Here is a 72,089-nt window from a genome sequence, read left to right on the forward strand (position 1 = left end):
TATTATGAATATTAAATTATTATTATTATTATTATGAATGAATATTAAATGGAGAGAGAATGCATTGGCAGAATATTAGGGAGTATTAAAATTTCCTTTCTATTTTTTTTCAAGGAAACTAAAGAGTGCATTTGGCTTCCTTCCGAAAGCTTACTTAAAACACGAGACTTCAAGAACCGAACGCACTGATAGCAATTTGTGGGACATCAACGATGTCCTTACAGGATTTCTGGCCATTCCATGCCGAGTTCTTCGAGCGAGAGAGAGAGAAAAAAACATGAATGTTATAGCACGTTTATTAAAAATGCGGATAAGGCGTTTCCATCCTGTGCATTCAGTTTTCCGAGCATGCGCGTCTCCTAATTCCTATTTGTTAATAAACATAATCACAACAAAATAAATAAATAAATAAATAAATATGTAGGATGACAGGTCATCGTTCGTGGTCCTTCCCTGTCGTAGTCGTCTTTCTTTCTTTCTTTCTTTCTTTCTTTCTTTCTTTCTTTCTTTCTTTCTATATTATTTTTAGTGGAAGCGCGTCATTTAGACTTAGTCAGGGAGATTGTTTTATTTAAGCAGAACTTCTCTATACGTCCTAGTGATTAGCTGACGTAGACTGTAATAAACCACGCGTAAAATCCTTGTTCTTAGCTCAATAAAATCCAAAGTATTCAATCATAAAAGGGCAGTTATTTAGAATGATGAAAGGCAAAACAGTTACCTTATTTGTTGTTGAGAGACTGACATTGGAGAAGTAAATATATAATGCTGCTGACAGCGACGCATTTCTTAAACCAGTGCCTAAGTCAGCTGATGATGATGAAGACAATGAAATAAATTTTATTAAAAAGATAGAGCAGGCGATCTTGTGTGTCCAGGCCTATGGCTTCCTTAGCGCATGGTGTCATGGCCCTCGGCTTGCTCGGTGCAGCGGTCGTGGCTGGTCCTCCGGGCGAGCGGCTTCTCTTATACTGCTCTTTATATGGCGCTCTCTTCGCTGGCACCTCCGTGACGCCGCAGCTGAGAGAAAAAACAAGATGCGTGAAATTCGAGGAGTCAAGAAAGCATTCAACTTTCAGGAGAGAATGATGGTAAATGGAGAGATAGGGGAAAGCATTGATGGAATTTCTTCTTTGAATTGCCTATAGAAGAGGTTAAATGCTGAAATGGAGTAAACTCAAAATTTTAGAATAGTCTCATCCGAGCAGTGCTGCGGTATGTAAAGCCTATTTGGTTTTTGTCACGAAACTGTTTTGCAGCATCCGTGCACTTCGTGTCGTCCGAAGTACTTTTTTCTCGTGTCGGATAATCACAACTCCCTTACTTTCCTTAGATATAGTACGCATTTAGGTTTACGACATTTAGGCACGGTTATACTGGCACGCTTAGGCGTTTTAATTAGGCAACTGCTTTTTCAAGTATCCCATAAATGTCGTTCCTAGTCTGCTCTAGCTTAGCTTGATGAAAAGAACAGTCAATGACGAGAAGATAAATTTAACGAACTCGTGCGAAAATGAATATTTCTTTCTATTTTACAACCTAGGTTGTAGCTCTCTATCCTATTAGAGGCAGGAAAGCTTTATGCGCGATCAGATTCGCAGAAGCTAACTGAATCAGCCCGCTCATACCACCCCTCTTCGATTCCGTGAGTGTCTGGAAAACATTACCAAAGCCCTGCAGTTAGTGCCTAGTTGATAGATTTCGCGATAATAACTACTAGTTCCCAAGGCGTGTAGTGAGACTCGTTAATGAAGACGCGACTTTATTGGCACTAACTCGCACCCATATAACACCGTGCTTTATACATGTTTTCTCCCACACGGCTCACATTCAAACGCACTTTGACTTTTGGCTCGCGAACCTACATGAAGAGATGGATTAACGATCGTAGTTCCCGCAGCACCATGATACGAAGAGCGGTACAGTGATGCCTCGCCATTTAAGCTGCGGTATTGGTCACAGACCACGCTGGACGGTCGTAAGAGACCGGCAATCAACCATTTCAAAAATAATTGGTCGCTTGCCAGCCTTTGTTCGGCGCACTGCGTGCATCTTCGGGCTTTCGTTCCACAGTACTTCCTTTTCCTTACCTTTCCTTCTCCAGTGATCTGGCGGCACGCACCATAGTGTAATATTTATCAATGCTACACAGCATCTATACAACCTAAGATGTTCTCACTCAGTTACATGGCGCGTATTTAATGCTTTGTTGGAGGTCGACGATAGGCGAGAAGGGTCGGGCTAATAGTGAAGTAATCAAAATTGGCACAATTCTGCACGTGGTAGAAGCGCGGACGTTTAGTTTATTCTGTTTTGAAATAATGTGCCGTGGTACTTTGCTTCATAGTATCGCCGAGATACCCTGCCCGCAAGCGAAAGATTTGCGAACTTGTAAGCGCTTGGCGGAGACGCAGTGCGGCAGCTGCTAGTGGGATAAACAAAATAGAACAGGTTTACTATCCCCGATATTCAAAGTTTCTCAACGAACATTTTGTTCGCGCTGCAGCAGCGGTGCGCCTGAAGCCTCCTAATACTTCAGGTTCTACGCTTATTGCACTCGACTCTACGTAGGCAAAACTATGTTTTGCTTAGCACTCGCAGACTACATATTTTGATGAGCTCGCTTAGCATGCTTCATGCTTTAAGCTCGCGTGTCAGTGATTTACAGGGTATTTCATGACTCATTTTGTGCGCTATATTGGAGCGCTCACAAGGACGGAGATATTAACGTATATGATGGGCTTCGATGACCCTAAGTAATCGACTGCTACCGCTGCCATCGCCACCGACGGTGCTGCTGTTGCTGCTGCTATGGGAAGAAACCAAAACTACCGATAGTACATGTTTAGATAGTAGACTTGTTTCTTCCGAATACCCATAAATTGGAGGCGAGTCCACAACGCCAACACAGATGTTGTGGGGGAGGGGGGTAGGGATCTGTGTGCAGAGGAAATATATAAATGGCAAGGCGTACAACGCTGAAGTAATGTGAAGGATAGCGCGTGCACACCACATAGCCGAAGCGTCGTCGTCTCAGTTATCGTCCGAGCACCGAGCACTAAATCGCCGCCTCTGCCAATATTATTATAACCCTAATGCTGACATGAGGAGATGTGACCTTTAGTGTCTTTTATCAATAGTGGACTCGCCTAAGCAATTTCGCCGATTTCTTCATGACAGTACGCTGGCTATTTGAAAGACTCGGGAAAATTTCAATCATTGTTTATTCATGCCTGGCCTGTCCCTGCAAATACGATTACCATTAGTCCTCTCCCAGTGCGACACTGTTCGACCTATGCCTTGACAAATTTGTACTCCTTTACCGCTGGAATGAGGACTACAGTGACTGCTAACAGCTGATAGAGCAAGAGCACTTCCTTTGCTACTGGAACCACTTCGACGACCAACGTGATCGCCTTCTGAGCATGTTCAGCTGACGCAGTTTAAACCTTTCGCTACGCGCTCTTCTGCTTTTCCTAAATTAACGATTTTCGAAGGCTTTTATAGAAACAGAGCGTCTGCTAAGTAGACATGAACTTCCTCTTCTTCTGCCTTTGCATTTTCCTTCTTTCTTTTTATCCCTCATCTTCTTTCCCCCCTTACAGAACAGCAAACCAGCTGTCCATCAGGCTAAGCTTCCTGCCTTTACTTGTTTTCTCTCCCTCTCTCTGCTTGGGTGCAGGAGGGTGAGATGAGGTGATCATAGCTTAAGTTTCGTTTGCTCGAAACTGGCTGGGTAACATTTCTTGAACTAAGACTATAGGAAGCGGGAGCTGTTAGTTGACTCAGAAGTGAATTGTGTTTACAGCACAGAGTTACAAACCTTCTATGGAAAAGCTGACCTGACTTCTTGTTTTGTCTCCAAAACGAATGTGAGGTGGTAGTGACTGCACAGTGCCCTTTTTGTGCCAGTCTTCGTGAGCATGTTCTCAAGGAGAAACTTTTCCCAGCAAGGATGAAATTTTTGCCTTACGTGTCAGAAGAAGGGTTCCCACTAGGAATTGTCAGCACGAGAAAGCACGCTTTCTCTCTATCTTTCTAAAGGGTACACAGGAAACGAGTCTTACGGAGAGCTTACTTGCAACAAATTCTCTCAAACAGCAGGTCGATAACGGCCTCCCAGTAATTTTGCTGGGAGGGGTTAAAAGAAAGGTGAAATTTTGTGGAAGCGGAAATCATGAACACGTTCCCGGGCCTTTCTTTAGGGCGCATTGCCTTGAAGGAGTCTATGGCAGGGAAGAGTGCTTCATTAATTTATTTATTTTTGCTTCGTCACAGTGCGGTGTAACAGGAGGCCGAGGGAAAAGCCGTTGAAATGACGGCTTGAGGGTGGGTATAGAGGAGGGGGCGGTGTTTACTACTCTTCATGTTGAGCATTGCTTTATCAGTTCCCAGTTTTCTTGACGAAATATATCCGGGCCCCCAAATGAACGTAGACGTTTCGAAGGCGATAGCACTGAGAAAGAGGACAAGCAAAAGACGCAGACGTTCTTCTCCGTGTCAGCTCTACGACCCTTCGTTGTGTGTCGCGTCTATGGTTCTGGCAGAATGCCGATATCAATGGTGCTCTTTTTCCGCCAAAATATGTCAAACTAAGCCGAGTGGTCGAATCAGCACCTTAAAAGCAGACGATTTATTTTTATTACTTAAGAGAGAAGAAGATGCTAGAGCCTTGAGCTCTACTCGATGTCGCATATACGTTAGCAGTGTGCTAAGAAACGTTCTTTTTGTTGAAAAATGGTCGCACCTAGTTTATCTACTGCCAACAGAGTCGAAAACCTAAAATTTACTCAGGGGTTTCCTACGTCCCTCCTCTTTTCCTGTCTCAATGTTACAGACGTGATAGGTGGCACACACACTTGCAAGAAATTCAACTGAAGTAACACACACACACACACACACACACACACACACACACACACACACACACACCCATATATATATATATATATATATATATATATATATATATATATATATATAGTTACGATCAAGAACTTACCAAATGCGCACAAATTTTTGCAATGTTATTGAAGCTAAGTCAGGAGACGGGCCATGCTAATATGCTGATAATTTGAAGCATCCTGGTAAGCTTTGAGTTCCGTGCATTGTTGTCAATTTGGCGATTTTCCCGCTAAATTTAGCGCTTCTGTGTGATGCCTAGCAGGAAAACTTGTTCCTTAGCAGGCCGTGGGTTTTTCTGTGGTTTTATATGAATTGTGACTTTTTTTTAGCAGAACAATAATCAGCTATATTTATTTCGAGCTTCACGTGTACCAAACATGTAAGTAGTTCATGCCTCTTTGGAATTGAGAGGCAATTATTATTATCATGGTCAAACAATGCGCTTCGCATTTCTGGTCTTTCTGCCATCCTTTGTGCGGGATGGTCTCCGAAGTAACAATGTAACTTGAAAGAGCGTAGGTTAGGGCGTGTTGGTATTCCATAACTGAGGCTTTTTAGCGCACGAAAAGGGACGAAAGACGGTGGCAAGACGCAGACACAGCGCTAACTTCCAACAATTGTTTTATTCCACGAAGCGCTACACATATATATAGGTAACGCACACCACCATACGCATGCGCATATGTACTGATTTCTAGTCAAATGAGACAGCAGCGAGACATGTGTAATGGAAAATTAAGATGATATCAAAGATGAAAGAACGACCATGCATAGCCAAAAAAAATTTTTTTTGTAATTGCAAGATTAAAATGTAATCTCCATCAGGCCACCCTCTGTGTCACGTTTAAAAAATCGAATTCCTTTCTTGAAAGATCTATTGAAGGCGCGCTAAGAAGCGCTCCCTAAACTAGCGATCTTCGCCGCTTCAGTAATCTCACGTGTTGTTTGCGCTGGGCTTCTTCCTATCACCGTGCACTGTTTATAAATGGAACTGCACCCATGCTTTCTGCAGTGAAAAGCCAGATGCCCCACTACTCCAGTTCGCACATTATTTGCGTGTTCACGCAACCTGTCATTTACGCACCTTCCCGTTTGGCTGATGTCTTTTTTGCCGCACGACAGGGGCAGTTCATACACGATATTGTTCTCGCAATGAACGTAGCGTTCCTTGTGATTTGTCCGGCAACTGGGCTTCTCAGAACCACAGTAGCTGGCCTTGCACAATTTGGACATCTTGATTGGCGATGAAAAGATGACGCTTACATTTGCGTTATTGCCAATCTTCTTCAATCTGTGCGAGATATCGTGGATTTACGGTACGATTGCGCGTTTCTGCTTCACTCTCGCATTTTCCGGTGAAGTAGACTGCTCATCCTGTCGCCCGCGTTTTGCGGTCTTAAGGAGACCTTCGGCCACAGCTGTGATGATATGCTGCGGGAAACCGGCCTTTTTCAGGCGATCCAATTGCGCCATAAAACTGGACAAACACTTGTGAGGACATGAGCGGCGAAGAGCATTCATTAGCGTTGACTTTGCAATCCCCCTCTTAACCAACTTGTGGCCTGATGAAAATGGCAGTAACGGTTTGTTCGCCCTTGGTTCATATGCCCAGCACACCTGGTGTCCCTCAAAAAACATTTTTATATCGAGAAATCGCAAAGTACCATCCTGCGGCGTTTCATGCGTTACAGTGAGCGGTTGTAAACACTTGTTGAAAAAATCTAGCACTTGCGTGACATCAAGACAAACCTCCGCGCTAGGGCTTGGATCGAGAAGAACAAGGTAGTCGTCAACGTACCTATACACCTTTTTTACATTTGAGTTTTCTAATTTGGCATCCAGTAAGTAACAAGTAACAATTAATGATGCTTCAGTTGCACGCTGCCTGAGCGCGCTATTCGCAAGATCGGTACAGTGGAGGTCTACAGGGTCAATATTGGGACTGACCCTAGACTCAGACATGCCAGCGAACAAATACACACAGAGGACGCGCGATCTTATCAAGATGAAACACAGTAGACTTTTCTGTAATTCTAATCCCTACCTGGTTGATCAACCTGTTCTCTGGTCAGTGTTTGAGGTTGGCAGAATCACCTTTTTTATTGTTTTGCAATGTGTTTCGCCATGCCATATTTGGACAAAAAAGCGACTAATATATTGATATTGTATATGCGCTATTCCATAATAGACAAAAAATAGACTTTAATGCTCAATGAACCTCTTTGACTGTGTTTTACGTAGACGCGGTAAAACATTTTCAACGTGATTCTGATGGATTTCTGCATTTAGCGGGGCTTTGGGAGATTTTAGATGCTTGTATCGCGAGTTTTGTCGTTTTTTTAGGCCTCAACCGCCGGTGTTCTTTAATTTCTAGTTGGCAACACTCGTTCCCTGCCCGTTTCTAGAACACGGCCAGGCGTTCTACATCCAAGCTGTGCAAACAGGTTCAAGGTCGGCCACTCAGCCTGAGATGGTTTCTACACTGTATGTGCCCTTTAAGCGCAGTAAGGCAATGTAACGCAAAGTAAAATAGGGTAAGGTAAGTTTAAGCAAGATAAGCATGCACATGTTGTGATGAAATCTTCATTCTAGCAAGAATATCCCCCTCTGCTACAAGAAAGTTGTACTTAGGGTACAAAGATTGCGTTGTGAATACTTTAAAAAAAATCTAAAATGGTCCATTTTAGCTGGAAGAAACACTCTGACTGTGAAATACGCATGGAGACTGTGAATACGCAAGAAAGACGCATGGAGATCGAAATTGCCGTTTGGTCAGCTGAATGATGTGAATTCACAGAGGCTATCTTGATGTGTACTACGGGAACAGATGAAAATAAGCTCCGATCTTATGTGAATGGGAAACCCGAAAGCCTAATTTTCGTACGATTTGATACTTTGTTTCAAGACCGGCTGGATTTCAAGAAAAACATACTGAGGCGGCTAATTTGCGCATTACGTTGCTTTTTTCCAGTTCCTGTATAATTTCTTTCCTATTCAGAAATATTGTATACGCGCCTGTTCCTGCCTGACATATTTAGAGGTAAAGAAGTAAAATGATGTTGAACTTATACCAAATGAGTGGTGTCTGTTATTTATTTTAACGCAATAGCGTTAATAGCCCCGTGTCGCAGAAAATCTGTCGTCGGCGTTCCGCGTCCCATCGTCGACCGACGTTTCAGCAAAAGTCATTCCCAACCAAACAAACCAAACCACGCAACCGAACCATGCAGACCCTCCGTATAGCGCAAAGAAGTTACTGAACCAATTGAATTTGTCAAAGTAAAATGCATAAGAAAAATCGTACAGTACGACTTACACACAACTTACAGACATGATAGCGCCGGATTGTAATTTGCATATACTAGAAAACATAATTATCTTACGCGGAAACCTAAATACAAACAGTTTTTCCAGCGTTTCTACCACCCATATACCGGCCACGTCATCCGACATTTGCGCACCGGCGTGTGAAAATCTCGGAGGCCATGGAGCGGCCCGCCCGGTTCCTCGCCACAATTCCACATGGCGCTCGCCTCCACTACGTCGCGGCCCACGCATAAGGCCGCGTTTCTACCAGAAAGCTCGCCTTCGTGCATTGCGTTCGCCACCAGCGTTTCCCGGTAAAAACTGCTGTTGCATAAGCTGCAGTTGCCGGGAAGCATGATAAGCAGTCAGGGATCTTTGAATGCTATCACGTTCCACTGTTAAATGCGAAGCTTAAGCGTCCTCTAACTTTTTTTCATTCTGGATGCAAAAAAAATAGTTTTCAGAAAGGGAGCGCAAGGGTCATGAGCAAGTGGCATTGAACGTTTGTCTTTCATTTCGTGACATAATAAAAGTTGAGCCGCCATTTCCTTTCCAGAACTGTTGCCCGCGGCAAGGTACGTGTGGAACATCGTAAGCTTGGGAAGAATCATTGGCCGTGATTTTAATAAGAATGCTGCAGAATGGCGTCAAAATCCAAAGAAAGTAAAATGAAGAGAGCACCTCATGGTCGGATGACGTCGTTATTCTGGCAGTTTGTCAAAAAATAGGGTCACAGCTTCCTTTTTTCCACTGAATGACCTGCGGGCATTGGAGTGGGGACAGGTCTGTGGCGGCGCAATAACTGTTTTTCTCTTTTTGTCGCATTACATTATAAGTGGGCGAGGACAGGCGCCTCAAATCTTTGTAGCGTGAAAGTGTGCGCAAACACTACGCTTCTCTCAACTTTTCCAAATTGCGGAGAGATCGGACGTGAGAACCAAGCATGGTGGGGTCGGAGACTTTTGTTAAAATGTTGTTCTTTACGGGAGGAAACGCGGCCGTCTTGACAAATATCACCAGCTAGGCTCATTTAAGTTGGCCAGAGGGCAAGATCAAAACGTGCCTAGGGACGTAAAGAAAGCACCCAGAAGACAGGATGCCTAGGTGACCACGAAAAATGCACTCGCAAACGCTGGTCGCTGGATTGGCCGCTTAAATGTGAGGCCGCAAATTTGATAACAGAGCAGGTGGAACAGCATTGAGGGGAAGCAAGCACCGCTGAAGACAAATGCTCGCACTTCTTCATAGGGTGAGTGCCACTCTAATTGCCAGCCACCGATAAATCGGCAAGATTGTGTCCTCGCATTTAAAGTGACAGAAGACTAACCTGCCGTTCAAGCCATGATAATGCGTTCGTCTGTTTTTTTTTTCGCGGAATTGCACGGTTTCCGTTGTCAAGCTGCAAATTGTTATATCTGCCAGATCGAGCGGGGCATTAGTGACCGACTTAGGGAGCTTGCAAATAAAGTAAAAAAATAATGATGATAAATTTGAGGGTTCGGCAGTGAATTGTGCTTCAAATGTCAGTCACAGTTTTGCGGCGCAATAATTTTAGACAGCAGCGCTAGTAGAACGGAATGTTTGGTTTTATAGGTGCGATTCATAAATAAGCTTAAAGCGAATGTACCAGTGAAATGTCACTTTACCTGGCAACCGGCTGAGGCTTCTTTCTTGAACTCGTGGTTGTGGGGCGTGTCCCTATAGCTGATACTTGTTAATGTGTGGTCACTAGAATTATTTGTATATGCGTTAGAGAGGTTATATTTCCATAGATTTAAGGCTATGGGAACAAACCGAGGTTAGTGAGTGACACATGAACCAACACTTTTGTGTCGTCTTTCTTGCTTCTGTTTGTTCTTTGCTTCAGTTACTCTACCTAGAGAGTCAGTGAACATGACAAAATGCAGCGCTGACAAATACAGGCCTCGGTTACTTCTGCCTCTGGTGTTTCATATTTTTATTTGAAAAAGCATGAGTTACGTATTCGTATATTGAAAAAAAAAAGATCGTCACGCATAGAGTTGCTGCGTGCATGAGCGAATTAAAAGACGGTCTTTATCGGGTGTTGATTAAAAGAAGGATAGAAAGACTTGTGAGACAATACCGAACACGTTCCCACCGAACATCAGTCTAAAATGTTAGGCATATCTGCATTCCAACAAGGGAGAGAAAAATGCAAATGAGAGAAAGGCATGGAGGTTGACCAGAGTTAAAGCCTCCGATTTGCTACCCTGCACTAAAGGAAGGTAAAGGGGAAGTAAAGAGGAAAGAAGAGCGGGGACAAAAAGAAAGGCGTGAAAAAAAAGGGACCGGATCATTACAGTCTTTCTAATAGGCCACTGCCACGTAAAAAGGTCAACAAAGCCTTGACCGGCTTTCGTTACGACGAGAGTTCATGTCGGCATTCCAAAACTGTCTGTTCTGAAAGTGGGTTGTCATCAACGCGTGCCAACACAGCCGCTAACGGCAGCCGGTGCGCGCTGTATCGATGACAGTGGCACAGTGCGTGTTCTATAGTCTCCTCGCCACCGCAGTGACTGCAAGCCGCCGCGCTCTCGTCCATACCGACTCGGAAGGCGAAAGATCTTGTGAAAGGGACACGAAGCCACAGTCGGCAAAGTAGTCTTGTCTCGAGTCGAGAGAGTCCAGATGGGGGATCTAAGTCGAAGGGACAGGTCCAGTCGGTGCAGACGTGTGTGCTTCAAGCTTGGTGTGTACCATAAAGATCCTATGTCTTCATTTGCAAGCACACAAATTCACTGCAACAAAAGTTGTACTAGAACTTGTACATCCCTGTGCCATCGCTGGAGACTGCAGATTCGAGATTGTACAGCGCTATTTGCGTCGTGCTTCCAGGACCGGTAGACAAGCCTGTATCGCTACTGAGTCGGCGACAACGTTCACAAAGTTTCGGATAGAGCAAGCGCGAGAAAGCAATTAATATTGCGGGAGAGGACATGATGATAGCGGTAATTCCATTAAAGCGATGAGTGGAAAAAATTAGAACCACTTCATCAGTGAGGCAGTCAACCCAACGTTATCACAAATAATCATACGAAATGCAACTAGACATATGCATGAGTAAAGGTGCCTGCACATAATTTCTTTGTCAGTAGCACAACCGCGCCGTGTTTGTCTCCTCCTCATTCTGGTCCCGTTCGTTTAGCGCTGTTTGAATTTTATTGTTACCATGCAACACCAACTCGCCCAATCCGCTGCCCTACCACAAATTGATGTAGTTATTTAAGTGCACTGAAATTAGAGAGGTAATATTCTTATAGTAGAATATAAACCCTGTACAAATATCCATCACCCCACGCCCCCCCCCCCCCTGCCCTCTCCGAAGGAAAGAACAAGCGTGCTATTAGCAAACCTTGAATCTGACAAGGCAGCAAGAAAAAAAAAAAGAAGTGATGCAAGCTAAGGTATTCGATATAATCGAGATGTCAGTCGGTTTTGAGACAGCCAAACGAGTGCTAGAACATAGGTGTATATGGTCTCTGGCCTGAAGCAAGAAATTTTTGTTTGCCGAGATCACTGCTTTCAAACTCGCAGTAAAAGAAAAGTTATATCTGAATGCATTCACGCAAGAGAAACGCAAAGGCAAAATGGGCAGGGGAAAGAAAAAAGAAAAGAGAAAGGCAGGGGGGGGGGAGGTAACGAAGCGCGAGAATAGTTACTATTACAATATATTGGAAATTTGTTCACCAAAAAAGCTGAATAACGAATAGAGCGTTTTCTAAAGCTACGAGGTGCTTCTTTTTAAGCGTAGCACTTAAAAAAAAATGTATCATATCTAGGCTACTGCCTTTCTTGCAGGTTGTCTATATGGCTAGGCGGACATTACCAGGAAGAAATTTTTTGCTTGCTGGTACAGCAGCCTGAACAAGTACAATATGAATCCCGCCGTAAAATTAGACCATATATACTATTCCTAATAGGAACTAATTAATTAATTTTAAACAGCAGTAGAGAACATCCACTCTATCCCACTCCGTACGTCTTTCTTTCAGAGCGAAGAAAAGCGAGAGCAGACGAAGTGGAAATCATAAAGAAGTCACCAGGACGCCTTGGTCTGAGCGAAAGATTCTTTCTCGATAATTTTTTGAAGCAGAAAAGTTTGTGGCGCTACAGCAAATTGAAACAGCAAGAACTATAACAAATCTTGGGTACCATTTCCTCAGCTGATGCGAAGTGCCAGAACAACGAAAGAAGCATAAACACAGCGAACATGTACGTCTTTTAAAATTTTTTGGACACACGAAAAAGAGGAACACGACGTACAGACCGACTTTTCTTTTTTTTTTAATATAAGAAACCTGAGTCTCCTTTCATCGACAAGTATCTCAATTTTGTAGCCTTTCCTGCTTCCATCTTTTTTTTCTTGGCCGCTTCCAGAAAGGAAAATCGTATTACAGAAGTAAGGCACGACACCAGGATCCCGTGACAGCTCTTCCTGTAGAAGCGTCCTAGCCCTGCAAAGCAGAGACAGTGACACATCCCGAATGAAATTGAAGTTTCAGACAAACGTGCTTTTCGTTTTTCTCTCATCCTGTTTCTTGCTTTTGGGGCAACAGCTTGTTCGAAATGGTTTCCCTGCCCTTTCAGTGCTCGGAGCATGCTCGTTTCACGACGTACGTTTTTCGTGTGCCTCTGGTAACCCCGACTTTGTGTTGGATCGGTTTGACTCTTGGTGGCTCAGCAGAAGGGAAATCTCAGTGTTGAACACGTGGTCACGGGTGTGATTCCCTGCCCACGTTCGGGAGTTGCATCAGACGGTGGTAAAATAGTTTGCTCCAAAAGAATTTAGTACTTGACTAGGGACAGAGGCTGTGGGACAAAGTGCCCGCCGCGGTAGCTCAGTGGCTACGTCATTGCCCTGCTTAGCTCGAAGTGGCCGGTTCGATCCCTGTCGCGAAGGCCGCATTTCTATGAGCAAAAACGCAAAAACGATGAGAAATGGCAAAACGCTTGCGCACTTAGATTTAGGTTCACGTTGAAGCACCCTATGGAGAAAAAAATCATCCCCGACTACGGTGTGCCTCATTATCGTATAGCGAATTTGCAACGTAAATCTCCGGAATCTAAATAAATTTTAATTTCTTGTCAGCCATAAGTAAACACTGTTTACATTAAAACAGCCATCTTTCCGGATCGGCTTGCTTCTGGCGCTCAAAAAACAAAACGAAAGCATTCAAGGACGATTGGGATACTTCCTAATGCGAAATTTGAGCGCAGCTGTATACGTCTTTTCATATCGTGGTTCTCGTGCGCCACGTTGCGAATTGAGCGAATGTGTGGGGCGACTGCCCCGATATTAGGGGGTTGGAGAGAGGCGGCTCGTGGGTGGCGCGTGGGCGCGACTCACAGCAGCTGCCGCAGGCAGACCTCCGCTCATGAAGCGCTTTGTTTCCTTACAAACAAAGCACACTACTCTGGTGCCGTCTCGTAGCCCCCGTCATCGCAAAGTGCGTCTTACGCGCCACTACGCTTCTCTCGCGCTTTTGCCATGCCCTCCTCCTCCGCTTTCGACCTCGTGGTTCCCCTGCACCCTTTTTCATGGCTTTCCTCCTCGCGCTCTCTTCGCTGTCGCATTCTTTCATTTCCCGCTGCGCTCCGCGTTCCCTTTCATCTCTCGCTGTGTTCGTTCGCTCGGTTATAAGGGACAACGTGGACGCTCTCCGCAAGAAAGCGCGCCTGTGAGCTGCACTCTAAAACAACAAGAACAAAATGCATAAGGTCTTTTCGGATTTAGATGCAAATAAAAGAAATCACTAATCACGTGCATAAGAGCCAAATTTTCCGCTTTCTAGCGCTTTGCTTGTTTTCATGAAAACCTGTGCACTTCGCCGACGATGCCTATGGGCAAGCGAAAGGACTCCAAATGCGCCACAAATTCAAATTGTTTAACCAAGTTCCAAATTGCAGGCAATACAATTTCTTGTTCGACACGGCATGTATAATTGACTGCCACTGTTGAGGGGATACTCGCGACTTCCCGGCGGATAGTTTCATGTCGGCAGCACATATAAGCTTCCATGTCAATAACACGGCAAGGTGGAAACGGTTCAATTTTTGCATACAGACTAGCTTGTACATGGAAATGCGGCGTATCTAATGGCAGCTGCTGCTGATATTGCGAGCACTTTATGATTGAAGCAATGGCCTGTTCATGGATCTGAGTAAACGTGGCTTTTCTGTATTGGAATGCTTGTATGAAGCGATTATCTTTAAGTGACAAGTGAATGGAGTACGGCCATTCGGCTGCTCGCAAAGCTCCGTAATATATATATATATATATATATATATATATATATAACCTGCGGCAATTTCTTTTTTCATCATCTTTCATTTCGACTAATTTATCGTTTCTTGTTTTATTTATTAAGCACAAGTAATTTCCCCAACGTTGTCCTTGGTGTCAGTGTTCACTGGCTTCTTATTATATGACTAATAAAGATCTGGCCCCTCGGTTAACCCCCTTTCTTCTCGTGTATATATATATATATATATATATATATATATATATATATATATATATATATATATATATATATATATATATATATATATATATATATATATATATATATATTGAACTGAATATTTCGCATCGGTTGAATCAGACTTGAACGTTACCAGTTAATGGATGTGAAGATACATAGCGAAGCAGCAAAACAAAACTAAAATTTCACACTCTAACGGGACAATGAAGTTTACTTTAGCAAAGATAATTGAGGTCAAACAGAAAAAAAAATATTACAATATTTTTAATTCCGATTATTCCTATGCGGCCGCATTGCCAGACTGCTGAATAGTCATGGATAAAGATGAAAAAGCGTGAGAGGGATGGTCATATGGCAAATAGTAAACTTCATTTTATTAAACTAAGGAAAGTAAGCATGTGACCATGCGACGTGATAGGCAGTCCGTATTTTTGGTGCTTTCACGCTGTTGAGTTATTGGCCTCCTTTCGCGGAGGAAGGAATCCGACAGCCTACATCACTATATACTGCCACAAACAGAAGAAGCCCAAGAAACACGGGAAAATCATTGTAGGATTCTTTTTTTCCATGATGCTGCTCACTGGCGGCCGAACCAGCTAGCGAGTAGACACAGAAAATAAAAGATATCAGTTTGGCTTACGGAGGCGCATGTACTGCCTTCCGGCATTCTAGACCTGAAGTTTTTCTTTTCCTCCTTCCTTCGTATAGCCGAGGAAGAGAGATTAAATTTATTTGAAGAAAGTCAGAGTGAGCAGTAAGATATACAATACTCTAGCTTGATAATCTGCGCAGAAGGAATCAAGAAGGAGAGAAGTGTGCAAGGGATGAGGATTAGGACCCGCAGAAAAGGATGCATGCGTGCAAACATATGTCCGGAGGCCCTAATCAAAGCCACAATTTGAGCTGCGTGTTGTCAGGCACGGTTCTTTTATAGGGACAAAATACAGGTTATCAACTAGTTGATGTCGCGTATATTGTTTTTGTTCAATTTTGCTTACATGTACAGCCAAGCCTCACAGGTGCGTCGAAGAGATTTGCTAGCGGACTTGTCTCCGTAATAGAAAATGCCTGTGGCGCGTTCAAGTCGGCGAATTTTTTTTTTAATTGCGCATCGTTACATAGATAAGCGATTCTGCAGCGAATATAGACAAATGACTATTCCATCAGGATCAGTATTTTTCGTTCTGAAGCGGCCTGAAAAATAAACAGCTTTTAAAGCGGATGGTGATGTACCAGCTCGCTTGTGAACGAATGAGAAGGAATGATCTAGCAACAACTCCAATGCGTGCTCAAAATACCACAAGAAGGACGTGAAGTTGGGCTATTTCGAGACCAACGCAGCGGTATTTCTCGCGCACTGTGGTTAGTGAAACCACCAAGTCAACGAAATGTATTTATTTATTTTTTGTGAGTTGCGTAATGCTAAAAGAAAGCCGTCGTATATCACAGCTTACGGTTAGAATGGTTGTCAGAACATTCAAGGTCACGTCGGAACGAGAGCTTCCGCCATTTCTAAACGTGCTCCTGGCTGATAGCCAAGACTCTAAAACGGTGGCGTTTACGATGCTCACTCGACTTCCACACTTGCGACGATAATTTTAATCTTCTACAGTGGCCTTCGTGAACATTCCCGCATAGTTACACCCTGTGCAACAAAGGATTAACAATTCACAAGAAATGTCGACGATAATATAAATGACCCCTAGGAATATCCATTTATGAAGAAGAACTGGGTTTCCGAGGCCCCATTTCCCGAGAAGCTGTTAGCCTAACGGCCGATATTTTGATGTATGTTCGCCAGTCTGAGCTAAGTTTCCCAGCTTGCCTTGCATGGAACAATTTTTATTCATTCATTACAGGAGTGTTTATGAAATAGCTTGTCAGAGCTGTCTCCATTAAAATAACAAATACGGTTTCTTTTTTATTATTATTCTTTCCTGAGTTATTAGATTTTGTGATAGCCGGCTTAAAGAGACCTGCGCTTACTGTACTGAACAAGAAGAACGCTCGCATTAGTGATTTCAAGACGTCGAAAAAACTGGCGTAAAATGCAAAATAAGTTCGAGAACATGTTGTAATAGAAAATATATTTCAAGCAAACAGCGAACACTTTACTCAGCAAAAGAAAGACGGAAAAATATTTTTGCACGAAATGCAGACAAGTTTGCCTGCGCCAGCATTCTCTGCACTGGGAAAGAAATATGTAACGCGATTCAAATTCTAGTTGAATTCAAAAAGGACAGTGTCTTCCTAGGCAAGTTGAGGCTGAGAGTGGGACGTGTAAACAGTACAGCTCAAAGTCCATTTCGGTAAGCAATTTCTTCTGGTGCGGCATGGCATTTCGAAGGCTTGTAGGGAACGAGCGCCGGGCTCATTCCATGGTGCTTCTACGGATGTACAGAAATTTCTCCGCGACAGTACTATGTCGCGCTCCTCTACGCGCTGAAGGCGGTGTTACTGTGCGCAGCACTCTATCGCGTCACCGCTTGCATGAGGGCAGTAAGAAGAACGTCCGGTTTAGAGCGCACTACCTTCAGGATCGGCCCAGATAGTTAGACTGCCCTGTCTCAATGATAGGCTGACCAAAAAGGCTAGAAGTGAGGAGCAGATTTACCCCATACGGAAAAGTGGCGGTAACCAGCCAAGGAAGGCACTGTCTTCAAGAAGGAGTAAATATACACATCATATCATTTAGGCGTGATATATTGGCGGTGTAATTTAGCTTGACGGACAAGAAATATGATCAATTATATAATATAGTTCCTGGAATAGAATTCAATATTTCGTTTAAAATTAGTCAACCTGTTGAAACAACATTTCAAAGGCTTCGGCTAGGCACTGCCTATACTAAAAGCTTCCTCTAAAGGATAAGAATAACTAACAGGGCTGCATGCTCATGTGAAGAGGCTAAAGAAGATATAGAACTCCTTCTTCTACACTGTAAAATTTATGATGCTCCCCGCAACAACCTTTCGGAAAAGCTACATATCTTGGATAGGATACAATCCTGAGGAAAAATTTAAGATCCATGGCATAAAAGAAAAACTTGAAAACATCGCTGCGCGCGCCTTAATACAATTTTTAGAGGAATCAAAAATATCAAAAATATACTAAGTCATACAATAGTTATTGCTCGCATTGTCATTATTAACAGAAACCCTTAATTACATGTTCGCTGTATCTTCGTGTTCATGTAGTATTTCTATTTGTTGCGTTGGGAGTGCAGCATTCGAGTGCCCAATATCTTCTGTGTGAACATCTTGGTTTTGTGAACATTTAAACTGTATCAACTCGCGTATTGCGTGGGAACACTTGGGTTTTGTCCGTATTTATGCTATGTGAACACTATTTTTGGGCGCGAGCATTTATTTATATTGCAGTACTGAGACTTAGCACGTGAATATTCATTCATGTACTCATTAGTCCAGTTTGATTGTTCACAACTTTCAGACAATAACTATCATATAAGAGAAGAGGACTAGCCGGCACCACACATAGGCTCGAACCTCTCCTTAAATACTTTTAATAAAGAAAAGATACATGTGTAAAACAAGCACGTTCCATCCATTCAATTATTTTCTTACGAGACTTCAGAGTAAGCTGAAAACTATTATCGCTTTCACACATTCGCAACACACCACACGCCAGATAATGTTGAGACCGCAGGCGGTGAGGCTTCAACATACGCTTATTAACAGCTTTCTTCTATTCATTTATAGGAATGTGAGTTCAGTGGCAGATGTTTGAACAAATTCCTTTTTCCGGAGCAATGTATTCGAGATAGTTTGATAGCTGGCTATAAATAGTCCTACCTCTTTATTTTCCTTCGTTTAATTATAAAATAGAAAAATATGAATTGATCAGATTAATTTAAGGCATTGTACACTTTGTACAATGTATCGTGCAAGTCCTTCCACTTCTAAGCATTTTTCTTTGAAGAGAGAGGCGATACATATTAGGCGTTGTTGCTTCAGGGCTTATTGATAAACTTTTGCCTTTTAAGATCGGTTTGCTCTTTCATTCTGTTCCTGAAGTGTTTGTATTGCTTCTCGAAATTCTTTCCAAAATTTAAAAAAAATTCGAGTGTACATTTACAGGCATGACAAAGCTCTTACATTTGAGGAAGTGGTAAAGCCAAGGAGCACTTGAATGTTAGAAGTTCTGAAGCTGACATAGTTTGGCTCACTATGCTATGGACTTCTAAAAGTGAGTTTGCATACATTTCCATTTATTACAAGTATAAAGGCTTAAAGTAAACAAAGAACCTATTTGAACGAAGAAAGAAGCAGAAGTCCGTAAACTACTTTGCTTTCGGCGTCGAACGCGAAAGGCTTCTCTGATTGTGACGACATAGCCCGAACGTACCTGTTTTTCAACGAGTCTGAAACGCGAGCGTTCTATGCAGCAAATGGTGTTGCGAAAAACTCGCGGGGCCGTGCATCAGAAAGCCAATTGCTCACCGATCTATAGATTTTTCTTTTGCCCGCGAGAAAAGGTTGATATTTTCTTGTAGTAACGCGAGTAGGTTTGGTAGGGGAATCGTTTAGTCCGTGAGGTGACGTAATCACGTCAAACCTGTTTTGCAACTCTATCGAAAAGCCATTTGTCAAGAAAGCTACATTGACGGGATGTCGAAAGCAAGGCACAGTAAGTGTGGTTTCGGTAATGGTTTCACAATGGCACTGACTTTCGTGTCATTGCTCGGAATAGTCAATGTTGAGGTGCTATCGGCAATCGCGGCACGCTGTTGGAAAACGGCACAAAAGTTGCAGTTTCAGAGTATTCTTTGGAAAAGAACCTTAACAGCGACATTGGAGCTTGCTTTTATAACACAATAAGAATGACTGTGTATGCGGCTCGCTCAAAGGGTGCACGAAGCGCAAGTGATTACTTAATTTCGGACTATTGACATAGCAATAAAGTAGTCAATAGCACAAGGCAATCCACAGCATGGCTCGCAGGAACTTCTACTAGGCAAGATCAAAACTAGGCGAGCGTATCTTTGCGTATCAGACAGTGAAGAACGTAGAGTCATACCGAACTGTCAAATTGAATTTATTGCTGTGACAACAACACTATACTGAGATACAGAAAAATATAAGTGACACAATAATGACTAACCTACAGTGATTGTATTTTGAAGCGTTAGCATTTTTTAGCTTGTTGCTCAATTTCTCGCCGTGGGCACCGTCGACAGCGAGAGAGGTGAGAGAGGGAGGGGTGAGAGAGAGAGAAGCACTCACGATGCCGCTTTACTCAGTTTCGCGCCATCGGCGCTGATGGCACCGCTCCTGAGCCATAAGCAGCGCGCTGGAGGTGCTTCCTTTGCTTGATGTATGCGTGATGACGCATGCGCTTCCACCAATGAGAAAGGACAGTTCGGTGACAGTGAAGCAAAGTTTGGATCACTGGAACCCCATCAGATGGCGTTGCCTTCCCCGCATTGTATTCTCTGTCCGGTAAGCATGGGCAGATAGTAATGACATTTTCGGAGAACTTCAGAATGGCTTCATAATAGGCAGACTTTTGGATGATAACTTACTTGTCCTTGCTCAATGTAGTTAAGTATCAAGGGTAGAAAGGATACCGTTATATGTGTCCTTTCTAGACATTACAGGAGCATAGGGCAACGCAGACCGCGAAATTTTCTGGGACATTCTGGAAGGGGAAGGCTTAGGCGACCACTGTCTACAGCTTCTGAGAGAGATTTACCTAGAAAATACCGTTTGCATTGAATGTGAAGGGATGAGGACCGAGGAGAAAGTTGATATCAACTAGGGACTTAGGCAAGGGTGCCCTTTATCACCACTGCTGTTTATAATGTACATGGTGAGGATGGAAAGGGCGCTAGAAGGAAGTAATATCGGGTTTAATCTTTCGCACAAACTGGTGGGTACAGTAGTAGAGCAGCAGCTTCCAGGTTTGTTTTATACGGAGTACATTGTGTTGCTAGCCAACAAGTAAAGTGGTATGCACCATTTACTAATATCTGTGGACAGGAAGGCGGGAATTTAGGGCTGAAATTTAGCGTTAAAGAAAGCAGATGGTATGGTAGTCAAAGAAAACAGCGAACAGACAGTGACAATACAGGGCCAGGAAATAGCTGGCGTAAAAGAATACAGATACCTTGGTATATATGGATAAACGAAGGCAACAGATACATGGAAACACAGGAAAATCTGTAACAGTAAAGGGGAAGAGAAATGCGGCCATACTGAAACGCATTGTGCTGTGGGGATACAATAGGTAAAAGGTGCTCTTGAGTATGTGGAGAAGTGTAATGGTTCCAGGACTTACATTTGGAAATGCGGTTGTTTGCTTGAAATCAGCCGTGCAATCAAGACCCAATGGCAATCAAGGGTCAGTTGGACGCCTCGCATTGGGCGCTCACGGGAAGGAAGGAAAGAGAAAAGCAGAAGGCAGGGAGGTTAACCAGAATAACGTCCGGTTAGCTACCCTATACCGGGGGAATGGGAAACGGAAAACAAAGATAACAGGAAGAGAGAGGAGGGAAGGAAAGAAGGAAGTTAGCGCTGTGTCCGCTGACGTGTCTGGTCTAATAGTAATTGCCCTAATAGTCACAGAAGTTTACACAAGCCCGTCGTCCTCAAGAAGCACAAAAGTGCCTTCACCGCTTTATGGGCCGAAGAGCGATGTGGGCGGTGTTCCAGCAGCACCTGCACGGAAAGCGGCCTATTGTCCCGTTTTTGGAGAGCGTTAGTAAATTCTTGTCTTTCTGGGGCACATCGTGGACAGTGGCACAGCAGGTGGCCGATGTTTTCTTCGGTGCCACAGACCTCGCATGTTGCACTGTCGGTCACTCCAACTAATGTAGAGTATGCCTTTGTGAAGGTAACTCCTAACCAAAGGTGACAGAGAAGCGTGGCTTCACATCAAAGAAGTCCGAGTGGAGGTCGGAGTTGCAGGGAGGGGTTTAGTCGTTGCAATCGTGTAAGTCGTAAGTTTGGCGAGTTCCACTCGGTCAGTGAGAGACTGCGTGCCAGGTGTCGAAGCTGTCTTGCGGCGTCTGTCCTCGAAAGCGGAATTGGAACGCTGTGTTCTTTATGTGATGTGCGAGCAGCGTTATCGGCGGAATCATTGCCATTGATACCACAATGGCCAGATACCCAGAGCGCGCGATTTCACGTACCGCGCTGTCGCGGGTAGCCAGACTTGGACGAGGTCAACATCCAGAAAGATCCATTATGTACTTTCCATGAAATTGTTTCCCGTTATCGACTGGGCAGGAGGACATTTCCACCCCTTCACCCCAAATTGAACAAACCTCAGACTAGCACACTCAGACTTCTGTAAACCCGTTCGTATCCCACTCCTTGGTCCCTTAACATGATAGATCCTGACCACTCACAGTCGTGCCCCAGTATGGTCATGATTCATGATCTTTTGAGCGCAGGCGCTGGCTGTGCCCAACCCTTAATGCCTCTCCATCCATCAAGAAAGAATAATGGCAGGAATCCCTCAAAAGCCTCAATCTCCACATTCAACTCCAGGCTGTCCAGAGGGCCCACGACATTGCGGCGGGACTTAATCTCCCGGTCCCATCGTGGGCGGAGACACCAACTTCGATTTTCAGGAGCCTTCGGCTTCGGCTCCCCAAGATCTCGGTGCCACAGGACTCAAAGTTCTTCTCTTGTCATGTCATCGGCTTGAATGCTCTGAATCGTACGCAGGTTAGTCTTGCAGATGCTGGATATTGCAGGCAGCCTGTACCGCAGGAATCCAACGAACAACTCCATGTACAGTTGTAACATAACATGTATAGATACTCCCCAACTTTTTCCTGCAAGGAACCTGAACAAGTGATAGATAGCAGTCAGCCGCTTTGTGACGTAAATCACGTTCGGAGTCCAATACTGGGCTCTGTCAATTACGACTCCCAAGAACCTTTGACTTCTGCTGTATGGTATAAGTTGTCCGTAAATAATATGCCGTAAGAAGACATTGGCTTCCTTGTGAATGCCACCATTGAGCACTTTCCGCATGAAATTTCAAGTCCTTGGTGAGGAACGTAGCAAGATGTCGTTGAGGGGGGGGGGGGGGGGTTGGCTGCCATCTGAAGCTGAGCGCGAAGCTGAAGTCGTGTTATGATTGATGCCCAAATGCATATGTCACTTGCATAGATGGAAAGTCGTACGATGCTTCACAGGTTGTCAATTAATCGAATGAGGGTTAGGTTGAAAAGCATCGGGATCAGCACTCCGCCTTCAGGCCCCCCACGGCTACCATACTGCTCGGGTGTCGGGCCATTATGTGTGTGCACGTAGAAGGATCTCCTCTGTAAGTCATATTATGAGAAGCCAACAAACACTGACACCAAGGACAACATAGGGGAAATTACTTGTGCTGAATAAATGCAACGAAGAAACAATAAATTAATGGAAAATTAAAGTGGATGAAAAAACAACTTGCCGCAGGTGGGAACCGAACCCACAACCTTCGCATTTCGCGTGCGGTGGTCTACCAATTGAGCTACCACGGCGCTGTTTCCCCATCGCTGTTTCCCCACAACCTTCGCGAAATGCGACGGTTGTGGGTTCGGTTCCCACCTGCGGCAAGTTGTTTTTTCATCCACTTTAATTTTCCATTAATTTATCGTTCCTTCATGGCATTTATTAAGCACAAGTAATTTCCCCTATGTTGTCCTTGATGTCAGTGTTTGTTGGCTTCTCATGATATGACTAATAAAAAGTCGGGCCCCTCGGTTAACCCCCTTTCTTCTCCTGTGTAAGTAGTTGCACACCCACATCTATACCTTACCACCAAGTCCTACGGCTCCTAACGCGCTAAGGATGGCTTCATGGGTGACATTATCGTAAGCCTCCTTAATGTCTAGAAACAGAGCAGCAGATAGTCGTTTACAGGTCTTCTGGTGTTGCACAAATGTTACCAAATCAACTATGTTGTTTGTTGACGAACGGCCACGCCTGGATTCGGCCATAGCATCTGGGTAGATTTCATAGTACTCTAAGTACCATTCCGGACGTGTTGAAATAATTATTTCCATTCTTTTCCGACACAGCTGGCAGAGGGCTTGTCATTCATGCCCGACTTTAGACAGTTTGTCTGTACGCAGCAATTCCTCATTATCGTGATTCGTGAGCCCAACCTGTCAGCTTCCATCAGACTGTCCGGGTATGAATGCTTTATGTCCTCTACCCACGGAGAGTCCAGCAAGGTTGTTGTGTTTATACGCCATGACTTATGTGCACCACCCAGTGCCTCCTGACGAAGTAAATCACTACGTGTGCTTAACAGGGAAGAAGAAAAAGCTCACGTTCACAACTCTTGGAGCCTACTTATCTCCAACAAGTCGTCTAGATTGTGAGCGCTTACGGGGAATTTTGACTCCACAGCTGTGGGTGATCACTGGCGACTTTAGTGCTCACCATTACCCATGGGGAAGCTCCAAAGTGAACTCTAGAGGCAGAACGTTGGTGTCCTTTGCTTCTGAACGCGAATTTTGCCTGTCAAATGATGGAAGGTCTACTCATCTGCGTGGATCAGTGTATAGTAGCTGCTCGGACCTTACCTTCATTTCTTGTTCGCTTTCGAGAAGAGTGCACTGGTTTTCGGATTTAGAAACGCGGGGTAGCGACCACATCCCATTCTATTTGAAGATCGAAGGTTTGACTAGCTCCACGTCCTCTAGAACCGTCCAGTGCACCAATTGGCCTAAATACAAAATAATCATGGAAGAGTGTTGTCGTGACAGCAACTCCTATAACCTACAGCGCGCGATAAAGGATGCCATACAAGCAACCACGCATTCGCTTTTGAATAGTTCTGCCCACACCGATTTCGACATCGAACTCAAGAAACTTCGAGCAATTCCCCATCGTGTGGAACGAATATATAGATGCACGAAGTCCAATCATGATTTGAGCTTGGCTAGACGAACACAAAAGAAAATACAGCGTCACATGAACAAGCTGGCTTCGCGACAATGGGTATCCTTTTGCGAGTCCGTGGATCCGCGAAAACCTTTGTCGCTTATATGGAGGACTGTTCGTGACCTTCGCACAACATGTGGCCAGCGCCACCCATTTAAATCTCTGGTACACCATCTACAATGTAGGGATATTGACGTCGCTGAACCTTTCTGCAGAAAGATTGCTGGCGAAGGAAATTCTGATTGAATGGTACGGGAACGTTCGACTACCCACTGTTCTCACGCAATCCCCGCATGGATTGTCCTTTTTCTATGGAAGCTAGAAGTTGCGCTGGATTTGTGCGGGCGTTCTTCAGCACCAAAACCTGACGGAACTACATATCGTGCCCTGTGTAATCTAGGAGACCAAACTCGGAAGGCACTCTTGCTCCTATACAACGACTCCTGGCAGACTGGTACGGTTCCGCAAGAATGTAAGTCGCCTCATTCAATTTTTCAAAGCTGGCAAGTCACCTTTGGACATTTCCTCATACTGGGCGCTCACGGAACGACTACAAATGAAGCTGTGCAGTGTGATATGGGCTGGGCAAGTTTTGAAGTGAGGGAAGCTTACAGTAAAATTAATTATGAGGAAATACTGAGAAATATCTAAAAAAGGAAATGGGCTGGGGGAGTGTTCAGGTATTTGTACAGGAAAAACATTGATTCAGAGTTCAGGAAAAGAACTAGGAAGCTTACCAGCAAGTATGCGGCCTGTATGGTGAGCAATACAGCAACAAATTCAGAGAGGCTTAGATAATCTTATGGGGGGCGGCAATGGAAAATAAACCTGCCATCAGTAACTACTTAAGAGGAAAAAATGAAATCAGGAAAAAAAACTTATGATAACTCAAAGGGAAGCTTATGACTTCTAAGCGAGATCAGGTTACCTTAGAACACGCAATTAAAAAGCGAGGTCAGGATGCCTTAGAAAACTCACTTACAAAGCAAGATATAAGAAGGAAGAAGCGGTGCGGCATATTGTTTCTCATTATGCTAGCTGGAGGGAAATCTGGCTCTGCTGCTCTGTGGTATGCATAGAAATGCCGGTATAGATTTTGACTTCCGATAGGCATTGTTTTTGGAGAGCCAGGACACCTGCCTGGAAAACACCATTCCGTCTGTCTCAATGATTCATTCTCTACTAAAACAGCACGTAAATGTGTTAGTTTTATTGTTACACGAAAACATCTTTTGTTTAATTATGAGATCTTGTTATTGCATGCACAATTATATGAAATGTATAAAGTATCAGCGGGCCGCTAAAGTTGGAAGACAGACGACAAAATTCGCGCTCGCTTTGGAACAATTTGTTGTTTGTTCTTGCTTTTATTCGCTTGGTTATGCATTTAGGTAAGTAAACTTCATTGGAAGATGTAATATGGATGAATGAAAACCTTTTGTTAAGATTTTACTTTAAGAACGCGTTATTTGCGTAGCCATATCCACGTTTTAGAGGAAGCGTCTTACAACGTCAGCGAACATAAGCCTCGCAGATACATATACCGTCATTCGATCCCATGACGGCATAGCGCGCCTTAGGAAACTCCCATAGATGGTGGCGCCAGATTTTTTTCTAGGTGTTATAGTGAGAAACTCTATGTGGTGCAGTAAAGCTAGGGAAGCGATGGAGCATGTTTTATTAGAATGTGGCACCAAGGTACAAGGTACCACTGGCCTCCTTGAAGCCCTTGGGTGCAGCGAGAGCAGGGGGAAAGTAAACGTGTTCGATATAGAGGTTAATAAGAGGCGATTGGAAGATTAGTGGAAGAAAAGTAGGGAAAAGCAAAGTTCAATATATGGGTTCAGAAACTTTGTTTATGGGAATTGATGGGGTAGGGGGTATTTTTTATTTTTTAACATAGGTAGGACATTAGGCAATATAATAATAACAGCTTGGTGGCGCAATCCACCACTCCGCTCCAAAGGGGGCGCTCATAAGATCTATCCATCCATCCTTGTGAATATGCAATGAAGTTGTGGAAATTTCCGCGTGGTCATAAGGAAGGATTCCCTCGGTTTTTATTGTTGTTCATGCCTTGCGTTAAGGGCATAAAAAGACGATTGGACAAGGGCGAATCAGGCTTCCATGTATTTTACATCGGTAATGTGCAAAGGGTTAAACAGAAATTCAGTAGGCTGATGTATACCACGACATAGTGTTTATAGCGGACAATGCGAGAAATTCACAGCGACTTGCGATTATGTGTGGCAATGCAGCGACAATGTTAGACCTTCAGTTTGGCACATAGAAATCTGGAATTATATCTCCAACGAAGAGACTTGTAATGACGGGGTGTCATTTCAACAGCACCTCTGTACTCATAGCCGAGAAATATAATTACCTGGGTGTACACATAAACGACGAAAAAGATAATCTAAGAATGGATGGGAAGTGCGATGCAGCAATTGTGAAAAATGGAGGACTTTCAGGCTAAATAAATATGAGGTGGGGCGAGGAATCTCAAGCGAGTAATGATGCCAGTCCTAGTGGTTACACTTGCCATTGTGTGCTTAAAATCGCACATCTTCTCGACATTCGAAGTGTACCAAAGATTGGTAGGTCGGTTGATTTTGGTAGCCGGCAATAAACCCACAAATGAGGCAGTGTGGAACGACATGAGTTGGGCCTCTTTTGAAGAAGCGCAGAGCAAATTTTGTTTCTAAGAAGTCCTCAGAAACCTGGGGCGTAAAACATCTGTCCTGTGATACGCAATTGCTTAAATTTACAACAGACTTTAATACGGACAATAACTTCAAAACTTACAGCATTTTTCTTGATTCCTCCAAAGCTTTTGACGGTGTTCCTCATTGCTGGCCGTTTTCACAATGAAATTCCCTCGAACTAGACTTTGCTAGTTTGTCTCGGATTAGAATGTTTTTATGATATTGTAAATAATTTACATTTGTTAATAGCTGTGGTTCTTCCCTAGCTGGTGTAACTTCGGGAGTCCCACAGGGCGGTGTCCTAGGCCCTTTACTTTTCCTAATTTACATTAATGAGATTGCGATAAGTCCAATAGCATTTCTTCATGTATAGGACTTTTGGCTGATGATTGTATTGTTTTCAGAATATTGAAGCCAAGGTCCGCGAGGCCTTCGTCACTGAGAAGACACACTCCCCGCCCACGAAGACAACGTCACATGTGTCACCTCTGCGCCACAAGCATCTACTATAGCCTACAAATATATAGCAGCAACACGAATAACGGGAGCACATCTCGTTAAAATATGCACCGCACACCACGACAAAAATAGGCGGTATCACATGAAGAATGGGAAAAAAATTGTAGGACGCTTAAGCTTCGCCTTCAAGAGTGGAACGCGATAGCGTTCCCGTCGACCCGCCAAGGGGTGTAAGACAATGGGCTATGGCGCAGCGACTACGCGTCCCGCATCGGACGCGGTGAGCGTCGAGCAACGCAGCGTTCGGCGCGACAACGAAATGTGCGCCTGAGCAAGCGACGCACGCCTGAGCATTAGAAACAGCTCGTTTCTAAGGCAACACCGCGTTCACTAGAGACGCTTTTGTACCGCTTTGAAGCATCGAACTCGTGGCTCAGTGCAGACGCGTCTTGGCTACCGAAGTGGAAGGACGTGCTATCATGTACTCCCTTGTAGGGGCGGTTTCAGCGGCCCGTTTGGGCCGTGGTATCAGGTGTACTGAAAAGCCGGCTGAAGACTACCAGGTTGTTCTGCCTCATCTGCCCACAGGTGCTTCTGTTTTAAACACCGTTTTTTTGCATGCCGATGTGAAAGCCAGGCCATATCGAGTGGAGCATGTCCGAGATAGCCTTGCACGTCTTTCGTTGCTGCCGGAAGTGGTTGCCCTCGGGGCATACCAAATGAATCACCTATGGGCAGTGACGTTTAAGGACGAGGAAGGCAAGAGGAAGATATTAGAAGCTGAAGCGTTCAACGTTAAAGACCACCGCTGCATGGTCATCGACCCGCGCGATCGAGGTGTCCGACTGAAGCTATACTGGCTGCTTCATGGCGTACCGGACGAAGACGTGCGAGTGGCTTTGGCGCCGTTTGGAAAAGTGACGGAAATTAGCAGAGACAAGTGGAAGGTCAAGGGCTGCATTGACAAAGGATCAACCACCCGCTCGGTGACGCTGAAATTAAATGTGGGCCTCACTGTGGACGACCTACCACACCAACTGCGTGTTGCTGAGGATATGGCGCTCGTCTTCGTTCCTGGCAGAGCGCCGCTCTGCCTCCGATGCCGTGGCATCGGACACATCCGGCGAGAGTGCCGCGTTCCACGATGTGGGGTCTGTCGTCGCTTCGGCCACGATGATTCCCAATGTGTGCGCTCTTATGCCAGCGTTACAGGCCCACTCCAAAGGGACGTAGTATCCGAACACATGATGGACGCCGCAGATGCCGAAGAAGCTAGCAGGGAGGACAACGACGTGGCAAAGACTCCTGCAAAGCCCCTTGAACCCTCCCCAGGAGCTGTCCAGGAAGCGAACCTGGGGGGTGAGCCCTTGGCTGCAGCCCCGGAAACGAAGCCAGAGACTGCAACATGCGACGCAGGCGTGAAGGCAGCAAGCGCGTCATCGTCACTGCCGCAAGAAGTCGGCCAGGAAGCAACGGACGTCGAGATGCTTATGACCGGAAGCATCGCTGCTAAGCGTGCTCACGAAGACACTGGCAATACAGGAATAACTACTGCGTCAGGCACCGGCGAACCTCCAACGAAGGCATCGACTACGCGGCGGTCTATGCTTAAACCGAAGCCGAACGTGCCGCCTGGCAGTAGGGTGGCCCCTAAAACGCCTCCGCCCTAGCGGAGGACCCGTTCCAGTAGCCTTCAACGATGACCACAAGAACCCCACAGCAGCGATGTGAGTAGGACGCTTGGCCAAGCAACCCCATGAGATGGCGTCTAACTTTAAATCTGGCCTACGCGTTGCGACATTGAATGTGCGAGGAATGTGTTCACGCAGGCGGCAGTGTCAGATTAGTCGCATGCTTTTAGAGAATGACGTTGACCTTCTGGCTGTACAAGAAACAAAAATTGAGAGTGAGGAGCAAACAGAACAGATGGTTCAAGTTTTTCGATCTAGATACAGTGTATGTGTGTGCCATGCTGTTGGGCGGTCAGGAGGCTGCGTCATTTTTATTCGCAATAGCATATCGGTTGTAGAAGAAGTGTCCACCTGCGAAAGTGGGAGACTTGTCGCATGTGATTTTATTTTTGCTGGTCTACTGTGGCGCGCTGTGTGCATCTACGCACCGAACAAAATTCATGAACGCGAAATTTTTTTTAAGTATGCTGAAGGATTTTTGAAAACAGAACGACATGTTGTGTTTCTTGGGGATTTCAACTGCGTCTGTGCAGCTGAAGATAAAACGACTAGCCTCAAAGTACGCGATAGAAGCGCTGAGCTGTTGAACGCGATAGTAATTGAGAGAGAGCTTGAGGACATTGGTTATGCAATGACGCGAGATGGCCAAGCACGGTATACGCACTTTCAAGGTGATTCCCATGCGAGGCTTGATAGAATATACGTACCGGCGAAGTTTGTACCACTGTGTTCCTCTTATGAAACACAATATCTCAGTTTTAGCGATCATAGTTTGGTCTCGATTACGATTGGCGAAAAACGAAAGAGTGTCAAGTTTAATTTGTTCCTGTGGAAATTCAATGAAAAACTGCTGCAAGATGAATTGTTTGTCACGAGAGCCAAGGAGTATCTTTCAAATGCCCTGCATACGGAAACCAACTGTTTCATATCAGTGTGGGAGCCGTTTAAATGCGACATTAAAATTGCTGCCATCGATAGAGCATGCGTATTGCGTCACAAGGAAAGGCAACTAGAGAAACAGTTACACAGTGAACTGGTGTACATGTTAGGGGTAGAACATGAAGTGCCTGGAGCGTTTAAAAAAGAAATACCAGAGGTGAAAGCGAAACTCGAGTTGATCGACGAAGATAAGTACCGCGGCGCAATGATAAGGGCGCGCACTGAAAAGTTGTGGCTGGGCGAAACGCCCACTAAGCGTGTGCTAAGTGAAGAAAAGAAGCATGCTGCAAATAAGGAGATAAATGAAATTCGATATTACAACAAAATTACACGAGAAAGCGAAGAGATAAAATGTGCATTTGTTGAATTTTATACCGAACTTCTCGGAGGAAGAATTTATGACCCCGAGTACTTCAAAGCCCACTTTCTAACTCTTATGCCAAGATTAGAGGACACGGTTAGAGAATCACTGGAATCTGAAATTAGCGTGGCCGAAATCGAAGCGGCAATCGATGACTTGGGTAATGGCAAATCACCTGGGCCAGATGGATTGGGTGCAGCCGTATACAAATTTTTTAAGGCAGAAATGGCAGTGGCTTTACACCGAGTGATCGCTGAATGCTATGAAAAAAAGCAAGCGCCTCTCTCGTTCAGGACAGCGCACGTAGTAATGATCCCCAAAACTGACGATCCTGCAAAATTACTTTCAGTTGAGTCCTACCGTCCCATTAGTTTGACCAATACAGATTATAAAATATACATGAAAGTGTTAGCTAGAAGGCTCCAAAACGTTATTAAGCCCCTCGTTGGCCCGCATCAAACCTGTGGCATTAAAGGTAGAACAATTTTTACGAACATACACATAGCAAGAAGTATTCTGGAATGTTGCGACGCAATGCATGACCGCGTAGCTATGATTCAGCTAGATTTACATAAAGCGTTCGACAAAGTTGTACATGAAGTTCTGTTTTTATTGCTGGAGCACGTAAATGTTGGATCTGTAATTACTGAAGGTGTTAAAATGGTGTATCATGATTGCACAGCCAAATTAGTGATCAACAAAGAATTAAGTATGTCAATTCCTGTGCGGTCGAGTGTGAAACAAGGATGTGCGTTGTCCCCTCTACTTTTTGCGATATACTTGGAGCCGTTTTGTTTACGTTTGTTTGCAACACCATGTATTCGAGGCTTCACTTTTTTCAGCAGTGAAGTTAAGGTCTTAGCGTACGCGGACGACATAGCCGTGTTTTGCACTGATGCTAGAAGCGTGCAGGAAGTTGTCAGTGTTGCTAAGGCGTTCTGCACAGCAACTGGTAGCGTGATCAGTTGGCCGAAATGCCTTGGATTTTGGCATAGCAACTGGCAGAGCACACCCGAGGTGTACTGTAATATGAATTGGACCGTCTCCCCCGGAAAGTACCTCGGTGTCCCGCTAAATAACTACCTCAATGCTGATGAATATTGGTCTGAGGAAAATAAACGCGTCAAAAATGCTACCGATAAATAGGGTGGCCATAACTTTTCAATGTTCGCAAGAGCTTCCGTTTGTAATATGTTTTTAATTGCAAAAGTGTTCTACGTGTTGCAAGTGATGGCCATGGCAAGAACTTCGGTTCAAAAAATCCACCGAGTGTTTGCGACCTTTATTTGGGGATCGCAATGGGAGCGCACAAGCCGGTGCAATTTGTTTCACAAGGTGAAAAATGGTGGACTAGGGCTCTCACACCTGTTTTTCAAGCAGCTGGTAAGCAGATTCTTCTTTGTGCGGGACCAAACTGATGTGTTTTTGAGAACTGTGATCCAAGCACGATTGCATGATTATCTATCTGACTTTGTCGTGTCAACTGTTTCTTTCGGAGCTGGACCGCTCAGTCCTTATTTGCGTGAAGTGGTTGCTTCTGTACGCCTGCTCAAGGCAAGGTTCTCATATGAATACTTGTGTGATGTCACGAAAAAGCGTCTGTATTCTGATATTCTCGATGTATTTTTACCATTACCGGTTTACCGAGCTGCCTACAGGCTAGGTCCTGAGCGCGATGTGCTAAAGCGCGTTAAAAAATGCCAGTGAGACCCTCTGCTAAAACGTTCTTTTTTCAATTACATACCGACACTCTCCCTGTAAAGCCATGGTTACAAAGCAAAGGTCTTTTTGTACCTTGGTCGGTAAACTGCCTAATCTGTAATAAGCCAGAATCAATTGAGCATATTTTTATTGACTGCCATGACGCCCTATTTCTGTGGGACGTCCTACAAAGAACACTTAAAAAAGAATTGCCGATAAGCCCTTTTGGAATCCGGTTTCTTCCACGTGCAGAAACAGGGGAAGCGCCGAGTGATATGCTAATGCTGCTTTGCATGCACAGCGTATGGAAGACGAGAATGGACATCAGGCATTGTCATATACAGGCTCACTCAGCAAGACACTATTTCGTTGAGAGCATTATATACACACGCGACTTGTTCAGAGCACTATGTGAACCCCCGGAATGGCTTCCTGTACTTGACCAATTGGCTTCTGTGACGCCCTTTTAAGCACCTTACACTGGCCGAGCTGTGCCTGGTGTTTTTAGAATATGTACATGTCGTGTATTTGATCTTTTTGTTGGCGTTTGTGAAAAGGCAATAAAGAAAAAAAAAACTCGTGGCTCAGTGGTAACGTCTCCGTCTCACACTTCGGAGACCCTGGTTCGATTCCCACCCAGCCCATCTTGGAAGTTGCTTTTTATTTATGAAGTGCCTGCCGTGATTTATCGCTCACGGCCAACGCCGCGGACGCCGACGCCGACACCGACACCGGCTTTTCTGCGACACGAGCTCCTTAACGCTATCGCGTTAATACAAGAAGCAAAGTATTGTCTCTATAGCAGCCTTTAATTAAAGTGAATCGGTGTGGAGCATGACGTCGGCAGGAAGGCTATTCCACTCCTAAGCAGTCTTCACAAACAAGCAGCATAGATGTGCAGCATTTTGAGCAAGCGGAGGGTAACAGCGTTTTATTGCTTATACGGCAGGGCCATCGGTGCACTGGTAGAATGATTGAAGCACTGAGCTAATAAATGTTAAAATTCTGATAATAGGCACATCGTAGAAATTTGACGCATTTGTGCTTCAACTCCTTGGCCCAAGAAAGCAAATGTTTTGTTTTGAAGGGCGCAACTTTGACTATTATGGGCCTGTTTCTGTTACTCCTGAATTTAGCTATGGTATGCACTCTTTATTTATCGGTTCAATTGTGCTGCCCATTTGTACTCAGTAGGGCTCAATTATTGGGGTTTCAGGCGCTACCGATGTTTCGTGTTCGGAATCTGTCAAATAAAGAAATAACAGAGTGCTTCTTCTCGCTCTATCTTTCGCGTCATTGAGTCTAGCCTGTATTTACACAATTTGGTTTGCACTCTGTTCGGCAAGTGTTCGAATACCATCGACGTCATTATTTAATGCGATAATGGACAAGCTGTCTCCCATTTTAGTCAGCAGCTTTTCATTGCCACAGGACGATTTGTCGCTCTGAAATAATTTTTGCTTTAATTGCTTTCACTTCATCTAGCAATGAGGTTTCACTGGAACAGATTTCATTGAGCGCCTCCTTAATTTTATTAGGTGCACCAACGCTGCGGCTAACAAGCCCGTCGTTCAGTTCGATATCGCCTGATAGGAGGAGTAGCTGCCGAACAACAAGAATGCACTCAACAATAATGGCACGGCTATACCATGGGCCCGGCATCAAAAGGAAAGCAGCTAGCGAGTACGACTAGTAAACGGAGAATAGCCGTGCTTTAGCTGAAAGGCGAACAGTCGTCGCAGGCGAGTGTTGGTCTGCAGTGCTGCCTGGCCCACAGACGGTGGCGCAGGATCTGTTTGACCTTAAAATGCAGCGATGGGGTGAGGGTGTAGCCGCCAGTCGATTAGATAGCAGCGGTTCCACAGGGGGGGGGGGGTAGAAGCGAACGAAGCGGTCGCCTCGTTCGGTGGCGCTACTGGGCTCCGGGAGAATGGCGGGGTAACACGCACGCTGAATGGTGTATGTTTAGGTTGGACGAACCAGCGCGTAATGCAACCAAAACCCGCTGGGTATAAGACCCAAGATACCCAAGTTCTCTGCACGCGTTGGAAAGAATTCGCCTTACCGGTCCACTGGCTGTATCCCCCGAGCAAGAAAATGGCTGGACAGTGTACGCCCAGTTCTGCGGTGCCCGGCTTGGCGTGTTGGTAGCCAACGGGCCGTTGGCATGTGGCCGAGGCAGACAACCAGAGGTCCTTCAGGCAATACCGTAGCATTACACGCTGTACGGCAGGAAGACAGCGAGAGTACCTGCAGGTCGAACAGTCGTCCCAGGTAAGCGTTCGTCAGCATGGCTGCAGTGCTACCGGGCCCACATGCAGGCGATATTCAAGCGACAGCTACAAGCGAAGTGACAGGCAGCTCGTGTCGTGGAGCCAACACGCGGACGCGACATGGCGAAAAAAGTTGTAACAAATTTACTTTGTTTCCCTAATAAATACTATTATAGTATAACGATCATAAATCATGTCACTGACCAATAACCAACAAAGTTAACCTTTCAGTGCCTGTACGGTAGCCTTGTTTTCAAGACGCAAAAGAAATGGCCGTGACTGAAACAGTTCATGTACTCTTGAACATGTGTAGAAGTGACTTAGCACAGATGGGGTGAAGATTGCGGTCCATTCTGTGAAGGGTGTTGTCAGTAGTTTGTATCACGCGAGACATTTCGGTGTGTTGCCCAGACGCTTGAACCGTCCTGATAAATGGTGGGTCCAGACGCTTGTACGCGCTCTGCGAAGGCGTTTGTTGACGTGTTTCCCTTCTTGACGTCATTCTCTTCTGTTTAGATTTCCAGTCTCACCTATGTACACAAACTTGTAACCTGCGCATAGCATTTTGTAGACTACAGCAGGAAACTTGCATCAAGGCTGACCTTCATATATATGTTGACGAGGACCTGTTTTAGTTTCTACTCGGCACGCGCGCTATACGTATGCCGTGTTATTGAAAAGAGCTTCACATATGTGCCTCATATAGGGGACCACGGCACGCTTTTTCGGAAGCGCTACTGTGGAAGCTTATGCTTGTGTTTGACGTTGACTCTTGAAGACGCTTCTCGCGACGTTCCAAATAAAGTATTTCAGATGCCGATTTCGCCTTAAGGTCATCATCAAACTTTTTCAGTTCCGCTGTTGGGTGTCATTCCCAAAACACGCCTACAGTGCGCGATTCACGAGTGACGTCAGAATGGGAGTCCTGTGAAATCTGGGGTGCACCGATATGAATTCGTTGTGTCTGCCTCAGCGCGTAGGGTTTTTGTACAGATCAAAAGAAACATGACTTGAAGACCGCTTTGCTAGCGTGTCCAGGAACGGTATATGGCCATCGGCCTCTAACGCTACTGTGGAATGAAAGAATTGTTCCATGTTGTTTAGGTGCTGAATAAAACCTTGAACGTGCTCACTCTCTAGGACACAAAAGCAGTCGTCCACGTACTGAAGAAACAGATTCGACCTAGACTCCAACCACTACAGCGCCCTTCATTGGGCGTCCTCCATCGTTATGTTGAGCATTGTTACGAAAATCAATGCACCCATAGCAGTGTCGAATGTTCACTGGTATAAGCCACCCTTAAACGTAAAGTACGTAATAGTCAAACAGAACTAAAGGGGTGCACGAAGCTTATAGACCTCAACCGACACGCGATCAGACAAGGTCCGGTCTTTCTTAAGGAGCTCTGTGCAGGTTTCAATGACAAGGTTCACAGGCACGCTCATGCAAAGCGAGCAAACGTCGAAGGAAACGAGTACGTTCTCATCGTCCTGGGCCAATACCTTTACCTTCTTGATGTTGTCAGTCGTGTTGCGGACGTGCGTCTCTTTCTGAAGTTACTTTCTGAAGGTAACGTGACAACCGCAGAAGAGGGGATCTAGTAAAGTCGACGATTGGTCGGAGTGGCGTTCCACTTCTTTTTGAGAATGAATGAATGAATGAATGAACGAATTAATTAATTAATTAGTCACCATGGCCATCGAACAAATACCGGTATTTGACTGCACAAACGCTTACAGAGATCCCAGAAGCAACTATCCACAGGAGTCGCTTTAGTGGCTGGTGTTAATTTATGGCGACTGTTGTGCACGTGTGAATATGCGCGGTATCTCCCTCCTTTACTTGCTTCTCCTCTTTCTACTCCCGCCCCACTCTTTGCTTCTTGTGAAGCAAAAAAAATTGTGAAGGGTTTTTTTCTTCATCTTCGCACTTCTGCTGTGCGCCCTGACAGCAATATGCTGTCAAAACGAAATAAGGGTCCGAGCTCTGGCTTCCATTTCCTACCGTAAGTTATCACCAGAACCAATAATGGAAAACTGGGAAAACTTCAGACCTCGTACGGCACCCAAAGGAGCTATTTTGTTCAGTGCAGTGTGAAACAAAGAAACATAGGAAGCGAACGTGTCGACGTTCGCTTCCTATGGTCGACGCCGTTAATATTTATCACCAACGTCCCCAAATTTTCATACCTCAGTGGTGTTATTTCGAACGCCTTGCAGTTTGATTGTTCACATTTAGTGTACGATGTGTTACTCAAACGTTGACATCTGCTGTTAGCGTTCTTCGATGTTTCACATTTGCATTACACACCACTGCTGTAGTTGACCAGTTTTGCTGTAGTCAAGTAAGTTCTGTTTATCTGAAACCGGACGTGAGTGTTGGTATTTTTTTGTTGTAGCGCTCCTGAATAACGAAAGACGAGGTGTACACGTTGAGGCCCTGTTCAGAATACCACGAGGAACATGCAATCCTGTTGCCAGGTGAAACAATTCTCTTGAAAAGTATAGGATGAACGCTTATGTTAATATTAGTTGTTGTAGTTCTTCCCTCGTACAGAAGATGTCCGCGAAAATCAAATGAGCGCTTCTTCTTTCAGAGGTAGTAACTATAAAGTTGAACGCGGAACTACCAACCACTACTCACTATCGAATCTCATTAGCAAAATCGTGAGAGAGATAAAAAGTGCACATGGACGGACTGACGGACTAATAGACAGACAACGTGAATTTGTAGTTTGGAAAGCATAAGCAATAGCGACGATAGCTGAGTATGGAACGAAAAGAAGGAATGCGCGTGAGGTGAAATAGGCGAAAAAACTTACGGAACCACATTCATGCAAAATATTTGCACAATGAGATCTCATGCGTACTGTGTGAAGCTACCAACTCGCCCCAATTATAACGCCCAATTGAAGTTGGTTACATTAGGTAATATAAATATAAAATGATAAAGCGCGTGTCGTGGTATATATGAATGTTCGTAGCAAAGTGGGTACTAATGATAAATGTTTCTTAAGGGAGTGTTATTTTAAGTAGCCAATTATTTCAGCAAGAAAAAAAACATAGGAACTGTAGAAGGCATCGCAATCATAGGAATGATTGGATTATGCTGCTGCGGACTACAACAGGCAAAACTGCGCTGTATTTACGCTATGAATAATAAAAAATAACGCGTCTTTTTATGTTGCTTCGGTGTCTGATCAGTGATCGCCATAAAGAACGTCTTGAGTATCGCTATCATTAGTGGGGGTCGCTCGGCTGCAAGGCAATCACGAAACGTAAAATAAGTTTTGGGAAGCATGATTGATACTAAGTCTCTGCTTTTGCTTGAACTGCTCGGTTAGGAAGAGTGCGCGCTGCGTAATTAGGAGATTTCAAATGGGCCCGGGTTAGTCTGTGGACCGAAGCCGAGGCTGAAGAATATCAAGCGAGAAGGTAAAAGCCAAAGCTAAAATGCAAGAATATGCGCAGAGAGCGGATTCGTTTCCTTGCCAAACCTTCTATGTCAGCTTGCGTCAGGTCGCGCTCGAAAGCAAGCAGAGCTTTGGCTTAATGCTCTGTGAAGGGGATTTGAGGTTGCCGATCTAGCGTTCTGCGATATGTTGAGCGGAGCCCGAGGATTCAGCCGGAAAGACGAAATGAAAAATACAACGAAAAAAATACAGGCACATGGAGGCTTTAGACGCAAATGAGAAGGGATGAGAACTGCATTGCCAAGAAAGCAATAAAGAATGATACTGGTGGCAACACCAGACGAGCTCGACCTAAGAAAATGTCGAAAGGGAATTCGAGGAATCCATTGCAGGCATGAAACCTAGGAACGACAGCGTAAATTCTAGAAAAGCTAGTAAGAAAGGTGAATGTGGAAAAGAGCTTCTTGAAGAAATATTCCACAGTTTTGCCGGAAAGGCGAAGCCCGGATAGCATATATTAGCGTTGCGCTGATGCCCCCCATGAACATGACAAGGTCCCGTGTTGCCGCGAAATATCACGCGAGGTAAATGTTGCTGCTCAGCAGACAAGTTCCCCGGCTGCTCTTAGGCGTCTCAAAGCGTGGTGTGATTATGAGAGCCGCCATCGGCGTTAACAGGCATCCGACCACGATTGTGTACGCGATGAGAAAGAAGGAAAACCAACAGTGTTTGTAACTAGGAAGTGTACTGTCCGTTCTGCTCAGACCAGTGTTCGCACCACTGTGTGGTATGCGCACAGCAGCACAGCGGGAACGCTAGTGTGTGCGTGTGCAACCCTCATGCCAGTAGCGGAAGGGGGAACGCTGCCCTGGCGCCGCCTCTAAGCCAGATTGAGCGCGGCACTTAAGGGCACGTCCAATTGGCTTCATTCTTTGTGTAGCCAAGCGCACTGCGCGCCTCTCGCGTCTGTGGTGAGCTTCTTAACCGTTCAAGGTCGGGTCTCTGTCGTGCTGTCACGCCGTGCGAGACAGCACGGTGGCGGCGGCGGCGGCACCGACGACGCAAACGCTCCTCGAGTGTTATTACAGTGGAGTTGGTAGAACCTCGCTGGGTTTCCCTTGACGTGCGCAGCTTCGCCGAGTTGGGGGAGAGAGAGCTGAGAGTGTGAAAACAGAGTACAAAAATAGCATCGCGTGCAGCATAGCGACGTGGCGAGGGTTGGAGGAGCCTGGCGCGGGAGAAGGAGTGGCGCACGCGAGTGAGGAACACGGCCCAGATACGTGCCATCTTCTGTGGCGCGCGAGGCGGGGGGTCAGGCGAAGGAGGACGGGCGTTCTTCTCTGGCGGCCGCTAGGGTGCCTCAACGTGCTCCTCGCCCACTCTCCGTACAGAGTGGAGACAACCGCGGCGTTTCCTATGGCGTTGGCCACGCGAATCCCGGACGCCGTAGGGACGCGTTGCCGGCGCTCGTGTTTCTCGTGTGTGGTTTGGCGCTACTTTACTGGCCTTCCTCCAGCTCCGCTGTTCTCTGGTGTTTGCGACAGCAGAGCCACGCATAGTTTTTGTGATTTCTACTGCACTCAAATGTTGAAGTTTGCCACATTTGCCGACATTTCTTTTCACCAGCGAAGCTCTCAGCATCACTTTGGTAGGCTTTTTTCGTGTCCAAGTCCGTGGTAAAAAATGTGGGCCGATATCGAAGGTAGTGCAATACCGGACTTACCCGCGGTGGGGGTGAAGCACGCTTCCAGTACTCATAAATGGAGAAGTCGACCCAATATGCAGAATTGCGATAAAAACGCCATAGAAAACAAAAGCCACAACCTCTGGGAATGCCAGGGCCTTCCCGCACCCGGAGAGCTTCTGCCAGCTCCCTGAGAAACGACATGGCAAACCATAATAAGCTGCCGCAGCAACGGCAGCACGCGGTGCTGGGGAGTGACACCACTAGCTTTTCGTATATACAAGAACCAGCCTCGCAACTGATTTCGTTGTTATTACAGCACCGCTATGGGCAGGCAATCGATGCTTAGGACTCCCGAGGAGCAGCGTGAATACGATAGCGGCAAAGTAAAGGAAATGGCAATACAACCAGCGGTGGCGCCCTCTCAAAATTACCCTTGCTATCATCACTCTAAATTACCATTACCCTATAGCAATAAAGCATTGAAAACCCGCATCAGCAGTTCTACTGATGATATATTCTTGGTTTATAGTGCATTATAATCTTGGTTTTCAACACCTTCGCTGGATATCCACTTTAGCAGGGCTGGAATGGTGAGTCAGTTTTCTTTTAATTGCCTTGCATCTCTTTCCTTCTCATAACGTCATCGCGATGCCGTCGTCGTCACGTCTTCCACGCCGACCAATTCGTCCAAGTTGTCCAATAGCTTGAGCCACTAGGTATGTGCTCGTGCTTCCTGCATGAAGCAATTGTCTCCTTCTTTAAGTTGCGTTAGAGATATTATATGTGAAACACCGTATAGGATGGCTATCTACGCATTAAGGCGCATTCACGAACCGTGATCCATGGTGCTCTGTGCATTACGGGAAACTAAAATTGCGTCTGTGTTCACAGTATAAGCGCACAATAGAAAGGTTAAACTCCCGGAAGATATGTGCTTGGGTGTTGTGAAGTGAAGCGACACCGCGATCAGGGTTGACCATTGTAAATATGGTATCACGAGTCACTAAAAACAAAGGAAGTGACACATGGACGACGCGTTAATGTACAATTGTTCTTACATAGGAGAAAGAGAAATAAATTTTTGTTTAGGAAAGGCAGATGGGGACGTTGGTGCGAGCGTGTACGCTCTCGCCTGCCACTTATCACATACGTGGGAGGAGCTGTGTAATATATTTCGTGACTAAACTTACGCAATCTCTATGATTTAGATTGTCTCAAGACTTCAGTCCGGCCATCGACAAAGGCAATACTTGGTTGTCACATTGTTCAGTACGTACACAGACGACAGCTACGTACACAGACAAAGCTGGCTCTATAGGTGGAAAAGATGTCAATGCGAGGCTGAAGGCTTCGCGACAAACAAAAAAACACGTGCGCAGCTTGCACTAGTGGTGCAAGGCTTGAGTCTACAGCGGAGCTTCTGATCACCTAGCTTTTACGTGGCTTGCCGATGTTGTTTGTAGGTTTTGAGAGGTTATGCTAGGTTTTGCGAAGTTTTTAGTAGACTTGGCTAAGTAGTTTCTAGGTTTTGCGAGGTTGTGGTAGGCTTGCCTAAGTTGTTGTCTCGGCGGGCTTGACGCTGAAAGTTTTCGAGCAGTTGCAGGCTGTGATCGCTTTCTCGGCAATGTCGAGCGTTTAGGTGGCGACACTCGCGTTCCCTGGTCTGAAACTCGGGATCCTCGATTCGGCGGGCGTTGCCTCTACTCAGCCGCAGCTTCGGCGCGGTGTTTCGGATCAGCTCGGCGGCGATGCATCGCTTCTCACTTGGCAGTACGGTGCTCTTCCTGGTTAGCCGCCGCTTCTTCGAGCGTCCGGACCTTCTTCGGTCTTCCCATGGCAGCAGTATGGAGTAGAGGAGGCGTGGGCGGTATCGCCGCTTCGGCTGTTCCCAGCTTTTACTCGCCTATGATGTCACGACTCCGCCATACGCGCATGGGGTACGAGGAGGTTGCGTGTCTCAGTGCTCTCGCAAGTGGTTGCTAGGCAACGCGAGGCAGCGCATAGCTGGGCTGAGTTGTCTGGTAACACTCCACGGCGGAATTAAACGTTTAAACAGCTCCGCCGGTAAAATCGAAGGGGGAAAGGAGACATTTCAGAGCTTCTTCGTGTGCGGTGTATGTTACGAGCCGAGTGAACCTATCGAGAGTGATGGCAGGGAATAGGAAGGGGCCTCATTAGAGACTTTTAGAATAGCGTTTGCAACCAAAGGTAAACAGACTACACTCGCAAAAATATCATTATTCTCACAGCGCATGCGCCGAACATTATTGGGTTTCTGTGGTTTACCTTCACTACGATAACGTGCATTATTTGGCGAGTTTAACAAATGGTGTAACGTTTGTAATGTTTACGTGCACTAAGAAAGGGCATTGTCGAACGTGGAAGCCCCCGTAGCTTCCGCTTCACCGTGAATTCTCGATATGGCTACGCTCTCACTCTCGTTGATCGCCAGTGACCATTGAAATGAGATTTTACTTTCTCTAAACTCACTTCAAAAGTTAGTTATGAGCACGTAGCGCGTCTAATTTCCGAGGTCGTTTTGCGATTACTGCGCCCGTAGGCCTGACGAGACGGGTCCTTACAGCAACAACAGAATGGTTGCTAATGCATCTTCTTGGCTTGGATGCGTTTGCCAAGAGGCATCAGACGGTGCCCTGCATCTTAGCGTCTTCCTTACGTTTGCGTTCCCGTACCCTAAATCTCTTGAAGGGGCGCACACAATAACGTTCCGCAAAGGTGCTTGCGGTTAACGTACCTAAGGCAACAACCGATATATTAGATTGTCTGTTATGTTCACAACACTACCTGAATAGCACACGAACAACGCTGTCAGAGTTTGTTTGCAGAGAAGGCCGGTTCCCATGGATGCTGCAGGATGTCAACCAAGCAGATATTCGTTGCGAAAACTGATCGCTAGACTGGTCGCTGTGATGACGACGCAGGAATAGCCACAAAGAAAAAGCGCTCATCTATGAAAGGCGCGAAAGAGTCGTAATTTAAATTAAGGAACGTTGAAGCGTTCTCCTAAAATTTTCAATTTTTTTTGTTTTTGTGACGAGCTCTAAAACAACTGTTTGGAGGAAGACGATAAACGCTTTGTGCTGGTTGGTTTTGTTCGCAACGAGGTCACAGGGCACACAGCAAAATAACGCGGTTTCCGCTCCCCCGATCACGAAATGACGGCCGCTTTTTTGCGTACTCTTCCTCGTCATGCCTTTATTTTTTTCTTTTCCTATGGAGTCTTGCAAAACGGCCTCTTCGAGCAAGCTTGCTTTCGGGAAGTTTTCTGCAAGAGCGGGCTCCAGGCCATCTCTTGTGGGACCATGTTCATAAAACTGCATCTTTCACGTACTGTTTTGCGCCCTATTCGATCGGTGTATATACGAAACCTGTGCCTCTGTGTTTCCCGCAGGTCACTGTGGGTATCACCTCTCCGCGACACAGAGCGTTCAATCCGACCTCTTGCGCAACCGACCAAGCTTAGGAAGTTCGATGCAATGTGTTACAGCATGTAGATTTCAATAGCCGCCACATATAGGCGTGCTTACTTCGCATGTAGGAAATTATAGATCTCAACTCATTAGAGCTGCAAAAATAATGAAGTTTTCAAATGTAACAGAATATTATTGCTCGAAACAAGAACTGACATTGTGTATGGAACTACATACGTCATCACAAGAGCCAAATCACTTTCCTCCATTCTGAGTTGTTTTAACGATAGAGCCCAGAACTCAGCTGTAATATTGTGCAGTACAACGATGCTTATTTAGACCGCTTGGTCGCCAGCACTACTTATCTATTTACCAAACAAACGAGTATAAATTAAAGAAGGTTAGTTGAAGTTCAGGCGCATATATTTCATATTTTGAGAGAGGCAAATGCCTTCTGCGTCATGGTGACCACAACAACAGTGAATTTGGGTTGTTTTATGACAAAAAAGGGCTATGTTAAGTATTTTTAACCAGGCGTGGAAATCGGAAATTAGATTTAAGAACCTCACCCCTCACATCGTCAGCCCGTTTGAGAAAGTAGTAATAAATTATTGCTGGGGCTATTTTCACCCAACGGCTCGATTTCTCAAGTGGCTGCGTGTATTATCTAACTATAAGCTTTGAAATAACAATATTTTCGCTTGAAACACTATATATTGAAACATTGAGATGGCCCCACTCATTATGTTTAATGTCATCAGTTTCCAATTCAAATGTCACGTAATCCGCCTGTGACACATTGCAGTTAATCTTCGTACATATTTAGCAAAGTTATGAGGGTTCAAGGTGGAAATTTACTGACCACTTAGTCTGTAGCATAACATGCAGACTCTGTGCTGATCACATGCACATTTTAGTGCTTCTTGCAAGTGTTTCCTATTTCTAAAATGTTACTCAAATGTGAAATTGTCATTGAAAATGCGGTATTTGAACAACAAAATAGGAATATTTGAAGTTTCTGATAAATTGCGGCAATGACGCGACGGAATGTCTTCTATCCTAAGAAACAAAGAAAGTATAGTGTTTCTGAGAGGACCACAAATATTTCGAAAGGAAATATCGCTCCTTCTTGCATTTTTTATGAGTCTCAAGTTATAGTCAAGTAGTAGCCTATTCTGATTTCTGAAAAGTGGTGCTAGGACGGCGCAGTTCCTGAATTTGACTGCTTGGATAGCGCCATTTGAAGCAACACCTGTTACCAGAACATATTAAACTTCACAATGCATACCATTACCGCGACCGCTTACGATGAACTTTGAGAAATCCAGGAATATACAAAGTATGTTAAGAACTGGGGGAAGCCATGAATACGCAAGGTGTAGTCCATAATGCTAGTTAGAGTCAAAATACATGACATAGTGATGCGCGTAGACTAAGTTGATAAATAGACACCAAATATTGAAGCCAGAAGGAAAAAGTTCAGCCTGCATCATACTTAGTGCGAACACGCCTTAAGTGCCATTTCGTGTCTCATGTGGGTGGTTCACGATTGTGCAGAAATATGGCTAGTTGCTTGTAGAAAAAGATGCGTCCTTTGAAAAAAAAGTTAGGGTGGCGTTCATTCATGCATGCGTTGGGCCACCCTTATATAAAAATGCTTTATATTTTGTATTTCAGCAACGTTCCTAACGGAACAATTTGTACAGGAAGAAAAATTAACCTTAGTTTTGAAACCCGAGCCCATAAACACCCGTAACAGGTGGTCTACCTTCAGGACGAAACGGGCATCTAGTTGTTCTAAGCACTAGGGCGGACTAACCGCGAACATGAAGTTTAGGAATATGAAACATTGATTAAACAAACAAGTGCTGCTTGAAATCGTGACGTAGAGGGAGGGTAATGAAACAAATAACTGTCGTTCACATTTGCTGTGGGAATGCCGACAGCTCCCAAATTATTATCTTATATCCACCTTGACTTTGCGAGTTTCTTCAGATTGCATCAAGCTGACAAGGAACCTGAGTGCCTTATTTTTTATTGCGGCAGCTGCAGTCGGCTCAAGTGCTGGGAACTTAAATTACGCATCGGTAATCAATTTGTCTGAGCCAAGGACAACACACAAAATGCAGATGCGTTCTTCGCATTAAGTATGGAAATGAGAATAGACGGCTTCCTTTTAAATTTACGCGAACTCAATGCCGCCCGCAGGGTTCTGGATCTCCGTCGTAGTACGATGGCTGTTGGACAAGAAGCGCCGCCAGTGTATCCCAGAACGAGGATGAACGACCACACATGTTCACGCGTAGTGCCCGATAGAGGTATATGCTATGTGCAGAGGCTGACGGTTGCGATTCGGCCGACGAGGCTGCCATCGGACTCGGACAAAGTTTCGCTGCGCATATGAGAATCTACGGCACGTGCGTAACATCAGTCCGAGCACTGTTCTGAAGCCATCGTATGCACTCGATTTGGACTTCGTGCTACCCTCTTTGCAACCTCAACTTTTTGCTGCGGGTCGTGGTGGTAAAATATAAGCAAATGGTGCGAATGATATGAGACTTCAATAAAAAACATTTGCGCACGCCTAGTCGGGTGGTATAGGGTTGGAATTTGCATACTACCTGTATCCTGGTTTAATATATATTTTCCTCTATTTAAATGTACCGGCCATTGGGTGCAAGAATACTGTTATAACCATCGTCAGTATGTACAAATGCAACGAGTGCTACAAAATAAAACTGCAAGCTTTTTTATTAACAGGATAAGAAGGAGGAGTTGGCGTGTGAATGCGGCGCGAGTTGCTCCTTATCTCATAAAGAAGTAGTTGTACACCTATGCTCATATTCATTCTTGTACCTAACTATGGTACTCTTTTATATGTCGGCTGTCTTTGGCAATCATTGGCCCTTGCGCCATAAAACACCATATATCATCATCATAGATGCAACATAAACTCATAGCATAATGTACATATGTAACTTGTTTATATGTTGCACATGTATAGTGAATAATTAACCCATGCTTGTGCATCAGAGTACGCCAGCGACGAGACGAAAACAAGGAAAACTTAAAAAGTTTCATCTGGTCGGATGGCTGGCTGGCTGGCTCGCTTAAGCTATTATATACTGTTCGTTTTCAACACTGTTGAATCGTGCGCAAGCTTTTCTGCCGATATATGCGTGAGGAAGGATAGATAAACCTCAATACCTCTCTATACATTCTGTTTTAACGAAAACAATGCATTCGAAAGAAATGATGCATGTGCAGAAGCCTCCAAGTAAGTGACAACTGAAAAAAATATTTCCCTAATCGTCCTAAGGTACAGGTCACTGCAACAGGTTCTGTGCAGACTGTATGCAGCGTTGCCTTCGTGAATAGAAAACGTGGCATGTTTGTTTCTCAGCAAGCCGCGTTCGCAAAGGTTCGGAATGGCAATCCACCGCTCTTGGCTGGATGCACTCGCCACCTTGGAAACCCAGATAATGCAAACATTTGTAATATATTTGTTTCTTTTTTTTACAGATGCGTGCCTCTCGGAGCGACTGATACATCAAAGACAGCGAATACGTATGAGCAAGCTCTCCCAGTGTTCGTCGGAAGTGCTAGCGAACTGTGTTTGCTAGATATTCTTGATGATCCACCAACGCCGCCACCACCTGCGTGTTCTCACTGTCGGCCGGGTTGTGCGGCCGCCTCAACCTTACAATCTCCTCGCTGACCTGCAACGCGGAGCCGGCGAAACACAACGTGAGTAAAGGAAAATAACAGGTTACTCGTTAATAATATTTGAGTCAGGCGCAGGCAAGGTTGCTTTTCTTTTATAGCCATTGATAAATACATTTCAAAGTGGGAATTCGGGACCCGGACGAAGGTCAGACATTCACTGACATTTTCTTGGAGAAGTCCTCATAACAGCTTCGTTGTACAAAATCAACAAACTTCATCTAAAAATCCTGTCGAATCAAGGAAAAATGCGTGCTCCTCACGGCGCCTACGTAATTGAATGACTGGAGAGCCGGATATAACTCCGGTGGCAATGGCATGCAACACAGTGTCAAAGATATTTGCGCCGCATGGCTAAACCATCAAACTTTCCTCACTTCCGAAGATGCAATCGACGTTGTGGGCCAATCTCAAGGTCATAACGGACTGCTACTGTGCGCTTTGGCAAGAAACCTATTACGAAATGGTTGTTTTCGGCGCATGGTTCTAGAAGGCAAAAAATGACAAAAGTGTCCCTTAGACGTAACATATACGGTCATAGGGCTAGGTACCCCGGAGATGCATAATCTCTAGCGACGGCGTAACATCAGGAAGGCACATATAACAGATTGAAAACAGGCGTAGCCTGTGATTGGACCAAGCTTCTCTGGTATAAGGAGGCGTGCGGGAAGTTGGCTTTGAGAGAACAACAAACATTACATTAGAATATGTTACTCGAGAGACCATTCTACTATTGCGGCAGCTATCAATGTGTGTTAGTTAAACCGCGCGTTGTCGCAGCTAACACGTCATTCTTTCCCCCTGAAATTATTTATGTACACATGTAAGCTCCTGCTACCTGGAACCGATTATTTTACGCAACCGTGAGATCGATTGCATCTTTTTCTTTCTTTCTTTCTTTCTTTCTTTCTTGCTGCTTTCTTTTATTTGTTTGTTTATTCGTTCATTTCTTTCGTTATTTATTTATTTATTTATTTATTTATTTATTCATTCATTCATTCCATTCTTTGATTCGTTTTTTTCTTTCTTGGTGTTGTGATCAGTTACAAGTTTATCAAGTTTCATGACTTTGCAGCTGACGTTATATGTGTGTGTGCAATGAGTCCTTGGACAACTAGCTATTTGCGCTGTGAAGGTACTGCAATCCATCAGTCGCAAAAGAAACGTCACTTCCGCGCCAAACACTTAAAGCTAGAAGTCAAGTGTTTGACAGGAAAACTGAAGCGGGAAACAGAAAACAGTTTGTTGAGACCGAAAAGTTTGAGATTACACCTGCTAGCTCATCCTACTTCTTGCGCTGTGCCCAAAACCAATCTTCGTATGCTTCCCCCCTCCCCCCACTCCAAAAGAAAAACAACGGAAATATAAACACCTAAACGACAATGTCGATAAAGCGACACCTCAACTAATGCAAACATTGTGCTAGACAGCTAAGCTCTGAAGGTTACTATGCGGCCGGGAAAGAAATTGATAACTGCCTGAGCACATTCAAATGAGGCGCAAGGGTTGCTTGATAATATGGCGGTCCCATATCACTAGCAATAATCAACATGTCAAAATTTCAATCACTTGCTCATGCAGCTTCAAAGCACTTTCTACTTCCCCAGGATTTTCTTAAAAGAGAGTTTAGTTTACGCTAGCACTTGCAGGAGTGAAATGTTTGTGCAGTTTCTGCTCTTCTTAGCGTATGTCTAGTTTTTTCTGAGTGTTCACAGATGAGTTCTCGTCTACATCGGTGGGCGCCAAGTTCGATCTCCAAGATTATTTCTCTTACACTTTCTTGCTTTCTCTGCGTTGTCAGCTGATTAGACGCGCCGTCATTCTGTCACTCTTCACCCTTTCAATTATACGGCTGATAGATTAAGCCTTCAGGGAAAGGTTTCCTCCTTTTCCAAGTTGCGAAAGAAAGTGCGGAGAGATAAGCGAAGCTTGCCATGACAGCGAACTTCTTGCCATCGTGTCAGTACCGTTATCACCAAGCTCAGGGTGGTTTACTCCCTATCTGCGCGAGACACGGCAATTGGGGGACTTGATTACTGAATTAAATATCGTTATTTGTTGCGCCGATGCTTGCAAAGCGTTGTAAACTGCTCCAGACCCGCCGTGGTTGCTCAGTGGCTATGGTGTTGGGCTGCTGAACACGAGGTCGCGGGATCGAATCCCGGCCACGGCGGCCGCATTTCGATGGGGGCGAAATGCGAAAACACCCGTGTGCTTAGATTTAGGTGCACGTTAAAGAACCCCAGGTGGTCAAAATTTCCGGAGTCCTCCACTACGGCATGCCTCATAATCAGAAAGTGGTTTTGGCACGTAAAAACCCAAATATTATTAAACTGCTCCAGAGAGCAATGATCGAAAATAATTTTATTCACTGACTTTGAGTAACGAGCACGTTTAAAGTAAGAGCTACTTTTACGCCACTGACTAGAATAATTTGTTCTTTCATATAACCTATTGTGGCGAATAAGTTCTTGAGGAACACGTTTTTTATATTTCTGACGATTATTTAGTTTCGCTTTAAAAATTAGTCGCAAGTGTCAGTAGAAGTGTTGAGCGTCCCTGCTCTGCAACACATAGAATTATGCACAGCCAGCCTGCTATTGTTTATTCATGACGTTTTGCCTAGTGGCGAAAACGATTAGGCGTGCACATTAAGGCGCAGACTAATGTAGGTTAACAACATTCGGTGGTTTTGGGTGGTTCATTGCTGGTTTGGTTTTGCTAACTTGGTAGCCTAGACATTTCATACTTAGGAAATAAACAGCACGAAAAACACGAGGACGTGAAAAAGAACTAGGCAACACCCGTCTTTACTACACGCGTCTCGAACACATGTCAACACACCTCCTCGCGACACGCGCCTTCGTCTCCGTGTTTCCTGCATTGCTTTGTTCTTAAAGCATGGATCTCAACCAGCGACTCCAGCTTGCAGTCTTGTTGAGGCCGTGCTTGTTCGATGCTTAGGTGGTTGTTGAGACAGCGCTAAATAACGCGAAGTATTGTACGTTAGCAATAAGCGAGTTCGGCTATGGTTAATATGCATTTTCTGTATTTAAAACAGTGGCAGGTGTTAACTTACTGGCAAGAAATATGCTTTCTAAGAGGCGAATACAAGGGACTTGGCGTTACCTCATGCAGACATGGACCACGCTACCACGTCGTGCCGGCGTGGTAGCGTAGGCGTAGCGAACTATACACCATCCATGGGAGTTCGTGCGCGAGGTCGGCTTGACCGGCAGGTTAGGAACGTGTTTTTTCTTTTGTGTGTCTGTGTTTACTTTAAATCTCCACCATCGACATTCACCCCTGCTGAGGCCACTGAGCCATACTTATGAAAGTTCATTTTGTCGAGTCGCAAAAGTGCAGAGCGGCAATAGCTTTTGCAGTGGTTCTTAAACTTTTGTACAGCGTTAAGCATTTTAACCAATGCACCCTCTCAAACCATTTCGAAATTAGACACCTAGAAATACAATAGCAGGTGAAAACGAATACCAAAATACCCTTCTGGAAATGCAATGAATGAAGCATAGCTTCCCTTGGCCAGACATTGCGCCTCGTCATCTGGAACATTGAATTACTGTTATTCTTTTCTTTGCCGGTCGACTAGCTTGTTTCCTGTGAGCCAACGGTGACAACTGAAGACACCGCAAACGTTTCGCGTGTATTGAAAGGGGGGGGGGCAGCAAAGGAAGCCTGCGTCCGCTAGCAACATACAAAAGTGGGAACCTCGGGTTATACTACGAACTGCCACAATGCGCATACCGACCCGTTGCAGTCTGTTAACTTCTATAGGGTAAAGGCGGAGACCTTAAATAAAGGTACCTGTATACGAAGTTTTCGTGGCATATTAAAATGAGAAGCTACGCAAGTGGCATGTCGCCTAGCCCTGAGCTTCTGTTTCGGCTTGTTGTGTCTGGGTGTACTTAGCGCGGGAGCGAGAGGTAATATATACGCAAATACGGTCGCACGCCAGGCATTGTAATTTTGTAGAGGGAACAACCAGGGAGGAAGCATCTGCTCTCCTTGTTGTCTCCTTGAGTGAACAGACGCAGATAACGACCGGTTACTCAGTTCGTTTAAGGTTAGATGGGCAGATACTCTTGCGCAGCAGTATTCGCGTGGGCTTGAAATAAGGGAGGAAGAAAAGCCACCATCTGTCTCAACCCAGTTCCACAAGTATAAAATCAAGTTTACTATGCATAAGATCTTTTACAATAACAGTGCGATTGCAGAAGGAGCTCGCAAATAAACACGCTACAAAAGCTCACAGCATTTTGAGAACAGCCCATACAAAGGTTCACTAAAAAATAGACAATGAATAAAAATGTCACTGTTTATTACCCAAGGTAGTTGAAGTATATTTTTAGGAACTTTTTTTTATAATGAACGAACACAATCTTACCGGCTCAAATATATACTGTGCAGAAATCGCGACATCTTTTACCTAGCATATCAATCATAGCCTGCCAGTTGCTCGGTATCAATTTAATTTTATTACAGCAATTTTCGATAGCGACTTTCTTGCTGCGGCATCACGCCTCAAGGGATCAGTTCTCCTAAAGAAAAAAACTCAGTGCCCTTACACTCTATGAAGAAGGGCGACGAGCGAAGTTCTGTATGTGGGCCCTTTAATGGCGAAGTGCACTTATGCCGCGGAAGTGCTGTTCCGGGCCAGGCCAACCCGCGGCGGCGGTGACGCAGACGTGAAGCACTCTCCATACCTGTGCCGATCCCGAAGATTGTGGTATACCGGGCCTACCCGCGGTGGAGGTGAAGCAGGCTTTAAGGCCTGCCCCCAAGTGGGCCAATCCCGAGGATAGTGCAATGCCGGTCCGAAGCGCGGTGGAGGTGAAGTAGGCGTTAAGCACTCCCCATACCGGGGCCGATCCCGAAGATAGTGAAATGCCGGGCCTATCCGCGGTGGAGGTGAAGCAGGCTTTAAGACCTCCCCCCACGTGGGCCAATCCCGGGGACAGTGCAATGCCGGTCCGAAGCGCAGCGCAGGTGAAGCATGCGTTAAGCACTCCCCATATGTGGGCCGACCCTGAGGATTGTGGAATACCGGGTCGACCCGATGCGGAGGTGCAGTTCACCATTAGCGGGCCCACATTCACAGCTTCGCTGGCCATCCGGCCCCACAGAGCGGAAGGTCCCTGAATTTTTACTCTTTAACAGGCATTCAATAACGCATCAACAGAGAAGTCACTAATAAGCATGCATGATTATATGGCAAGAGAGCGCAATAAAACTAATTTGTTTTTTTTTGTTCCTGGGCGCACGCTGTTGTATGGGAAAAAAATAAAGAACATTTTCAACTCAGCAACTGTGTCAGAACTGAAGCGTTATCTCTAAGCAAAAGAAATATTGATATTAAGGTGTGTGCAAGAAAAGGCAATATTTATCTACTAATAGTGACTACGAGCTCATGTATGCCAAACATGGTGATACAGAGCTAAATTCTCCTTGCCTTTTCTATGCTATGGATCTGCATTACCCTAAAGATGACAATAATCTTCCTGTAAAAATAATATACGATGGATGCTATTAGTTGTGCCCTACTTTTAAAATTATTCTTTCTCATAGGTTAGACTAACTTTCAAAGGGCATCTTACAATAGTATGTGAAGAAGAAGACGCGCCTCGCGGCACAGACACATCGCCAACGCGCGGCTCGGCCCCGCTCGCGCTGTTGATTACTGTCGCCTTCTTTGGACAGTGCTTCGGGCTGTCTCGCCGTTCCCGGTCGCCGCGCTTTTGCCTTAGGAGCAGCCAATAAACCTCTTCTCAATTGGTGGAGGTGCGGGGACTCAAACCCCGTCGCTTGTAACCCTGGAGCTGCGATCCAGAACGCTATCGCCCGCCATGACCGACAACTCATCCCAAACGGCGCCGACGCCACAGTCCGTCACTTGCACCGGCGTTGCACGACAACGCGACGCCAAGATCTTCAGCGGTGCACACGACGAAGACGTCGAAGACTGGTTGGCGTCATATGAACGGGTGAGCGCGCACAACAAGTGGGATGATCCAGCGAAGTTAACCCACGTCATCTTTTATCTGGCTGGTGTTGCCCAACTCTGGTTTCACAACCACGAAAGTGACTTACCCACATGGTCAATCTTCAAGACAACCTTTACAGAAGTGTTCGGCCGACCCGCTGTTCGCAAACTGCGCGCTGAACAACGCTTGCGCGCCCGAGCACAGCAGACGGCAGAAACATTCACGAGCTACATTGAAGACGTCGTGGACCTGTGTAAACGAGTGAACGCGGCAATGCCCGAAGCTGAGCGAATTCACCATATACTGAAGGGCATCGATGACGGCGCTTTCCAGATGCTTCTAGCCAGGAATCCGCGCACTGTGTCCGAAGTCGTCAGCCTATGCCAAAGTTATGATGAGTTACGGAAGCAACGCGCTTCGACTCGGCGTGCTCTGGGCGGCGACGACTTGGTGGCAAGCCTTGACAGCATGTACGACCCATGCTCATTACTTCAACGGGTCAAGGACTTCGTGCGTGAGGAAGTTGCCCGCCAACTTTCTTTAGTCCCCTTCACTCAGGAGCCCACCTCCCGTCTTCCAAACACGCTCCGCACTCTCATCTCCGAAGAGGTCGCTCAAGTTGTCCCTTCCGCACACCATCAGCCGCCTGCAGCCACGAATCTCAACTCTGCTCTGGCAGTGCAGCCTGTCGCGACTCCTCCCACCTATGCGCAGCCAGTCCTGCCTGTGGCTGCGCCTCTTACGTACGCGCAGGCAGTACGCAGGCCTCCGCCTGCGTCTTTCGCGACCCATTCCCAACCGGTGCCACCGGAAGCCCATGCTGCGTCTTGGACCGCACCGAGAGCTAATCCTTGGAGGACGCCTGATAATCGTCCCATCTGCTATTCTTGCTGCACTCCTGGACACGTCGCCCGATATTGCCGACGTCGGCCTCAAGCGTTCGGCGACACCTCTCGGCCCTTCCAGTACGGCAGCCAGCCCTTTCGCCAATACGCCGCTCCTTCCCACCAACCGTATGCTCGTGCTGACCTTCCAGAATTTCCTTCGCGTCGCTCGCCATCCCCTCGCCGACGCTCGCTCTCCCCAATGCGTCGGCGACCCGCACCACCTGACCAGGAAAACTGAACGTCGCAGTTCACGAGGCAAGAACTGCGCCCCATTCGAACTGTCTAAGTCCTCGCGCCTGTCCTGCTAACGTGGTCGAAATTAGTGTAGAAGGTGTTCCTGCATTCGCTCTTGTGGATACCGGCGCAGCCGTTTCTGTGATAGCCGCCAAACTGTGCCGTTCGCTGCGCAAGGTGACCACGCCGCTTTCTGGACTGTCGCTTCGTACGGCAAGCGCTCAGCACGTCACTCCGCACGCAGCCTGTACTGTACGTGTGCTTATTCACGGCATTGTTTACATAGTCGAGTGCGTTGTTCTTCCCACCTGCTCGCATGACGTCATCCTCGGATGGGACTTCTTATCCCGTCATAAAGCCGTGATCGACTGCGCACGCGCCGAAGTTGAATTTTCCCCTTGTGACGCACCCTTGCACGAAGATTGTGACCGCCCTTCTAAACTTACCGTGCGCGAGGACACCGATATTCCTCCTGGCTCCTTCGCTCTCGTACCCGTCTCTTGCGATGCCATCACTGATGCAACGGTCCTCTTCACACCTTCCGACGTCTTCATGAGCCGTAAATCTCTCCGACTACCCTTCGCAACACTTGACATGGCTGGCGGCTGTAGCAATATATACTTTTGCAATCCCCTCTGTGCGCCTATTACATTGCTCGTTGGTGAATGCCTTGGCATCGTGGAACTCCTCGACTCTTCGTCTTTGGTTGACGTCCCCGGAGACTCTTTTGATGTCGACTCCGGCCAGTCGTCTTCGATTTCCGCGCTTGAAGAGACGTCCCAGGATGCTTTCTCGAGTGCCATCGCCGATACCCTCACACCTGCCGAACGCGCCGACCTTCTTGATCTCCTGCACCACTTTAGAAGTTCATTCGACGTTTCACAACCTCACCTGGGCCGCACGTCGGAAGTGCAGCACTCCATTGACACCGGTTCACATCAGCCGTTACGTCAACGACCCTACCGCGTCTCGGCCGAAGAGCGTCGTGTCATTACCACCCACGTCGAAGATATGCTGCGCCGTGACGTTATTCAACCTTCGCACAGTCCCTGGGCATCGCCTGTCGTTCTAGTTCGCAAGAAGGACGGGTCTATTCGCTTTTGCGTCGACTACCGTCGGCTAAATAAGGTAACGCGCAAAGACGTCTATCCTTTGCCGCGCATCGACGACGCCCTCGACAGTCTTCAGGGAGCAGAATTCTTCTCGTCCCTTGACTTGCGTTCGGGGTACTGGCAGGTACCGATGGCTGCCGCCGATCGCCAGAAAACCGCATTCATTACGCCTGACTGCTTATATGAATTTAACGTAATGCCGTTCGGGCTTTGTAACGCCCCTGCCACCTTTGAACGACTCATGGACAACACGCTGCGTGGCCTCAAGTGGTCCATATGTCTGTGTTACCTCGACGATGTCGTGGTTTTCTCGCCTGATTTTCCGACTCACCTGCTCCGCCTCAGACTTGTTTTGACCTGTCTAACGAATGCTGGCCTCCAACTCAACCTCAAGAAGTGCCGCTTCGCCGCGCGAGAGCTCACCATTTTAGGCCACGTTGTGTCCAAGCACGGCGTTCTACCCGATCCTGCAAAACTTCGAGCTGTCGCTGAGTTTCCGAAGCCTCAGACCATCAAAGAACTTCGGAGCTTTGTGGGCCTATGCTCATATTTCCGGCGCTTTGTTCGGAATTTCGCATCGATCATGGCGCCATTGACTCAGCTTCTGCGCGGTGACACCACCCTCTCCTCCTGGTCCCCTGCATGTGACTCCGCCTTCGCTACGCTGCGTCGTCTTCTCACCTCCCCACCTATTCTTCGCCATTTCGACCCGTCGGCTGCAACTGAGGTACACACAGATGCCAGCGGGGTCGGTCTCGGCGCCGTCCTTGCCCAACGAAAGCCAGGCTACCCCGAATACGTCGTCGCCTATGCGAGTCGCACGCTGACGAAGCCTGAGGTCAATTACAGCGTGACCGAAAAAGAGTGCTTGGCCTTAGTATGGGCACTTGGCAAGTTCCGAGCATACCTGTACGGGCGCCCATTCGACTTGGTCACAGATCACCACGCGCTTTGTTGGCTTGCCAACTTGAAAGATCCCACTGGCCGCCTAGCCCGTTGGGCATTACGCATCCAGGAGTACGATATTCGCGTCGTATACCGCAGTGGGCGAACACACTCCGACGCCGACGCCCTGTCTCGTTCACCTTTACCTCCAGACTCGGCCTGCGGAACAACTTCCGCACACTCCATCTCATCTCTCGACATGGACTCCTTTGCCACCGCACAACGTCGTGACCCGTGGATCGCTTCTCTTTTCGACTATCTTTCTGGATCATCGACTATCCCTGTATCCCGAACCCTCCGACGCCAAGCAGTTCATTTTGCCATTCGTGACCAGCTGCTCCATCGACGCAATTACTCTCCTGAAGGCCGTCGGTGGCTTCTGGTGATTCCCCGCAGCTTCAGGTCACAAATATGTGCCGCTTTCCACAACGATCCACAGTGTGGCCACGCCGGAGTCTTCAAGACGTACGAACGAATTCGCCACCGCTACTACTGGCGCGGCATGTACAATTTTGTACAAAAGTTTGTTCGGTGCTGTCTTGACTGTCAACGCCGCAAATCGCCGCCTTTACGCCCGTCTGGTGCCTTGCAGCCGCTCCCGTGCCCTACCACACCCTTCGATCGCGTCGGCATCGACCTATACGGCCCGCTTCCTATGACACCAGACGGCAATCGGTGGATCGTAGTTGCTGTTGACCACTTAACACGCTACGCCGAAACTGCTGCTTTACCAAGTGCTACGGCACGGGATGTAGCCTTTTTCGTTCTACATCGCTTCGTGCTTCGACACGGCGCACCTCGAGAACTCCTCAGCGATCGAGGTCGCGCCTTCCTCTCCGAAGTCGTCAAAAGTTTGCTCTCGGAATGCCGTATTATTCATCGGACAAGCACGGCATACCATCCCCAGACTAACGGACTCACAGAGCGATTTAACCGCACACTTGGTGACATGCTGTCGATGTACGTGGCATCTGATCATGGTAACTGGGACCGCATCCTTCCATTCATCACGTTCGCGTACAACACCGCGATCCAGGCCACTACGGGATTTTCACCTTTCTTCCTCCTGTATGGCCGCCAGCCTACGCATCCCATCGACACGCTCCTTCCATACCGTTCTGACGCCTCCGAGTGTCTACTTGTGTCCGACGTCGCCCGACAGGCCGAAGAATGCCGCCAGCTAGCGCGCTCCTTTACGGCCGAGCAACAACAGCGCCAGAAAGAAAACCGCACCGACACGCTTCCGAACACCACCTACGCTCCAGGCGTTCTTGTGTGGTTGTCTGTGCCTTTCCAGACTCCGGGGCTTTCCTCGAAACTCGTCCCAAAATTCGAAGGGCCTTACCGAGTCTTGGAGCAAACATCTCCGGTGAATTTTCTAATCGAACCACTGTCACCACCTGAAGACTTGCGCCGGCGTGGACGTGACATTGTCCACGTCTCGCGTCTCAAGCCCTACCACGACCCTCTGCCTCCTGATTCTTAAGGCGCCAGGATGGCTCTTTTTGTCCGGGGGGAGATTGTGAAGAAGAAGACGCGCCTCCCGGCACAGACACATCGCCAACGCGCGGCTCGGCCCCGCTCGCGCTGTTGATTACTGTCACCTTCTTTGGACAGTGCTTCGGGCTGTCTCGCCGTTCCCGGTCGCCGCGCTTTTGCCTTAGGAGCCGCCAATAAACCTCTTCTCAAGTATCTTAAATGTCAGCTTGAGTTATTTTCAGTGTTACAGGGAGCCACCACAATACTCGTGTGAATATTTATGTGTGACCCCTTTATTTACGTTTCCTAGAACTGTAAAAAAAAGTCAGCTATGCGTATTAAATAATTCGGAACTGATGTTTGGTGGCCTCTACCCGTCGGTCTCCTGTTTCACCGAAAACTACTATAAGGGGGTTTATGGAATATTTCAGCTGTAAGTTCTAGTTCTACTTCTGTCGTTTACCGTGAATAACAGGGCATTTAGCACTTAATATTAAAAGCGCTCCGCAATATATGTAAGGAAGAAGGAATTTGGCGAAATCTAAAATCTGCTCAAATCTTAAATGCGTTTTTCAGGCACAACAGTTCCGGCTAAAGCAACCATTGATGCCAAGGCAGTGATCAGTTTTAAATAAGGACGATGCTGCATTTAGCCTAGCGCAGGTTTAGAACGATCGGTATAAAATAGCGCAGCGTTCGGATGTAGACTCGCAAGTTAGGTTCACCTCATGTAATGCTCTAGTGATAAAAAAAATGGCGGTGTAATTTCGCTACTTTTATATTATTGGACCGTTCTTTTGTTTTTCTCTCATTACGGAGCAGATAGTTGTTACTAGCTCCTGTTATCGCTTTTGTGGTCCCCACCGATATTGTTTTACGCTTGCTCTAGCAGTTTTCACGAGTCGAAAAGCTGTGCCATCAACGGCCTAATTGGTGTTTGAAAATAGACAGAGGAAAAAGACTGCTGGCGCCGTCGTGGTCATGTCACCTTCCGCTCTCGCCCTTTTGTCGTCATCTTTGTCGCCGTCCACGAGTGATGTCATCATGTGATAGCCGGCAGCCATGTTTATTGTTTGACTGCTGAAACAAAGTTGTCTTATGTAACAGTGAAAATGACACTTGTCTAACTTTCCGTGCTAGAGAAAGCAGTTGCTGCCCCAACGGAGACGGTTACCCGTGCCGAAATGTTGGCCTAATGGCATTCCTTGTTTCACCCCTGTTAATCACTATACGCAACCTCAGCTTCTTGTACACTATATTGCTTACAGCTCTCACTGTTTGCCTTTATGTATACATAGGAACACTAGCCTCAATAACTTCAACCTGCGCTGCTCTTGAACATAGAAACCATGACTTTGGATCCCCCCATCGAAGGCCAGGGGGCGGGGGGGGGGGGAGGCATGAATGTATGGATGTATGAGTGTTATGAGCGTCCCTTTGGAACGGGGTGGAGGGTTGCGCCACCAAGCTCTTGCTATTATGCTGCCTACTATTATGCTGTCTTACGTCGGTTAACAAACAAAAAAAGAAAAAGAAAAAAACAGGATCAACTTTCACAACCAAATTTTATGCGCCCCTATTGTGAACTTTGCTGTTGTATGTCTCCGTTTTTTGTCACTTCCCCACTTTTCTTCCACCAATCCTCCAATCGCCTCTTACTAATCTCTATTGCGGACATGTTTACTTTTCCCCTGCTCTCGCTGAACCCAAGGGCTTCAAGGAGGCCAGAGGTGCCTAAATCCACCGCTAGGCAGATGTCTTCACATTCTAATAAAACATGTTCCGTTGTTTCCCAAGCTTTACCGCAGCAAGCACATGTTTCTTCTTCCTTGTTATATCTCGCTTTATAGGTGCGTGTTCTAAGGCATCCTGATCTTGTTACGAAAAGTAATAACGTTCCCTTTGAGTTATCATAAATTGTTTCGTTCCTGATTTTGTTTTTTTCCTCTTAAGTAGTTACTCATGGTAGGTTTATTTTCCATTGCCGCCACCCATGAGATTATTTCAGCCTCTCTGATTTCCCGCTTGACGTTCTTAGTTGCAGTGTTGCTCACCCTACAGGCCGTATACTTGCTGGTAAGTTTCCTAGTACTCTTCCTCCACTGTTAATCAATGTTTTTCCTGTACAGATACCTCAACACTCTTCCAGCCCATTTACTTTCTTCCATATTCCTCAGTCGTTCTTCATAATCAATCTTACTGTGATCATTCCGTGACTTCGAAACTAGTCCAGCCCATATCACCCTGCACAGCTGGACTTGTAGTCCTCCCGTGAGCGCCCAATGCGAGGCGTCCCACTGACCTTTGGTTCCCATCGAGTCCGGATTGTACCCCTGATTTCAAGCAAACAACAGTATTTCCTAAAGTAAGTCTTGGAACCATTACACCTTTCCACATACCCCGGAGCACCTCGTACCTATTGTATCCCCATAGTGTTGTGTACTTCATTGTGGCTGCCCATTTCTCTTCCCCTTCACTGTTATTGTTTTTCCTGTATTTCCACATATCTGTTGCCTTCGTTTATTCATATACCAAGGTATTTATATTCTGTTACCCGAGGTATTTTCTGGCCCTGTATCGTCCCTGTCTGTTCACTGTTTTCATTGAATACCATAACATCTGATTTTATAGCACGAAATTGAAACCTAAATTCTCTCCTTCCTGTCCACAGATATTAGCCATACGTTGCAAATAACCTTGCTTCTTAGCTAGCAACACAATTTCTTCCACATAAAACAAGCCTGGAAGCTGCTGTTCTGCTACGGTATCCACTTGCTTTAATGAAAGATTAAACCCGATATTACTTCCTTCAGGCGCCCTCCATCCTCACCCCGTACATCATAAACAGCAGTGGGGATAAAGGGCACCCCTGCCTGAGACCCTTGTTGATATCAACTTTCTCCTCGCTCCTCATCCCTTCCCATTCAACGCAAACGGCATTTTCTCTTAAATCTCTCTCAATAGCTGTAGAACATCGTCACCTAAGCCTTCCCCTTGCAGAATATCCCACAACATGTAGCGGTTTACGTTGTCATTCGCCCCTGTAATGTCTAAAAAGGCCACATATAGCGGTCTGCTTTTTATTCTTGATATTTCAATACACTCAGTAAGAACAAATAAGGTATCATCCAAACGCCTACCTATTCTGAAGCCATTCTGAAGTTCACGCTCCCTCACGCTTCCTACTCAGCACGCTCCCTATTTTGCTCACTTTTGAGCTCTTCAAGCTGTTTGACAAGCTTTTCCTGGAAAGCCTCCTTTTTCTTCAGCCTAGCGTCGACATCAAAGTGCGCGCCGATTGACTCGATCCCCTCTCCAGTCTCATCCGTTCCCTTATCTGCCTTGAGGGATCCCCCGCACACTGCAGGCTTTCCCGGCTTTCTTGCCATGTACTCCACGGCTTTTCTAATGCAAATACCGAAGCTTTCAGAGAACATGCCTTCTAGCAAAAAGCGATACGACCCGGCGCTATGGCAATGGCATTGGCATTGGGCTGGGCATATGGCATTGGGCTGCTGAGCACGAGGTCGCGGGATCGAATACCGGCCACAGCGGCCGCATTTCGATGGGGGCGAAATGCGAAAACACCCGTGTACTTAGATTTAGGTGCACGTTAAAGAACCCCAGGTGGTCGAAATTTCCGGAGTCCTCCAGTATGGCGCGCCTCATAATTAGAACGTGGTTTTGGCACGTAAAACCCCATAAAAAAACCGATACGCACAGAATCTAAATCCTTAAAATGGTGCAAAGTAATTCTTACCAATGTTTTAAAAGCAATCAATGCCGCACAGACTTAAGGTATGATACGTTTTCGCACGCGTTCAACCACGCAGCCATGGTCTCACTTTCCTACAAAAGCAATATTCCCGATACTAAAGCACACACAGTAAAACCACTAATAGCTATTAGTCTTGCCACTTCCAAGCAACTATTTAAAGGCTATAAAGACTTAATGTCCCACCTGTTGCACGCGTTGAAGCACGTGGCGCGAAAGGACACTCTGACTATCCTCCAAAACCAAATGTACGCAAAACACACCTGCGCGCACGAAAAAACAGAAGAAAGGAAAAACTACCTAATTATTATTTAAAGGCTCAGCAAAAAGATCAGCAAATCGAAAACAGGAGCAAACTCAAAGCATGCACAAAAAATTTACGATTTCGTCGCCCTCACAGAGCCCTGAAAAGCACGTTCATTCTTTACAAAATCTCATGCTAATGGGGTGTATTCTGTAAGACTCCATCTAGTGGACATGTCCATTTCGTCTGCTGCTGACGCTCTGATTGGCTGGTCTGCAGTGCGCATCAGAAGGAGGCAGGCACTCCAGCCAATCAGCACTTTAGGAGCAGACGCAATGGACTTAAACGAAGAAGACTGCTAGGTGTCTTCTTACAGAAGACACCTAGCAGTCTTAGCAGGAGGGAGTGTCTTCTGTAAGAAGACACCCCCTCCCCCTTAGTGGACCCCCCTAGTGGTAGGTCCCCCCTAGTGGCTGCTGGTACCGGGAACTGGTGACCAGCAGCTGTACGTTAAAGAAGCAAGCGTACAAAAGTAGTTCCTATAACAAAGGCATCACACGAAGTAAAAATAGAACGCATTTTAGAATGAATAAATAGAAGATACACAAGACGATGCCGGATGTGTAAATTCGCAGTGTTGTATCAATGAACCTTGGTCCACACTCACTCCTGTGCAAGAATGTCGGCACAATTTTTCTGCAATGAGCCACCTCGTTGTAGCAGCTATCCACACGATCTCAGCAGTATACTTCCTTTTTTTTTCTTGCATTCGGTTTACACCCTCCCCCGTCCCCCCTTTTACCTTACTTCAGCACACCAGTACGACGATTGACACACACAACGTGAATGACACAGCCATTAATTGAATCGTTTCTAAGCTTGCAATTTCTACTGAGCGAAACAATGCTCGGCTGCAGAGGAAAGAGCGGAAACAGGGAAAACTGGTTCGATGTGCAGGTGCTAAATGACCCGTGAAGGAGAGAAACCATTAGTTTGCGCCTCACTTCCTGGTGTTATAGTGCGAGGAAAGCAGTGACACGGTGTTTTGTCCTGTTCGTTTCCTTTCGCACCTTTTAGCGTGTACAAGAGCACTACTGGAATTCCAAAGGAGGCAATTTGGTAATGGAAGCTGCTGGTGCCGGTGCTCCCAGTCTCCGAGGAGCCGTCGCTTTCTTTCGTTTCCCCGTTTCAATGGGTTGTCGGCCAGTTTCGTCAAGCCTAAGAAAATTCGCAGGCTATGCTCTTCGGTTTGCTTTCGCCAGTTACGGAATGTTCTAGGCTTCTGTGTGGGTGCGTAAGTCTCACACTCGTTAGAAACAATTTCCGAACCATTTGCATGCATATTACTCACTGCTATTAATGTCACCTTTTCTAGAAGGGAGTGCCTGTAGTTTTAATATTTGGTAGTAGGAATGATCGACAGGCGTGTTTGTACGCGTTCACACTAGCAAATGGAAGCCGAAAGAGAAACAGCACGAGATAATGAAGTGACGTGGACAAGACATGCACTTTCACTTTTAGTTAGATTAATTTCGAGTCAGTCAGCATGTTCTGACATACGCATTCATACCTTGTGTTGTTAACTGGACGGCGAAGTCTTTCTCACCGTATCGCGGTTGATAGCTCGCGTTCAGGTTGAGCTCTTGCCGGCGACTTTTGCAAGGCTAGGCCACCCTGCAGTAAACAGCAACCCCTCCTCCTCCTTATTCTCCTCGTCTTCAGTCTCCTATTGTTTGTGCATGGCTTCCTTGAATTTAACTGTGTTCGTTCAGAAGCGATAAGTGACGCCACTTCTTTCTGGCTGTTGTGTGTCCGTTTTTGCGTGTGTGTTTTAAATTCTTTGTGAGCCAGCGTGCCACGGAAGATCATCTACTATCATGGCCATGAGTGACGTTAGTTAATACTGCCAGAACTAATCTTTTACATACACATACAAATACTCCAAAGAATTGGATGGCAGAGCAGGCCATCCTCGTAGCTCAATAGGCAGATCTTCGCATATGTAATGCGAAAGATATGAAAGATACGAATATATGCGAAAGATGCTGCTACTGGCAGCAGGTTGTTTCTTCCTCCACTTTTAGTTTCTCTCGAGCTTATCAGTTCTATACACATTGCAAATGCAGGTATTTTCACCTATGCTTTACTTATGTTTATTGACTGTTGGCTCCACGCGGTTGTGCCTGACAAAAGAATAAGCTCCTTTGTTGCCCTTCTCATTCATTGCAAAGCTAAAGCTGAATACACTCAACTAACAGCTCATGTGATCGCATATATGTTCCGCCGCCAGGCTGTTCGGTACCAGGAGCATTTCAATAATTACGCGCTTTGAAAACCATGACAGCTTGGCAACGCCAAGGCGACGCAATGCCAATGCCAAGGCGCACTAAACTACAGTATATGCAACACACAGTGCTTTTGAAATTACCGTTAAAATGTAGGACAACCCGTTTTACTGGGAATCCGCAGCACGTTATTGTTTTAATTGCGAGGCAATTATACGGATGCATGATGTGCAATCACGCCGTTGGTCCTGCCGCCGCCGCTGTGCAGTTCTGTTATGGACTCTGAGTGCAAGGATGGTTAGACACGGATTTTATTTGGTAGCAATAGAGAGGAAGCGAAGTGAACATACCGTCACGCTCCGCTCACTTGGCTCTGCAGGACACGGGTCCGACTCATGTTTTGCCTTGCGCTGCTTACACTAGCTTGCCTGATGTGCAGCCGTGTGTAGAGCTAACCATGGCGGATATAGGGGTATAAGCGGAACGGACAGTACAGTTGAAACAAAATTAAACACTGACGGTTTCCGTTCGGTCTCATTTCGTGAATAATCGATGTGAGACGCTTGCAACGCCAGTGGCGGCGGCCCTCATCGCGTCAGCATTGTAGGACGCCTAGCGGCTGCCAGAGCACTGTGGGTGCTGTTCATTCTGCTCAGCGTGCTGTTGGTTGCCTTGCGCACTACGCCGCGCTAACATGTCGCACCGGTGTATTGTTGGAACCATCACCAAAAGAGTTCAATCACAACGATAAACATTTGTAAACATGCTTCGACCTTCGGATGAAACTTTGCTCAAAAATTTCTTATCAGGTTTCAGATGCCAGTATATGCTCTTGTGGCAATACATCCTAATCCATCATATCATGTTGTTGTCCTTGTTGAGCTCATAACGAAGAATAATGCGCGCATGTGTCCTGCCGACCTTACTCCCGTGAGAAAAGCGACGACTATTGTGGCATATCTAAGAATAAAGAAAATTAATAACCGAGCAAAATGTAGATGCAATCACTTGCATATGGTAACTACGACTACGAAAAAAAGTCGCAGTTTCGCCTGAAAGGCGAAGCATCGATTACCATAGCAAATTAGTACACTGCCATACGACGTAAAGCTAGTACTTTTATCGGCCATATCAACTTGTAAGCATTCGTTCGCTAACTAAGTTAATAAGCATGGCGTCAGCGCGCACAGCAAACATGAACATATCACACTCGATGACCGCGGATACTCACTGTCAAGACGCTGGCATGGGAAACCGCGGTAGCAGCAGCAAGCGAAGTTACTTTTGTGTTGTCTATCGCTTCAACGCGAACTGAGCGCCAAGAACACATCTGCACACACAAAGCGTAGGAGAGCCTGGGCCACTGCGACTAAGGAATCTTGCTCAGACAGAAAAGCCAATCGAACAGAATAACCAAGTACTAAGGGGCTTGGGCATGACCACAAACCTAACCAACACTTCTAGAGCCAGTTGCTAGGATCCAGTTGCTTGCTGCGATTAGAAAAAATTAACGATCCTTGCACAACAGGCGCTTAGCGATTTTCACACTTGCTAGGCCACGGCTTTCCCACATAGCATCAAGATTACTGTGCCTTATGTTCATGCCAACAAACATGCATAGTAATTGTTTTTGCGTGGTATAACTTAGAGAAGTCGGAAACTAGGAGTAAGGCACATATTTTGTGTATATTTTTTTATACTCAGTACTTCTACTGCCACACTGTACTAACAATAGCAAATTGTTATTTTCATTTGTGCTTCTTGAAGAGCTTCTGGAAAGCTTTGCATTAAATCCTAACAAAAATATGTGCATTTATTTCTGCCATACTTGCATACGAACTACCAACGATCGGGATACAATTTATTGTATCTTGTTGTTTGATGCGGCTAACACGTCTTCAAATGAAACGTTAAAACATAAAAATATCGAAAATGAGTTCGTTTCTACCAGTAAGGAAATAATTAGAGCTTCCGCTGCATTCTACTTGCTACATTTATTGCCTAATTTCGTTCTTATTCAGTTTCATCGTCGAAAAATGTTTCTAGAAACAGCCCTTGATTCACGCAAAAGCAGAAAAAAAAAGAAGACGGTATCTTGAGCCTTGTTGCGCGTGATCAAAGCTGCGAAAAGAAAGAAGCAAACGATGGTAAACTGCTATAATTATTTCATTTACTAAACGTGTTCTGATTTTTACGAACCATGCGATCGAAACTCAGCGTAACTTTAGAATTGTTTGGTTTTCAACCGAGCGCGTGTAACGTTGCGTGGCGCTTGTTCCATTGTTCGATTTGTTCGCACTAGTAGCGTGATCATCCGAAAAGGAAGACAGTTCGGCAGTTTCTAGGCGTAACCGGCAGAAACTCACGCGTTAAAAAAACCTAATCACAAACAACCTGAGGCTCTTTTTTGGTTTAAGGAGTGCCAGAGCGAACCATTCACCATGTACCTCGGTGCTCGATAACATCTAAGAAAAATGTTCTAGTGAGATTGAAGGGCACGAACAATTTCAAGGGCATTAGTAAATAGCGCTGGTGTAAAATTACTCCTAGTGTGTATTGACACTTTTACGAGCTCTACAGCTTGCAGGGTGGCAAGCGACACTACGAGCATGCCAGTCTCCCCAAGCAAGTAGCCGCCACATTTGGTGCTCACAGGTCAGCCGTCAATCTTCCTCTTTTTCTTGCGTATGCGCTGCTGTGCGCTCCGATCTAAGATATGTTCGTTCTTCAGAGGGGAGTAAAGTGCAAGGTGCCATAATGAAGCAAGTGTAGTTCTTCAATTCGCGTCATTTTTTTCGTGAAGTCGTTCCTCAATTTAATGCAGGACATACGTTTCACAACAGAAGAGCTTATAGTTCGCGTAAGAGACCCAGTTCACTGTAGTACCTCGTTTACGAAAGCCGGCTACCGAGGTTGAATTGCGTATGTGAGGAGTGAGAAAAAGAAAATCGTGTTACCCCTATGTCAGTGGCCCCGCGCAACGCTTAAGCTAGTAAGAGGTGTCGCTCGGGAGAAGCAATCGCAGGCAATTGAATGCAAAGCTCTATTAGCCTGCAAATGACAGCATCCCGTGGATCCCTCCTCCAGTTCTCTCCTTTACTATGCGACCGAAAAAGATAATAGAGGAATAAGGAAATATTTTTTTTCGCGTTTGGTTTAATAGTTTTGGTAACAATGCTCAATATTAAGTGGGCTTGCCCTAAACGTGTACGTGCGAAAGTAAAAAAAAAAACTCTGGTCCATACCACGAAGGAAATTAAGAGTTAGCACAATGTGCGACAATTAAACACAGTCGTAGACGACACATTGTGAAAGAAATTGAAGGTTGGTTTAACAATAATTACTGAAAAATTAGGAAGCAGCAGAAGGGTGGAAACGTGAACTCGCTGCAAATACATGCCCTGGTACAATTAAAATTTAGTTTCTCGCAGCTCCGTCGTATCAACTGTGGTAGAGATCATAAGCGAATGCTACCATGAAGTATATTCCAGAGCTCAAACATACCCAGGAATTCTGGACAAGCGTTTGGTTTCCTTTTTCGCCACCACGTGGCGTATCCACCTTAATGATTTGAAATTCGCGCCGTGACGTATGCCATGACGCACAACAAAAGAAAACATAATAAAAAGAAGCGCACCCTGAGACTGTTGCTTCACCTCGGTACTTGAAAACGAGCGCGCTCAAGTATCGGCCTTATCTGCTACTTGCCCGACTGGCAATGAATCGACGATTTTGTTAGACACCTTGCCAGACAGCTCGTTGGCATTCCGTGTGAGATGTCTGGCCGAGATAATGGCTCCCGCAAAGCTTCCCTTTGGTTTCCTTCGTTGTATTTTCCTATTATTTGTACACCACTGCAGCCGTGGGCTTCCATATAGTCAGCTTTGTGTTTCGTGGGTTTCCGGTAGAACCGGAATGATTGAATAAGAGGAAGCTTTAGCTAGGGCCTATCTTCGATGCCGGCCGCTCAAATACATGTAAAAGGCATGATTTTGTGCGAAAACAGCTCAATGACCTGAATGAGAATTGTTGCATTTAAGAGAGAACGTGTAGCATTTAAGAGAGAACGTTAAATCAGTGATTGCAGCAGAAATAATTTTGATTTAGGCCATATAGAAGTATTGACAAGACGTCGGAAATCAGTAAATCTGAAAAAAGAATAGAAGTACGAAGTTTACAAATCCGCTTATTAGCATCAAAAACTGGTATCACATCTCTATATTGGAGCAGCTCAATCGGGCAAGTTTGACGTATGAATTTATGATGTATGTGAGGTTGTTACAATGCTTGTCAAGGTTTTGCGAATGCCACATTCAGGAATTAGTGGTGTACTTAAGGGTGGCATATGTTATATCATTTTCGTCCTCAATAAAGGAAATATTGGGTGCAGCTTAGAGAATTGCGACATTATTTTTTGTTGGTGAGGTGCGGGGTTGTATACTTCAGGTAGCGTTTCTTTAAATTTCGCATATTTTCAGAATTTAAAAAAGTGGAAGTTAAATAATAATTCGTGGTTTCTGCAATCTCATTTTAACGGTCTCTTGTGAGTTCAACATAACTAATTAATTTCGGTGCAGTGATTGTGAGAAGAAACCATTGTTCATTTCCCATGTAGGAGCTAAAGCTTCCGGTTAGGTTCGATTTAGAATATTATTGCTGAAAGAAGAAGCAAGACGGGTAGCGTATTTACAGTATGGGGGCCGCAATTCGATGGGGGTGAAAATGCGAAAACACCCTTGTACTTAGATTTTGGTGTGCGTTGAAGAATCCCAGGTGGTCGAAATTTTCCTGAGTCCTCCACTATGGCGTGCCTCATAATCAGATGGTGGTTTTGGCAGGTAAAGCTCCATAATTTAATTTTTTGTAAGTTACAGAATCAGGAATAATTTACAGTAATTGGCAAAGACAATTACTGCAGTCTAGTTTCTGAAGCATTGTCTTCTTCAGTCCCAAGCTCCTGCTCATCTTCCTCAGCGTTGTGCAGAACTGTGTAACGTATTTCCACCTGGCATGGAAGCGCCATTCCGCTGATTTTTATGCTGAAACGGACTAGTAGCGTTTTAGGCAGCCGACAAGTACGGCGTCATGGGATGCCTGGATGGAGCGAGTAGTAGGTGCGGTCGGAGAGATCTCATAGGTTACGTCGCTTACCTGACAAAGGACCCGGTAAGGCCGGAATAGCGGGACATTAGTTTTTTCGAGCGGCCGAAGCGGCGGCTGCGAGATCGCCGAAGGACAAGATCCCTGGGAACATAATCGGCGTCCCGGTGACTAATGTCACAAATGCTTTTCTGCGTTTTCTAAGAAGCACAAAGGTGACGGTGAGCAACTAGGCATGTTTCTTGGGCTCGAGCAATTACATGGCGGGTATACTGAAACACGGGCTCTTGAGTAGTAGGCAGTATTGTAAAAAGGCAATACTGGATCTCGGCCGTACAAGGAATAAAATGGCGAGTAACCTATAGTGTCGTAGCGTGATTAATTGTAGGCGAATGTGACAAAAGTGAGAGCAATATCTGAATCAAGATGGTTTTCAGAAACACACATGGAGAGCTTGTCCGTTATTGATCGAATAAGCCGCCCCCTAAGATCGTTCGTCTGAGGGTGGGATGCTGTACGAAGTTTGTTTGGTAGAACAGGAGCGGAGCAAGTAGACCACAACTGTAGAGAGGAAGGAGCGACCCCTGTCGGTAAGAAGTTGACGAGAAGCGCCGTGGTGAACATGATGTTGTGCAAGAGGAAGTAGGCTACGTCTGTTGGAAGGGCTCTGGTGAACCCGTACCAAGTTGTAGAATCAGTTGCGACGGCAGTCCATTTGTTGCATCAGCAAGATGTGGGGAAAGGGGCCAACAGTCGTACACCAACGCGATAAAAGGGTTCGGTAGGATTGCCAAGAGGTAGAAGTAAACCATCAGTGAGAACAGATGGCTTCTTCTGTAGTTGACGCAACTCACAAGAAGCGACGTAGCGGCGGGCCGATCGGTACAGACCAGGCCGTAAGAATCGTTGCCGGACACGGTCGTACGTACTTATTCCCCGAAGTGACGAAAAGTTGGTAGATCGTACAGCTTGGACAGAAGGATCAACAAGAGAAGGATCACATGATTTAGATGTGAGCTTGTACATGATGCCACGTATACCGGATCTCAGCACTCTTCGGTAGCGAGGTCAGCGAAGCACATAGCGAAAATGCAGAAGCAGAAGCATAGCACACAGGAACATCAGGAGCATCGTCTAGGTGGTAGTACTAGCAGTTGGCATGTTGGTGTAAACTCGCACAAGCAACCGTGTACGAGTATTCCTGTAGGCGTAGCGCCCAGTGACCTAGGTGACCGGTAGGGTCTTTGAGGGACGAAAGCCAGCAGAGCGCATGGTGGTCTTTCGTGAATGTAAAGGGCCGACCATACAGGTAAGGGCGAGATTTTGCCACTGCCTAGAGAAGTGCAAAGCACTCACGTTCAGTAATGAACTAATTGCACTCATCTGGAGAACGCAGACAGCTGGCGCAGGCAATGACGTGGTCGTGGCGTCGTTGACTTTCGCAAAAACAGGCACCGATTCCATGACCACTGGCATCAGTGCGGACTCCTGTTGGAGCAGTCTGGTCGGAGTGCGCAAGAAGGAATGGAAATGTTAGGAGAGAGATAAACTACGAGTAGGCAGTTGCTTGTTCAGGACCCCAAGAAAATGAAACGTCTGCCTTCACAAGAGCAGAGGGCGGGTGACCTCCGCAAAATTGTGCATGCGGCGGCGGAAGTACGAGCACAGGCCCACGAAGCTCCGGATATATTTAGCACATTTGGCACGGGAAGCATCCGTACGGCACGAACTTTGCCCGGGTCTGGGCGCGCTACAGATGAATCAACAAGATAACCGAGGATAGTAATTTGACTGCGTCCGAAGTGGCATTTAGAAGAATGAATTTGAAGGCCAGCATTGAGAAAAGCAGAAAGAATGTGCGAGAGGCACTCCAGGTACGTGGCGAATGCAGGAGCAAAAATCAAGGCGTCATCTAAGTAACAAATACAGATGGACCACTTGAGGTCATGAAAGAGTGTGTCCATCATGCGTTAAAAAATAGCTGGAGCATCACATAAGCTGAAAGGCATGACTTTGAAATGATATAAGCCATCAGGTGTTATATACGCGATGTTCTCTCAATCTATGTTGTCAACAGCAATCTGCCAGTATCCGGAACAAAGATGGATGGAAGAAAAGTACTTTGCACCGTGGAGGCAGTTGGAGGCGTCATCAACGGCTGGTAGAGGATAAACGCCTTTCTTGGTGATTTTGTTGAGGCGCTGGTAATCCACGCAGAAGCGCCAGCTGGCGTCCTTCCTTTTAACTAGAACGACATTGGACGCCCAAGGACTGAATGACAGTTCCACGACTTCTCGAGATCATGTTCCTGACCTCCGTTTGAATTGTTTGTCGTTTGTGCAAGGACCATGACATGGTCGCTTGTGAATAGGGTGTGCGTCACCGGTATCAATACAGTGGGTCGTGAGAGAGGTCTGTCCTAACGGGCGACCCAAGTAAAAAATGTCGCTGAACATGGAGAGCAGGTGGCATAACTGGTCGGCGTGGTGAGGCGAAAGTTCGGGAGCAACCATGTTTGTTAGGTGAGGAAAGACAGCCGGCAAAGAAGACGTCAACAGGAGATGGCGTAATATCAGAAGTCAAAGTTGAAAATTGCGAAACTTTAGTGAACCGTCTACGAAGCTGGTCGCTCATCGCAGTGATGCACGCGCCTGCATCTAGCAGAGCAGTGAAGGGACACCATCTACGTACACATCAAGTAAATCCGTATCCGTCGGCAAGGTCAGTAGAGCAATTGCAGTCGGGATCGTTCTAGCAGCGTCACTCCAAGGAGCTGCACCCTTCAGTTTCCCGTAGAGCGCCGGTACATGGGCGAAGGAGAACTGCAAACAGGGAGTGAGTGAGACAGAGGTCGTCGTGGTGAAGGTGAACGACTCTGCCGTGTAGATGAGGACGCCTTAGTAGAGTTCGATGGCTCTATGGAATCTTCCTGTACTATACGAGTACCTGGTGACCGGTGGTAAGGTTGGAACGCAGATTGATATTGGGATGACGTCCAGTTATTGCGGTAGTGAGGGG

The 72,089-nt window shown here is 45.9% G+C and overlaps 1 protein-coding gene across 1 annotated transcript; it reads left to right on the forward strand.

Moving 5' to 3' along the window:
- Window positions 1-28,511: 28,511 nt before the first annotated feature.
- On the forward strand, window positions 28,512-29,462 carry LOC142577970 (uncharacterized). The gene has a single exon (XM_075687395.1). The coding sequence runs from the start codon at window positions 28,512-28,514 to the stop codon at window positions 29,460-29,462; it is 951 nt and encodes a 316-aa protein (XP_075543510.1).
- Window positions 29,463-72,089: the final 42,627 nt, after the last annotated feature.

The sequence above is a fragment of the Dermacentor variabilis genome, chromosome 4 (genome assembly GCF_050947875.1).
Source record: "Dermacentor variabilis isolate Ectoservices chromosome 4, ASM5094787v1, whole genome shotgun sequence".
Classification (NCBI taxonomy): Eukaryota; Metazoa; Arthropoda; class Arachnida; order Ixodida; family Ixodidae; genus Dermacentor; species Dermacentor variabilis.

Excerpts from the sequence above, each read along its gene's own strand:
- LOC142577970 (XM_075687395.1), top strand. The coding sequence starts at position 28,512 with ATGAATCACCTATGGGCAGTGACGTTTAAGGACGAGGAAGGCAAGAGG.